Source organism: Synchiropus splendidus, chromosome 10 (genome assembly GCF_027744825.2).
Source record: "Synchiropus splendidus isolate RoL2022-P1 chromosome 10, RoL_Sspl_1.0, whole genome shotgun sequence".
Taxonomy (NCBI): Eukaryota; Metazoa; Chordata; class Actinopteri; order Syngnathiformes; family Callionymidae; genus Synchiropus; species Synchiropus splendidus.
Genome location: NC_071343.1, coordinates 14,342,186 through 14,414,274, shown reverse-complemented (window position 1 = coordinate 14,414,274; position 72,089 = coordinate 14,342,186). Strand labels below are relative to the sequence as shown.

General features: G+C 42.2%; 2 protein-coding genes across 6 annotated transcripts; one reads left to right on the top strand and one right to left on the bottom strand.

Annotated features, from left to right (window-relative positions):
* Nucleotides 1-16,406: 16,406 nt before the first annotated feature.
* Nucleotides 16,407-20,377, bottom strand: nr4a2a (nuclear receptor subfamily 4, group A, member 2a). Of its 2 annotated transcripts, none has more exons than XM_053877092.1 (8): nucleotides 20,203-20,377; nucleotides 19,508-19,586; nucleotides 18,606-19,444; nucleotides 18,050-18,194; nucleotides 17,800-17,963; nucleotides 17,355-17,557; nucleotides 17,113-17,291; nucleotides 16,407-17,034 (listed from the first exon to the last, which is right to left on the bottom strand). In XM_053877092.1, the coding sequence occupies exons 3-8, from the start codon at nucleotides 19,440-19,442 to the stop codon at nucleotides 16,778-16,780; spliced, it is 1,785 nt and encodes a 594-aa protein (XP_053733067.1). In that variant the 5' UTR covers nucleotides 19,443-19,444; nucleotides 19,508-19,586; nucleotides 20,203-20,377; the 3' UTR covers nucleotides 16,407-16,777. The 2 variants fall into 2 exon arrangements, with proteins under 2 accessions (XP_053733067.1, XP_053733069.1); XM_053877094.1 differs by having other exon boundaries at nucleotides 18,065-18,194.
* A 14,475-nt stretch (nucleotides 20,378-34,852) lies between these two features.
* LOC128765883 (glycerol-3-phosphate dehydrogenase, mitochondrial-like) lies at nucleotides 34,853-65,811 on the top strand. 4 transcript variants are annotated; one of them, XM_053877098.1, is made up of 6 exons: nucleotides 34,853-35,179; nucleotides 35,345-35,420; nucleotides 38,122-38,289; nucleotides 40,045-40,189; nucleotides 40,622-40,798; nucleotides 57,448-65,811. In XM_053877098.1, the coding sequence occupies exons 1-5, from the start codon at nucleotides 35,081-35,083 to the stop codon at nucleotides 40,680-40,682; spliced, it is 549 nt and encodes a 182-aa protein (XP_053733073.1). In that variant the 5' UTR covers nucleotides 34,853-35,080; the 3' UTR covers nucleotides 40,683-40,798; nucleotides 57,448-65,811. The 4 variants fall into 4 exon arrangements, with proteins under 4 accessions (XP_053733073.1, XP_053733071.1, XP_053733070.1 ...); XM_053877096.1 differs by having other exon boundaries at nucleotides 34,853-35,420; nucleotides 57,448-57,556; nucleotides 59,642-65,811; XM_053877095.1 differs by having other exon boundaries at nucleotides 34,853-35,420.
* Nucleotides 65,812-72,089: the final 6,278 nt, after the last annotated feature.

Here is a 72,089-nt window from a genome sequence, read left to right as displayed (position 1 = left end):
TGAGTTGGGATGAGCTCTGGGGACCTGTGACTCTGGAGTTCCAAGAAAAGTTGAAATGAAATTGAAACAGCAAATTGTTAGTGTGTAAGCTGGCAGTACACTCACGCAGCTCAACCTTAAATTCAGAAGAGAGAAAAAAAGAAATTCCTTATAATAATTGCACAATAACCTTACAAAAAAAGACAGTAAGTGTATCATAGCAGGTGAAATAAATATACTGAAAATGCATATACAATGTATATATTTTTACCAGATTGTTTTGAATTCATTGTTAAACAATAATTTCTGTTTTGACATTGCGCTCTGGCTCAGTAGGGTCATCAATGGGCCACATTTGCCAGGTTGCCTTCTTCCGATTCTACCAGGGAGGTTCAGATATCATGGTTGTATACTGAAACTGAAAGGGCTTTTAGACTTGTGAGATCCTTCAGGCGCACCTGTGAACCATCGGTACACAAGCGCTTGAAAATGAATCCCCCTGTATGTAGGACTCATTTTGAAAATGCCCGGCCGTTGTCATCTGTGCGGACATTGACCTTTTTCCAAATCACATTCTCAGATGGATTAAATGTTCTTTTTTCCATACAATGGTCCAAACCGTCGTCAACGGCCAGGAGAAGACATAGTAAATGTTGCAAAAGCTTAATAGTCCTAAATTAACAATCTGTGTGGTTTTGTGGGATTTGATTAGAGGAATATCTCGCTGTTTCATGATGCACTTAGGAATGACAGAGCACGGCCATAACTATTGATTTCCGTGCGTGTGCCGGTAACCGGATAAACGATATGTATATGTATGTATTTGCCCAACAAATTGAATCAAAATGCACGTATTACCTTGAAGGCCTAAGAAGACTGGCAGCAATTGAATTTGTCAGTCAGAATCTGGTTAAAGAGTTAAAGACCTTTGATCCAGCGGGGGCCAAAATGATGCCGCTCCCGCTCATCTGGAGGAAGAAATATTAACGTCAACTCGTCTTTTGTCTTTTGTTTATTGCTTTTTTTTCCCCCTGCATGACAGATTTTAAGCGGGTGTTTTCACTCACATGTGGAGCGGACATGGCTGTGTTACCTGCTTGGATGCAAGGAAGTTTTAGATGGCTACAGACATAGGGCGCACAATTCTAAGTCAATTTTATTATTTTAAATTGAGAATTTAAGAGGTGTGACCAAGATTTAGGAGCTGGCTAGATTGTCCCAGCTACATGGGGCAAGAGGATGGGACACCCTGGAGAGGTTGACAGTCTTTTACAGTTGGAGAACCAAACACTGGACAAGTTGAAGTCTCCCTTTAACCTCATGTGGGACACATGAAGCTGGCGCAGCTCTGTATATAGGAGCTCAAAGTTTGAAGAAAAGGAAACAAAACAAAGTGATGTTTATGAAGCTTGGTTCATGTAGCATCATATTCCGAATCCCAGTTAAACAAGAGAGAGGTTGAAAAATCAGATTAGGTTATGTTCATGATGACAACTTATATATTTATAATGATGTGTAGAGCTCTGACATTTTACATATTTACTTTATTTGATCCATTATCCATGAGTGGGAAAACTCATCTCCATAATTGATGATAAAGCAATAAAGCGGCTGGTGTGTGTGTGTGTGTGTGTGTGTGTGTGTGTCAGGGCTAAATGTGAAGTGGATTGTCTCCTAGTGCCAGAGAAGTAGCAGCAAGAACGATCGCTATGTTTGTGGATTAATAACTATTAATTCTCCTTTGGACTGTAATTGATGCTTAAATCTTCTCTCCTCTCCTCCTCTCAGCAGACCTCTTGTCCCCCCGTCAATTCTGTCCTTTTAATAAGGGCATTATTCCGGGGATTTCATGCATTCTGATAAATCAAATGAGAAGGCCGGTGACTTAGATAGATTGCGCCGAGTAATTAGAGAATCCTCCAAGCCTTCCTGGCTGCCACTCATTTACAAGAGTCTTTGTTATCTACCTATCTCGGGGCGCAGCGTGTGGCTGTGTGTGTAAGCATCACTGCTGCCTCTTAAAATTCCTTCTTTATGTCACTGGAGAGACAGATCCCAGACCAGATCTTGTCACCGGGGCCGGCGCACGGCACAATGGACAGCGCAGTGGGACGACCATTAATTGGAGCAACTTGGGATGGTAAGTACCCACGTGCGTGTCAATGACAAGCAGGAACAAGGAGATGGGCTGACACCAGGAGACCAGGGACACGGGGCGGCCCTCCACTCCCACCCCTCACTCAACTTACATATGCACACCTCCTCATGCCCCCTCCGTTGCCCCTCGCCCTCTCCTCATGCCCCCCAGAAACAACACCATGTTCTGATTGTGAGTTACTGGTCTTCCTTCGTGTACAATCTCGGGCTCCAGTCTTTTTTTTCCCCCAAGATAGGAGACATTACAGGGATTCAGGGTTCATTATAGTGTTTCTACCTTTTGAAAATGCATTTTTCCGGCAAATATGGTCACTTTTGTTGTGTATTGTTTTGGCCTTAAGATGGCTGTTGATGCGATGCGTCGGTCTAGTCTCAGCACAAGCAAACGATGACAAGGAAGAATTACAACTAAATAAATCAATATATTTAAATGCAACTCTTACTCTATATACTGTATACATTTAGTGCAACATCTTACTCTTTAACAAAACACCCCCCACTACCACACAAAAATAAATTAATTAATTAAAATGTAAAATTTAATTTTTTAAAAATCTAGAAGGATTACATGGTTATGCATGGACATGTTTAGGAGGGCATGCATATGTCATGATCCTTCCATGGGTTGCGGAGACAGCAGCCAAAGTTAAGAGGGCCAGACTTTTGTGTACTGTCCCAGAATACCCAGAAATAAGTGAGAGACATAGTCTCGCCAGCATGGCCTGGGTCTGTGTCAGTCCTTCCTTTCACTTCCTTTTGTTCTCTCTTAAAACTTTTGTGTTGTTTCATGAAAGGCTGGATAAAGAATGCAAGAATGCTTGCCTGTTTTTTCTCCTGGTGCCCTTTCTTGTCCACTCAAAGGCTTCTTTCGTGCTGCATGTCGCTCTCATGCTTAGGAGTCATCACGCCCAATACATACATTGCTATGACTTAGTGTTTGTAACAGTAGTTGCTTATGAAAAGTTCATTCGAAATTAATCATCACAGTCACATTGAACTATGCTACAGTTGTTACAATTAGGAAGCATTTCAGTTGCAACTGCACATTTGAATGTTTCACGAATGAAACTTTTATTATTGACACATAACTCAACACAGCTCAATCATCATTTCAGTTGAGGGATTCTGTACTGACCATTATTGGCGATATAATAAAAAATATCTTTCAATGACTTCCAGTCCAAATTCCAGGGGGCTGCACGTCCTCCTCATCCACTCAATTTCCAAGCTGGCATTTTTCTTCCTTTCTTTTCCACTTTCCCTCTGCCCATATCACATAGCAGCCTGACAGAGTTCACTTTTCTCCTTTAAGAGGATGAATGAAGATAAAACGGCCAGCAAAATGGAGCAGGAGAGGCATCATTTGCTTTGATTCATGGTTGCTGGGAGTTTGTCGGTTCTATTGCCGCCGCCCGCCTGCTCGGCTGCCTGTCTGCCTCCTCTAATGGAGAGCTGCAGTGACGCCATCAAAGACATCAGGAATTGCTGATTATGGTGCTAAATATTGATCTGTGCCTCACATGTGTCAAAATTCCCTGCACACTTTAATTAGAATTTCCCCTCCGCCATACAGGAGCTAACTGAATATATTAGAGGACTTCATGAGGAGGAGGGGAGTGCGGCTGGCGGGGCATAATTGTGACCTCTTGTCTTGCCTCTTCCCTCTTGAGTTTTGAGATGACTCCCAACTGTCTGGGTGATGCTCCCGGCCTTTATCAAAGGATTTATGTTCTCATCACTGGATGATCAGCCCTTCCCATTCCCCTCTACCCACCTACTGTAGTACCTGTTTGACACTGGCTTGCCGTGAATTACCGTCAATTATAAGAGTGGTTGATGTTGAATGGTGAAACAATTTAGTGTTTATTGGTCATTTATTATTGAACCAAAATACTAGTTCTTCTTTACCCAGTGAAGCAGAATGTTAAACTTCTTTTCCCGTCTTTTTGTATTTTTAGATTAATTGGTCATATCTAAAATCCTATATCACTTTAAGACCTGCTAAAGGATGACAATGTTTGTATTATATTGTATACATATTTTTTTCTCAGTTTATTATAGAGTTATCTCACGATTATTGGCAAATTGATCATATATTTTGCATCTAATATAACTTAAAGTTAGATTTAATTAACACAAAAGTGACCAATAATACTTACAATGTTGTGCTGTCAGCATGCTTTTGAACCTTTTCAGTGTCTGAGGTTATTCTTAGGGATGCTCCGATCTATCGGTCACCGATCGTGAATGGCCGATTTCAGCGTGATCGGTGAATGCTGGTCACTACCTGTCACTCCCGATCACAACAACCGATCACGTGTGACAGCCGGCGCTCTGATGAAGCCCCACTGGTAGTAATGCATCCACTCCTCCATTCCTGCTGCTCACTCTGCAGCAGCATGTCTGCAGTGAAGGTTCTTTCAATCTGTCATTTAAAGTTTGCATCCTGCAGCACATGCATGGGAAAATGCGGGGAAGCGTGTTAAAATTTAAAGCACCAGCACTTGATGGGGTGTGGAGAGTTTTCAGGGCTTGTGAAAGTTAGACCACCGGTTCCTCAGCAGCAGGCTGTTAGAGCTTAGCAACAAACTTCTGAATTTGATCTGTTGGTGAATAAACCTCATGTACTAATAATCTTCACTTTTTATTAGGTTTTCTGGTGCAGATTCAAAGATTATCCGGTCTCTCCCTCTAGTCAAACAAGGCTTCCGCTCTCCTCCCTCCCAAACGGACAGCACAAATCCATTGGCACCCGGAGTTATTGACAAAATGATAAACAGATAAGTAAACAAGCTAATAAAACAGAAACCGAGCATCTACCCAACGAGATAATTGCTGAGTGTAGTAAGATGAGAACATAAAAGTCATAAATATAAATTACAAAGAGGACATTATCTCACACTCTGCAGTTCATTTCAGACCTTATAGATGTCCAGTAGCGCCAGAACTATGCATGATATTGCTGTCTATTCAGTCAGTCTCTCACTGTGACTGTGGTAAATGTGAGTGGAAATCAAATTGTGCCTTTAAAAGCCATTTAGTATTAGGGTGAAAGAAAACAAAAAACAAATGCTGCGACCTACAGCAGTTTGTGGTCTATGACGTTTCTTGTGAGTGCCGTATCCTCGCTTGGCATAGGATACATACAGTGTTATGTCAGACTGACTTGCACCAAGCACAAGTAAAGCTGTCCTGAGACCATCCTATGCTGAGGAAAAGAAATTCTAGGAAGAACCTCGCGACCTGTATGCATTGTTTTTTGTCGTTGCTATTGGCTTCAGTTTGTTGAAGATGTTTCCTCTCAAATGTTCTGGAGGACTGTAACAACTACGTCATACGGCGCTTTTAAAGCGCTATTCTGGCGTTATCCAGAATAGCTGTGCATTCCACCAACCCGCAATGAGCCTGGGGTTGTCGTTGCTCTTACTGTCATTGTGGTCATAAAAACTGATCTCAAAGGCTGCTCTTCAGACTCACATTCCGTTCTTTTGGACATGGTCGGGCCAAACTCTGTCCCTTTTTATCCCTCGAGGATTTTTTTTTAAGTAAGTTCATATTAAAACCAGGGATCAGCCAACGAGCGAGCATTCTCCAGTGTGAGCAGCCATTAAAATGAAGCTCTGCACCTACCATAATGTGTATTGACATTGAAAATTGACGCCCACATGGAACCAACTGCCATAAATACTGACATTTACAGCCGTGACAGTTTAAAATATTTTCAAATGCAGATGGAGTTGGCGTCCTTATTCAATCAGTCTGGTTAAACCAGGATGAGTTGTATTGCCCAGAATCATTGGAAAGCACTCCAACGTCCAGTTCCTGCTCAATGTTCTCCCTGCAGCCCTTCTACTTCCAATCTTTGCTTAGGAAATATGCAGGTCGTTGTTTCAAGACTGGAAGCTTTGCCGGAAGGCTCACTGGCAGTCACATTCTGACGTGAGTCAAGTGCCACAAGGTGGCTTTTTCTATTTGTTTGTTTCACGCTACACTGCACCAGCCACTGACCTGTGGTCGCCGTGTCGCGCAAGAGGGGGGCAGGTTCATGCAATCAAAGAACGGCTGAAATTAAAAGTGATCTTTCCGTCCCCGGGAATGATACACTGGCAAAAGGCAATTTCAAGACCGACATCTGTCTTAGTTTTGTTTCAGCAGCTTTAATCTATTTTCAATTCTTTTAACTAAATATGATCAGCAGAGCTGTTTCCACTGACAAGCATTGAGGCTGTTCATATTTTTTTATATTTACACAGTTAAATCAGGAACAGTATCGCAGAATACCATATTCTAATATCACAGATTTGTTTTTTTCTCCTTCCTTGTGAATTCAATCTGATCCTCTGCAATGCCATGCATGCAATATTCATAGTTGATCCATTGACTGCTATTCAAGCGGGATCTATTTGAAGAGGGAAAGTTCATGTGCATTTTTGATGGATTGTGCATGTCTTCCCCCTACTCTATATGGATAGAGAGCTTGTTTGAAGGTCAGTGATTCTCTTCAGTCAGAGTCTTCCCTTTTTTTGGGGGGGGAAAGACTATCTACAGTCTTCACTCAATATTTTTCAAGTGCTCCGTGGATGACTAGGTTGGATGACCTCGAATCCTCCCGGAGATGAATCTCTTTTGGTCTCTGTCTCCTGTGAAACTCTGTCTTTGAGAAAAATGTCCCTCACCTGGTCAGGCTTTTGTTCAAGCCGGCTGCTTTTACCTGTTTTATCATCTCCACTAATGCAGTTCAGAAACGTATGTGAACTCATTTCGCCATGATCAAGTCAATGTTGTTTTGAAACGAATTCATGTTGAATCAAAGAAGAATTTAGAAATGCTCTGAGCTCATTTCACATTCATTTATTAAGAACATACCGTCTATTATTGAAACTAGTTCTGTGACTTAAGAACTGCCTTGGTTCACAGCAAAAACAGAAATGAAAATAATGCTAACAATTCAGCTCTGCTGAGACAATGGCGGTGAAAGCACTGAACTACATTGGTGAAGCTAGTGAGTTGTTAAAACTGAGGCATTGTTGAGTCACTTGAAAGTTGATGATTGCACTGAGTCGACTATTACATACTGTTACATATTTCTTTATTTTCAAATGATATACGGCACCGGCTTCTTCAAAACCTTTGTCAACCCTGGTGGAAACACGACCAATATTGACTGATCAAATGTGAGTCCCATTAGCAACAGTTTTAAAAAATTGTGTTCGCATTTTTGAGTTTGAGTTAAAAAATAACAAACAATTTGAGGCAAAAACGATACCTCCACGATGAAGGTAATGACATACTTTGTGTAAAAGCAATTGTTATGTCTCAAATTGAATGTTTCATGCAAGAAAATTTCAAAGAAACTGGTTTTAAAATAAGCACAATATGGTATATCAGAAAGGGCCATTCAAGATGGTCTTTGTATCGCGCAAATATGTACATTTTCTATGTTGAAATTTAACTGAACTTGAATCTAACAGTTGAGATCAGACAGACGAAGGTGGGTCCAAGTCTACCAGTGACAGAAACACCAGAGCCCCATTTGAACTGCGCCACTTCTGTAAACTCTCCGACCGTGATTCTATCACGTCCTGCTTTGGCAGTGTCGTTCATATTTGCTACAAAGTGTCTACCACGCGTGTCAGTCGATTTAAGGGTGGTGGCGTTTAAGATGAGATAAATGTTTGTGTCTCTTCTCTGGTGCTCACATGGCAGGAAAGGCTTGAGGTTGAGTTGCCGTGGAGAGCTGGCAGGTGCTTGATTGCATCAGGCTCGGGCCTGGCCTGACATGTGTGTGTTCCTAATCTCCCAGTGATATGACAAAGCTGTGTGTAAGCCTGGGATGGATCGCTTCTGTCTGTTGTGACACACACACAGCCACTCATCCTCCTTATTGCTTTTGTCCAGAGCCCGCACACACACACGCACGCAATATTCCCCTGTTGACCCTTGAAGAATCCACCTCTGGTAAAAGGTGTTCTCTACCTTCTAAGCTTTTTAGCAAATAAGCCACCAGCAACGCCACACATGTTAGATACACATAATAGATTTCTATTTTGTATAAAAAATACAAAAAAATCGGACTTAATTGTACCCAAAGTTGCCTTGCAGCAATCCCACCACTCTGGAGCAGATGCCTTGGTTTCACATGTTTCTCTTCACACGGACCAGCAGCAGGACGACACACAATGAGGGCATTTTCCAGCGGGAGCTGAGCCAGCACGTCCTACCATGTTGACATTTTACACAGTGACATCAGACTCAGTGAGAGCTCTCTTTGCCGCTTCCTCTCTCATTATCACACACACAACACAAGGTGTAGATAACTAAAACACAATCGGTTGTTTTGAAAGACTAACTTTTTCGACGATGAGTTCAGAGATAATGGTCAAGTCTCTGTGATGTCTCATCCAAAGCAGACTGGTGTGTTTTTACAGTTTGCTCTTCCTTCTCCTCCGGCTTCGCCCCAGAGACCTAATGCATCATTTGAGGCTCATTCAATTCGCTGCCTCCCAAGCCAGCGGCTCCGACCAGCCTGATGGAGGCATTTTTCGCCACTTAGCAAGACGCGCTGTGTGTCTGATCCCTTCCCTCATAATATGTCCTGTATTACTATCAGGCGTTTATGCCTGTTTTTTCTACTCCAGTGACCACTGAGCACCGGCTTCATTAAAACTAATTGAATCGGAAACATGTCCGCCCGAGGAAACATTAACTCTTTCTATAAAGGAAATTTCCGATTCCATTTTGTCAATAAGGTCAAAGGACTAAGCCCGTGTTCAATACGGATACATGCCCATAAACCTAAACTGTAGGCCTCTTTAATTCAGTCAGGGGAGACGTTTTATCAATCGACAGTGCATATATTATCACCAAGCCCTTCAGTTTTGATGCGTACTGAACAAAACAACACAGGATTGTTGCAAATAATACGACAAAATATTTGGATAAGAAAAAGTAATTCAAGAGAAAGTAAAAGCTGATGTTTGCGGGTGCTTATTTCATACACTAACTATCATCCATCCGGCTAAATAATAATTTCACAAGCTCATGAAAGTGGTGATTTAAGTTACACACAAATCATCTAAATAGTTAAAACCCACAAGTGTTGAGTTCAAGACACTTGATTCATGGACTGAAGAAAGTCATGGGCCTAACTAGCACATCAACAGCATCAGGAAATTCTCACAAACCACAGACATACATTCAGTATGTTGTTTATAAAACATATTTCAAAGTCATATTCCTGCGCCTGGCTTTCTGTGCTGAGCTTGATCATACTTCCTTAGCTTCTCACTCATGCACCTTCGGTTCACACACAGGAGTGAATATTTCCCCTCTATTCATCAAGACATGGGACTTTTGGAAGACTTACCTCCATTGCAGTTCCTAGTTCCTCATGCTGCACCCAAGACGCACCAGATTTCTTTTGACCATCAAGATTTGACTGGTCTATCTCTTTGCAGTTAAATTCTCTTTGAATAATTTGGCTTAAATTCCTTTCAAAATATTAAACCAAAATTATGTTGGCTTTATTAACTCTCAAATAAAGGTGCATAGCAATGCTTCTAAACTATCTGGCTTTGGGACCCTGCATGAACCCTTAATGACAAACCATGACCTGAAATGAGAGGAAAAAAGAACCTATAGGGACATGACTCAATGTATGACAAAATAGTTCTTGAAAATTTGCATTACAGATCAACACCTACTGACACAGCACTGAGCTACATTAGAAAAAAATATGGGTCCAAGCAAGATCTTTTTTTTTCTTCTTACCACGGCTTACCGATACTGGGTCACCACCCGCCAGCTGAGAATCACCATGCTGTTTTGTTTGTAGACAGTTTCTGAGCAGTGAAGAAGGGCCTGCCTTGGATGGTGGTGGGGTCAGTACTGCAGACCTTTGTACTTTCAAAACATTTTTTTCCTCTATTTCATGATTCTCGTAAAGTTGTTTTCTACTTTGTGCTTGCAGCCTTCCTCTTGTTTACATTCCCAATTTGTAGCATTGTTTTTCCTCCTTCCCACCACCGGTCGTGAGATTACTTTGTCAGTCTCCGCACACGAGTTCACATTCTTTCATTGACTGTTTCAAAAAACAAAAACAAAAAACAGAATCACACTTGTTCTTGAAATGTTTGTGGATTAAACTTTGCTAAAATGTCAGCGTAAGGCAATGGTTTTGACTCTATCTATTTGAAAAAATCTGTTAACATTTTATTATATAGCACACAGAGACAGCAGTTACAGGTCACTGAAAAGACCGCGGCCGACTCCAGTGTGTTCTCCCACTCCTACGTTCCATGCAGAACCTTCTCCTCCATCATAATCTCCTGTCGCTCTCGGTGCATTATTAATTCTGCGCTTGGCATAATTGAGTCTTGTACAGGACTAGGCCCTGATAGATTCCACTGGCCGCACTTGAAACAATAATTTGATGGTGTCCATCAGAAATCAATGTGGAATGAGAGCGCGCACACAGCTGTTTAATCTGAAGTAAATATTTATGAGTGATCTGACCAGGCGTCAAGTTCAGTCAATCTTCCCGAGGAGGATCTGTGCGAATGATTAACCTCATTTTACTGCTGCTGTCTGGCCTGGTAATGGCCATTAGAGCTAAGAAGAAGTGAGGCCTTTGATTTTCGGCTCCTCATCATTCACAGCTTGTCGCATCCCTTCATCCTTCATACATGGCTGCTGAATTGATTGTCTGTTTAGCCCTATGAATGATAAAGCTGCTCTGGGCCACAGGCTGAGCAGGGACGGACACGGCTCACTTCCATCTATATGCAAGCTGGAATTTCCTTTTTCCTTGCCTCGCCACCTGGAAATCAGCTTTTTGCATTATTTATTGGACAATCATCAGCGTTTCAATACGCTAAATCAAATAGTCACTGTAATATAACTATAGAGAGTCGTATCCGAAGGGCCGTCATTCTGCTCATCATTCATTCATTTTGTTTAGAGCGATGGTCGGCCACACGCGCGAGATTCATAACTTGTGTAGTCAACATGTTTTATTGAGGACGCGTGCAGCCGGTGGCTTCACCGTCTGAGTGGATGGAAAGGTAACATGAGAGGAGGAGATGCTGGTGCTCAGCTGAAGGGGTTCATTTTATTTTATTTTTTATTTGTTTTATGCAACCACTGAAACGATACTTAATCTGAGGACCATACTTGGTGTTCATTTTTCTAGCTTCCTTGATGAGAGGATCAAAGTTAAATAAAAATCTATGACGATTCCTTGTTTGATTCCTGTTAAATAAAACACAGTCTTTTCATTTGCAAATGCTTTGTTTCGGTTGTGTAGTGGTCCATGTGTTTGATGAAGGTGATGAAGGAAGGGTTACAGCACAGAAGAAGAAGTGGTGCATGCTATTCTCTGCTTCCTTTTGACAGAATATTCCATTTTATCCAAGAAGGCTGTGGGTTTAATCTCAACTGTGGCCATTTTTGTGTTGAGTTTGCTTTTTTTTCCCCCCATGCTCGGGTTTCCTCCCACACTAGTGAGCTATGAAGGGGTTAATGACGGGCTCAACATTGTCTCTATGGTTCAGTGGCGATCCCTGTGTACTGTGGAGGGGGTCCCCAACACATTGTATTCTAAGCTGCCTATTCAACTTTGTTGTGTCTGTGATCTTTCTTTGAGGGGAAAAAGTTGAACCGTTGGAGGTACTGTTACTGCTGACACAATACTACTACACAATAATTCTAAAAAGTCTATAATACAATAAGATCTGACTTACGACCTGCTCGACTTCCGTCAACCTGTACTTACGACCACAGCCTGCAGATGTTTTTCTTTTGTTTGTTTTTTATTCAGTGTCTGGCACCGCAGCACGTAGCAGCCCTGCAACGCGTACAACAGTTACGGCAGCACAGTATCCCAGCATCTCACTCTCACACAGTGATCTACCACTACAGTAGCACCTATAACCCTCGCGTCGGCCATTTTGAATGGCATTCCACTTACGTCCAATCTGACTTACGACCGGATGTTACTTGTATAAGGAAAAAAATACATGACTTAAATCACTGTGGTGGGGCCCTCATCAAATTTCAATATAGAATGGTGCTGCCTTTGGAAGAACACTAATATCCATGTTCTCTTAACTGAAGTGCCCCATGTTAACCCTGAACAGGTCCATCTGATCTCTGATGATGTCAGGTGTGAAACCTGGTGAAGCCATTTCACGTGGTCGGCAAGACACTGAGAGACATTGAGGTTGCTATTGCCCAAATTCATCACTAATATAAATTTGATCCCCAGTAGATATAACTTCATATTGGAGTCATTAGCGTTACCTATGGAGGTTGGTGTCTGCCCTTTGGTGAGGTGTTATGTAGCAAGCAAAAGTATGAATGCAAACTATGAATGTGGGAACTCCAAAATGGTCAGCGACTGTCTTTAAAATGTTGGCCTTGATGATTGAGTTGAGCCTTCAGTGGCTAAAATGTGGCCAAAATGAGATGAAAGTATTCCAAATTCCAGAAACCGTTTATGACTCGGCAACTATTTACATTGTACGGTGGTTTGTGCAGTTTGACTTAAGTAGATGCTAAACATACTCTTGCAGTTTCGATGGATGTGTAACTGTCCATTTAAAATGTAATATACCTCATTGTTTTGACCTATTCTCCAGCTATGAAACTACTTCTAGTCTTGACATGTTAACCAGTCCTGCAGTAATCTGTTTCTGTTTGTAATGCCACCCAACAGACTCACAATGTTAATATAGACACAACTATTATCATATACACAAGAGAAATGTGTCTACCTTGCCGCTAAATTCTCCCATTAGGCCTTTTATTTTGACGGATTGTTCCTCTCGCGTCACTCTGCTGCAACAAAAGTGGTCTGCTGATGAAAAGTATTGACCAACATCTGTCTTTCTTAGCGGACACATTTTCCACCGCTGTTGCCGTGGCTGCGTGTGACAAATACACAACATTTCCTGTGATGCGTTCTCGCCGGCACTCCTCAAGTGCGGTTTGAAATACAGCAGTTAAGGCTTTTATGTCTCTGAAAGAGAGCAGGGAGAGAGAACGCTGGCCGTGGAGAGATATTTGAAGGTGTAACGCTTGTTCTTTTTCTGGTCTGCAGAACTCCGGTTTGTGAAAAAATGATGGAAAAGAAAGTGTAAAACCCAGCTGCGGACTTGTGGGACTAAATAGTAATAGTCATATTTTCATTGACGTTGTGGACTGGTTGACAATATGAGAGTGCACCTTATAGAGGTGAAAGAATGTCAAACTCAGAGATAAAAATCCTATTTGTGCACATGATTTTACGCTGAACAAACTCTGGGTATCACATGGTAAACCGCTCTCCTAAATGAAGTCTGAATTGAGAGAAAATCCCCAATCAATATAATGTAAAGTAAATAATCATAATCGTAATGATCCGCATGAGTTTGTGTTCAAATGGACATGTTCTGCTTGCTTTCTGAAACTTTTGTTTTGTTTCTTGTTCCCTCAGTTTAACACTGTACAATGTTCAGTCTTCGGATTTAAAATTCAACCCTGTTTTGCCATGCTCACTGTAAAAGCCTTGGGGCATGTCAATGCCAGCGTAGCCTTGGATTGTAATTGTACAACAATGACTCCATAAATGATATGTATTGTAAATACACCCAGTTGATCACGAAAACCCACAATACCTTTTGTTGAGTTAGCTATGTTCCATTGCTTGTTAGACAACGCACACTTTTTTAACTCAACCGGTGTTGTATTGTTAAAAACCATGCCATAAAATATTATGTAGAATTTCTGATGTAATCATTCATACTCTTTGCACTTAGAATGTTGACAATGAATTTAAATAATAAGAAACATGAAGTACGTTGATCAAACTGAATTGAAATGACCCATTCCACTACGTATATTTCAACTTTGTCTTTCTGTGATGGCTGGGTTTTTTCCGAAAAGCCTGCCGTGCCGATGTTTTCTCCGTTTGCCAGCGTGTCGGTCATCATCACTCTCACTTCACGTTTCGCTCTCATGCTTCTAGAGTCAACTCATCTCATTGTAAGTTTGTGTTGAGAGTCTGGGAGATGGTGCCGCTCGGACTACGTTCTGTCCGTTACTACAACGTAGATATAACTTGAAAGTTTATCAAGTTCTCTTTCACTTATCATGTATTAGTATCGTGAGTCTCTTTTGTGAGATACTGAAGTTCCTGTGGTGTAAACTGTCATCTCTACCTGCTGCCCGTTTAACATCAGCACATTTTAATATCCATCCCGGGCCTCAGCCAAACAAGAGAGGAAATTGGGATCCTAATGAATGAAGACTGAGTGTCCTCTAATTACATATAATCACACCGCGACACTGGCGGAGAAATTTTTAACAATATTAGCAGTGTGTTTCAAACTGCACTGAGAGTCAACACTTGTGACATTGTAGTGAACCGTTTCAGCAGATCTGCTAAATGTCAGCAAACTGCTTCTGAATGCTCTCCCAATTTGCCTTGGAATTAAGACTTTACACATCTAATTATTTAGACAATTTATTGCCTACTGATGGAATAAAAAAGAAGCAGAACCCCCACCCCCGCCTCCCCCAAACCCGCTTCATCCTGATGGCGTGATAAATATGGAGGCAGACGTGCCTCGGAGCCAGGCATCACTTCTGCTCCCACAGACTCCAGTTAAAGGATTCTGACAGTCCAACCACTGCGCTTTTATAAGTGTCTAAATGGGCTTCATTTGCAGAGTTATCACTGCTAAACAGCTGGTTTGAATTAGTTTGGGGGAGCAAATTGGATATAATAAATGCGCGCAAGGGATCTGACTCGGTGGGAGACGCCGCGGTGCGTTAACAAACATTTTGACAGTTAACGGAATTCATCTTCTTAAGTTTAAATCTGAAGACGAATCACCTGTGTGTATATATATATATATAGTTTATAAACACGTGAGAAGTTCCATTATACGAAATTTAAATCTTGATCCCGCTGAGTCTTGAGACGGCCCCTTGTTAACAGGTGTTAAGTAAAATAAAATTGTTTGAGAGAATTCGTCAAGATCTTTTATTTCGGTTTCGTCACCAGTTTTTATGCGGTTTGTTGTGGTGTAATTGGATGGTTTTCCGCCCTTCAATCGCCATGAATCCGTGTCCATTATTGGTCGCTTCATGTGCGGCGCTACCTTCCGTCTTTTTTAATAGAATGTAGTTGATGGTTTCTTGGTATTTAAGCATACTGTAATGTAGCGTGATGACTAACATTAATATCTATATCTATCCAGTTAAGTGCTACCGGTGTCGCTTTCTAAATATGGGAGCATCAATTGCGCGCACCTCCGACGTTTTAACTAAAATGTTAATTTTTGCCTTTAGTCAAATCGCGAAACCCAATTATAAATATGATTGTCGCGCTGGTTCCCGCGATCCAACTGTTAAAATAAAGTATATTTAAAATAATGCTCAAAGAGATGCCTTAATATAAATTGACCACATATATTAAAATAAAACGAATTTGAGCCACATTTTCACTTTGACTGTGAGAAAATGGAGAAATGGTTGCGATTCAGTCGCGTCTAATAAATGCATTTTTTAAATGAAAATGCAGAGTGATGTTGACTTCGGTAGGCCGGGAGTTTATCCGTGCGCCAGGAGGCCTCCAGGTGAAAGAAAACGAAAACGTTATGATCGATCCAGGCGCTATCGTATTTTAGTTGCGTGTTAAATCGAGAGAAACATATTTCTCAACGAAACTTCATTTAAAAGTTTTATTTGTAAACATTAAATAGTTCTTTATCTCTAAAGTTTTGGAATTGGGCATCAAAATGCGTCACAGCAGTACACCATGATGTCAAACATGTCTCGGCCTACTCGCTCTCTCTCGCGCGCGCACACACACGCCAATTCATTCGCTCACGCTCTCATATTAGTTGAAGTCAAATCTACCTCTATAACACATGAAACGTAGACAAACGTGCTCAGCAGGAAACTGGGATGGTTTTGATTTTTAAATTGCACCATGCTTCGTGTTGGCGATATAAATAATAAATATATAGAAACGTTTATATTCAACAGCAACAATACTTACAGCACATACAAACAAGGAATGTCTGACAGTTTTACAAACACCATGGGTCCCTCATTTCTCTATACAGATGAGATAGTATTAATCCACATATGCGTCAAAAGGGTGTGCCAACTACGAACTCGTATCAAATCTAGCAGACTACATAGTGTCCGGTATATAGTTTATATAGACATCACCTCAGCAAGTGCCTATAAAAAGAAACAAAAAAAAAGACGGGAGAGAGGGGTAAAACATGCGTTTTCTTTTCTGGATAGTTTTGGGGAGGGGTCCTGTCAGAAACACATAGGCACGAAGTCAAAATTAAATAATTTCATTATAACAAAGTTTGTACAAACCGATGCAGTAATCTGATGTACAACGCGAGCGCGTGTGTGCGTGTTCGTGTGGGTTTGTGTGCGTGTAGTATATTACATCTTAATCAGTAATTACAAGATTAAATGGATGACGTTGTTTGGCAACGATAAATAAACAGCATTCAATATCTCATCCACGTATTTTTTTTCCTTGCTCTTGTTCGATATTATTAGAGTATTCAGAAGTTTAAAATGGGGTTACTTAAACGAGTCTCTCTTTTTTTCTTTTAAGAGTTCGTGCCACTCAGAAAGGGAGTGTGTCGAGGAAGAGTTTGTCAATGATCGCAGGAGGTGGGACAAGATCTTCTAGTTTTAGGTAAAAGATGCGCTGCAGACCTTGTGTACAGAGCGTGCGCAGTTCTGGGAGCTTCCCCAAAAGTTTTGACAAGTAGTTGGGCCGATTCAAGCCTCCGCCGTTGAAAGTCACTTGATCTTTCAGGCAGTTGACGATCTTGTTCTGCAGATCCTCGACTCGCTTCGGTTCCTTCAGCCCGTGCCGTTCTGAAAACCAAGGACTGCGTCAGATTTTTTTTTTCTTCAATATAATCCCGGGTTAAATCGGGTTTAACGCAAACGCACCTGTGACCATGGCCAGCGCCGCGATGCAGGAGAACGCTGAAATGTCAATGTTCATGCTCTGCAAGTTCGACGAAAACTCCACGATGGCGTCCACCCACTCTCCAAATCCACGCACGCACTGTAGCCGGTGCAGCACCACTCCATTGCAGAAAATGAGCTTCCCTTCCACCGGGTTGGACCTGCCAATCGCACGCAGGATGTGAAGATGCTGCGCAGACTTGTAAGAAAAACAAAGCTCTCACCTGTACGCAAGACGCAGCACGAACAACTCCAGAAAAGCCGACTCGAATAAAAGATCTTGGTCCTGCTTGGGAAGATCGGAGAAGCTGGGGATCTTCTCGGCCCACCCTCGGATGATCTCCATGGAGCCGGTCAGCAGGTCGTAGAACTGCTGGATGTGCTGAGTGTTGTCTCCGGCCATTTGGTAGTCAGGGTTCGCTTGGAACTGGAATTTAATTTAAACGCAGACTTAATGAGCTCCTTTAAAATATATAATCCGTGAAATTGCAAAGAGAGTAAGAGCGCCTCTTCTTCTACTATTAAATTAATGTCTTTCTTTTATTAAGTTCCACATTTCAATGGGCTGTAGTTGGGCAATGTGCCACATTAACTGTCCGAGAAAGGCCACGGAACTTCTCAGCCTCACAGTCGCTCTCTGGGAAAAGTGATAGATTTAAAGGCACTCACTCTGGAGTAGTCCAACGCTGACATGGAGGGGTTGGAGTCCACATGGGCCCGAACTAGCGCGCTTATGAGGCTCACGGGTGGCGACGGAGGTGAAGGCTCCTGGGGGCTTTTGGGTTTGGATGGCAGACGTCCTCTTCGACCTTTTAAATTATCCGTTCGCACAACTGCAAATCACAGGGTTACAACATCAGCCACAAATCCGTGCGCGTCGGTTTAAAGGGGCATAGTGAAGTTTAAAAATAATAAATACCTGGCCTGAACATACCTTCTCTCACCATGCCGACCACTAGGCACTTTTGGAAACGACAGAACTGGCAGCGGTTTCTCCTGCGTTTGTCGACCGGACAGTTTTTGTTTGCTAAACACACGTATTTTGCGTTTTTCTGGACGGTGCGCTGGAAAGAAACAAGACGAGAAAAGGGTTCACCTGCGGGGCCTTCGTCTTTCGAATCCATGTTTTAAAGTTTTCAGTCACCCCACTCAACACATTACAATCATTTGATCTGAAAAGAGGACGAACATAAGTTTTATTGTAACGCGCGTGAAGTTCAGAAGTGCTCGCACTGTCGCGTCGAAACATTTATTTTCATTTACGCAAACTGAAGGTCGTTCGGACCTATTTTGCTTCAACAATATCTGATCACACACACCACTCGACTTTCTAAGAAAGTTATGAGGTGTTTTGTTTCTCCTTGTCCAAGCAAAATGACAATTTAATATTGCTCTTCTGCGCGTAAAACGCACGCGCTGCTTGGAGGCAAGTTCTCCCCAACATTTATCAGCCGCGCAAAAACGCAGAAACCCACCTTGAAAAATCCCTTGCAGCCCTCGCAGGTTCTCACTCCGTAATGCTGACACGCTGCGTTGTCCCCACACACCGCACACAGACCCTCGTTGGACGGGGATCCGCGAGAAGGGGGCGACGGAACCTGACTGTCCACCAACTGGTGTCCGAGCTGCAGGGAGTGCGGAAAGGTCAGACCCGCCTGTTTCCTGATGGCGCTGGGCACAGCGAAGCTCTGACCGTCCAGGCCGCGGTGCGGGTTGTCGTGCGTCATCGAGACGTGCAGCGGCCCGTCGAAGCGCATCTGACAGCTTGACACCGGGGTTCCCGGAGGAGACTGCTTGAAGGAGAACAAGGAGAGTCTCGACACCGGGTTCTTGCGCTGATCCATCATATGAGAGGTGACATAGTTCTGGTGGAAACTGTGCAGAGAGCCGGGGTCCTCCCACATGTGATTGGGCTGCACTTGGAAGTTGGGAGTGCTGGGAGCGTGCGGAGAGGATGGTTTGAAGTACCCGGAGTGCACCATCATCTCCTCCGTCTGTGGAGGCAGGTGACTCTGCTGGTGGTAGCTGTGCATCTCCTCCACTTTGATGGAGGACTGGTCTCCCGAGTGGGGCACCTGGTAGAGGCAGGGGGGCTTGACGTCGTAGCTGGTGTTGTAGTTGTCCATGAAGGTGCTGAAGCTGGGCAGAGATGTGGTGGCCGAGATCTCAGTGTTGGTCAAGTCCATGCTAAACTTTACAAACTCGGGCGTGAGGAAGTCGCAGCTGTACTCTCCTGAGTGGTAGCTGTAACTCTGGGAAGCAGGACTCGCTCCTTGAGGTGATGATCCATACTGAGCCTGGACGCAGGGCATGGCTGCGGGACCGAGGGCACAACATCAGCATCTTCATCCCCGACAAATCGCTTTATTCTCGTTACCTCAAGTCTTCTAACAGAGTTGGTGCGACGCTTGAAATGAGTTCTCCGTGGGCGCTCGGATGCTCGTCTGGATCTTCCCCTAATAATCACAACATTTTACTTTAACGAGACCCAAAACTTCATATTTCCCGTTCGTTTAAAAACTAACATGGTGTCAGATAATAGAATCGAAAACTCGAATACACTTGAATCAATCCGCGCGTTTTATTGTTATAGATGTGACTTTTCGCTGATGGAGAATTTACTATCATAGTTCAGAATTAGGCAATAAATACTTTCTTGTTTGTTTGTTTTTTTAAAGCGAATTGTTTTATACTGAATTAATGTAGGTTTGTAAAAGTTCGTAATGGAGTTGGTTATTGCAAAATACTTACGCTTGCACAGATTGATGGCTCAGTGGGCAACAGACTCGTGATCATTGTTTTAAAATGTGAAAAATAAACTGTTGTTTTGTCGTCCTGGCCATTTACCGCACAGTTTAAATACTTGTATTAGTGATTATGGCAGACTGGCGCGAGGAAATTACAATATAAAGATTTTAAAAAAGATGAAATGAAAGACACGTTTTTAAATAATAAGAGAGCAGCTTTCTGTTCTCTTCTAAGCAGCAGTTTTGTCTCCACTTTCTCGTGTTCCTGTTTCAATTTACGCTCAATCTTTCAATGACAATCTGAATTATCGGACGCAAAACTCACCTCTGTCACATCAGGCTCTTGGCGGCTCGCAATCCATGCAATAATCACGCAGATGTGGATCATCAATTCAGGAAAAAGCTCCAAATCACGCGCGTCGGTGGAGCAGCAACCAAAGCCAGAGTGGAGAAGCCCGTGACTCCGCGCGCTGACAGCACAGCAGTCTCGACTAACCCACTCACACCAATGTGGCTTTGTTTATGTGAGCTCTGGATCTGGCGGCCCACGTGTTTCACAGCGCCACGTCATCCGCGTCGACACATGCGCGGACCAATCGGAGGGCGACCCATATCGCTGCTGTTTTGCTCTGTGATGTATGTTTCTGCCCGCACGCACATCAGCGCAGATGTGTGTTCAGGGTGCATCTCGCTCAGAATGCGCCGTAATTATATGAACTTGTCAATCATTAAAAAAAAATCTCCTAGTTTATCACGAATAGAGGGAAGCGTTGCATTTGTCATGTGTTTAAGTGGAGTCAAATGAGTAAAGTGGTTTGCTCTCAATCCAGATGAAGTCCACCTCATTGAGAGATCAAAATACTTACTTTAATATTCATTATTCACAAACATAAAATCAGACCACATTGCTTTTTATCATCCCAAAAATAACATAATTAATAACATATATTTCTCAACCAAAGCAGACAGTGAGCTTGAGGAACGCCTCCAATGGTGAACAGCATGACTGTTTTTCATATGACACAAGTGTGCTCCAAGTCATGCAGGGGTCAGGTCCAGGGGCCATTCGCACTCCTGATTGGATTTCATGCAACCTGTTATGGCTCTTCAGCAAAATCGACCGGAAAATGAAACATAAAAACTAACATTACATTTGTGATGGTGTTCAAGTGTCACAAGTTGTGCCACTGAGTGGTGTTGCTTACTACTGTTCAACTGCAATGTTTTGAACTACTGAATCCGAAAGCTCAGCGTAAGCAAACAGTTCCATAACCTTTATTAAAGAATAATAAATACCCGTCCACACAGAGCTACCTCTGTAGCTGAAACCTCCTGAAAAGATCCATAAAGATCCTTCAAATAATAAAAACAATAGTTAAGTTCATTTGAAACAGTGTGAAACTCTTGACTATATTCGCTTACACTTAGAATTGGTTTCTTTTGGTTACCCTCCTCCTCCTCATCCTGTTCATTCAATGAGCCATTTGGCTGGAAATGAGCTGAAGAGCGCCACCACTGGTTAGTTATGATGTTGTAGTTTGCAAGACACATGGTTTCATTTTTCATATAACACGATGGCTGTGAGGTTATTTAATTAATTAATTAATTTTTTTAAATGATGTTGAACGCTGCTGAAGCTGGCAGGGCTTCATTTCTGTGGTGGCCATCACCCCCCACCCCCTCTGTGCGCCCCTGCTCTGAATGTAACCTGTTCCACTGACTCTTCCACCCAGTTGTAGTAGTTTAATGCAAAGCGCATGGATGTATTTTGGGATTATAGAGGGTAAATACACAAGCCATTTGTGTGTCCAGACTTGTGGCATATTAGAAAGGACTCAGTGAAGAAAAGAAAGGGTCAATATTGTTCTTAGCTATCATCTGACAGGAATGCTGGATTACAATTGTGTGCCAGATTTAGACTTCAGCAGGGGTGGGGAGCCGGGGGGGGGGCTGCCTATTGAATGCGTGTGTTTGGTAATTAGCCGGCCTGTGGCCAGTGGCAGCGGTGGGGGCTGACGTGGACCCTGGAGAGGGAAACGTGATAGTAGAGCCAGGATGCAGAGTGACGCAGAAGTTGACGCAGTCGCCTTCATAATCTTTTCTAGCCTCATTGTTCTGCGCCGACGGAGCTGCTGATGTCGGCGTAATCTGGCTGTGACACCTTGCTCCCAGTTAAGTTGTCCCTAAACTTTTATTGGTCTGGGCAATAATTCAGCACCGAGGTTTGGAGTGTGAAATGACTCTTTCAACACAGGCTTGCCTGCAGAAAGTACGGGATGGGAAATACAGGAGAGAGCTCGCTGGCTGAGTGTTGTTTTGGAGGGGGGAGGGTGCAGAGGCAGATGGAGCCAGGGGAGGAAAGCTGTATTACACTCACCTCTAGAGGGCACTATTGCTCACTGCCCACACCACCTCAGCTGCTCTCAGTTAACCTTCTAATTAACCCAAAGACAGTAAAACCACCGCTCACTTCCAGAGAGGTTTACACCACGATTTGCTCATCAACAACAAATGACCAGTTTCAACCCTGAGCTGTTTTTAAACCATGTCCTAATTTGACCTTTGCCAGTGAGGGAACTTGCTTCACTCATCGTCAGAGACAATATTCATGTAGGTATATGGCTATTTTGAAGTTAGAAGATGATCTTTCCGACTTGTGACGATATCTCATCTTAATAGTTCATGTTTAGGTTGTGGTGACATTGTTGTGTGAAACCTAACATTTTAAACTATATATATATCTTTTTTTTTTTTTTAATTTTGTCTAGAAAAGTAATGAATCCTTTTCATGCTTAATATTATCCTTACAACTATATCTTGCAATATAGAAACATCAAAGCCTGGAAAGATGGAAAATATGTGAATTAGCATGAAGATATAAACAGAAAAATGATGTAGAGTGGGAACACATTCGTGCTGAACTGAGGGTTAAATACCAGGTGCAACGGCTCATAGGTTTGGGCAGGATGTTTGTCCATAAAAAGAACAAATATGAGTATATTTCTTGCATAACACGTGTAGAGCTTTCGCTCCGATTATATTGGAAAAAAATATACTACAAAAACTGAACCAAAGAAAATGTATATTTCAGTTGAACCTTTTCATTTGTTCTCCTAATTTGGGAATCTATACAAAATGAAAACTTTACTTTATTTATTTATTTATATATTTTTTCTTCAATACTTTTTCTGATGCATCTACAACATTTATAAAAGGCTGTATTTATGATTATTTATCATTTATAACTAGGTGTGTGGGGTAGTACAAGCACATCTATTGAATTGCATTCTATTGCTTCGCAAACTCTGTCCACTAATTCCACTAAACACTAAAAAATTTCACAACATCTCTGAATGTGGGACCCTTTTTTGTTCCTACACCAGAGTGTAGATGTCATCACCCTGTCCCCAAATCCCTGAATCTGTCTACTCTGAGTCTCGAATGGTCGCCTTTGCTCATACAGGCACGATTATTGTAAGTGTTGGTTCGAGCTATAGCTGCAGTGAAATTGGCTCAGTCATGAGATGTTTTGAATTACCATCATTTAATTGATGTCGACATCTGTTTAATGTTGAATATTGGAAGAAGATGAGCTCATAGGATGGATTGACTGAATGAACGTCCCTTTCTTCTATTATACCGCGTGTGAGCGGACAGGTCCTCCAAACCTCATTTCATTTCCAATCACTGCTAGGTAGCTAAGTTTCTCGCCATTGAACAGACCGACCCTGCAGGCATCTGCCTCGCCGGGTGTCTTCCATCCCTGGACTGGCTCTCTACAAGCTTAAATGTCTACTTAATATGCTTTAATGCATGCTCTTTAGAAGCAGCCCGCACTTCATCACTTTTATACACCTTTATATAACACACTGTTAACTAGCAATGCCTTCTGGAGCAGCTTGTCCTGCAGCTGGAAGGCGCCACCATGGCATGATGGAGGTACCTGCTCCCCATTCACAATGAGAGAGTCAAATGGGATTGGAGGCTGGTGCGCACGGCTGCTGTCTATATCAGTCAATGATGAATATTCATGAATCACAGTGTCATGACATGCTCTGTAATTGGCAGCAACATTAGTAATGACACTGCTGGTATCAAGCCCCTGCATATTCATGTGGTGGGGCAATATTTCCTCTGCCTGATGTTTCTTCCACCACTCCCAAAAGTGGAAATGTATTCCGAAGCTGCAGGTGTCCCCAGGAACACAATCAATTGTTGACTGGATCGTACCAAAGTGGAAATCAGACGAAGCGTAGCTTCCTTGTCGGCGTCTTTGATTAACAACAAAAACACCGTTTCTGGAAGGTTCAAATGTTCCCAAATTATTAAAAAGTGAAGGAGAAACTTAGCATGATACAAGCTCATCCACTTTTAGCTGTTGGTATCAAGCAGACAAAGATGCACCTTGAAATACCTTGAAGTGTTGTTTGGAGGGAAACACTGGCAGGAAGAGTATTTTTATAGTATCAGAGATGAAAGCTTTATTATTTTTCTCCTAAAAAAAAAGACAAAAATTACTGTCTTGGTGTCACATTTTTTAAGCGAAATCCAATGTTTGTTTTTTTTTCGAATATTAAGTCCGCCTTCTTAAACTAACCAATTTGATTTCAAGCTAAATAAATCTGGGGCAGATTATCTTGTTGTGGAAAACACTGCCTCTTGGTTTCGGCCACACCAAAGCGTCTCGAGTGGCTGATGAGGGAATTGGATAAAGCTTTGCCTAAGCCTTGATGATTTTCTCTATAAGCAGCTGAATGGCAGGATTTTCATCCCACACGTCTTTATTTGGGCTTGGTCGCACTCCGTGGTGGAAGGAGAAAGACTCGCTGCAAGAACACAAGCCCAGATTGTTGGGCAGTTGACCACAACAAAGTCAGTTACAGTGAATGGATCAAAAGTCCTTGTTGAGAAATCCTTCAATCCAATATGGAGATTAGCGGTCGCACAAAGTCTATTATACGTGTGAATGAAATACTTATATCTGCGTCTTCTTCTCCTTTATTTACAGCTTGGTCACCAACCGGGATAAATCTGAGGACGCAGTAGTAGCTAGGATGTTCCCTCTTGTTATTTGAACTACATATTTACAAACTAGACAAGCGCACAGACGCCAGTCAAGCAGTTCATTTCTACTCATGTTGAGTTTTTCACAGCAATGCAAGCATCCTGCATTTATTTTAGCTTAATAATGACATGCCGCTTTAGCATTTGAAAGATCATTAGTAGGCAAAGTCATACAATCTCAATGGAACGTAGCGTCACGGAAATGACTCGCAGAACCCTGTAAAAAATGAGCAATTTGAGACATTTGTTGAGTTTGAGCCGCAATATCTAACATCTTGTAAGATATTGAACATTTTCAACTGATGCAGTTTATGGATTATGGCATCTAATATAACCAGATTGACGTCATTCCACGACAGAAACAAGTCCTATTCTTGTCCTATTATCAGCATTTCCTGAACGTTCCTTTGAGTTATTTTGCTTGACGATTGCTGACAGACATATACACTCCTTGGCCGTACTGATAAAGATCATCCTTCTTAAATCGCTGGTCATTGGGTCAGTGTGGCACATAACTGAGCTCCTCACTGATGTGCCATTGTTTCTTACTTCCTGTTTCTACCAGAAAAGTTTACACTGTGCCATGTCAGAGTTTGTCTTAAGTTTGTCTACAAGTATGACTTGACTTCCAGCTCCAAGTCATTGATGTTTGTTTGTTGGCAATGCAAGTGTGTGGTATGACCAGATAGTATTTTTAGTTTTTGTAGTCAAGACCACCTAGACCGAGGCCTTTGTGAAGCATTGTGAGGCCAAGACCTTGAGGACCGAGACCAATGAAGGGACCCCATCAGTCTTGCTCTCGATCTTGACCACCCCACCCCATCAGTCATGGTCTCAACTCTGTCATGGCCCCTCTCAAGCTTGGTCTGGGACTTGGTCTACGTGTGCTGTGATCTCAATCTCAACGTGATCTTGGCTCTGGTGGTCTCCACTCCAACACTAGCTAAGTGATCGCAAAAAGCCCAGCTGTCCAACACAATCACACAGCGGTCCAAAACACAGTGTACCTCAATCTGGATGAATAATATCCCTGATCATGTGTAACCAGGAGTATAAATTTGATTCGTCATCTGATATAAGAGCTTCCACTGCTGCAGTACATTATTCAAACTGCACTATGAGTTGTGGGGGTGCTGCCTAATTTGGGTCTTAGATCTCTTAGCTGCTCTGCCTCCCATACTGCATTCCCACAGGACATTACTATGTAACACACAGCCCCACTGACAACGAATGACTCCAAGAAAACACACACCTCTGCGTCGACATGGTGCGGCCTTGTAGTGGCAGCAGTATTATCACTATTTTGTCATGAAAAGCATTGTCACATTGAATTTAATGGCCCACGAGGGTGGAGTTGTGTCGTGTCTAATAAAAAGTATATTACACTTCCTTGAATTACTTTTAGGCTTTGGACGTAACTTGTTTTCTTTGTCTTCACCGTAGAAACTCAAACATCCGGCTGTGAATTCCATTTGTTACATAGAGTGGTGGAAAGAACGAGCATTGATGTGAAGTTGTAGAGTTTTGTCAAGTTTCCGGGTGCAGGGAAAATGCTTATTTTTTGGTTTTGTACTTAGCCAGTCTGCGGTGGGTGATCCATCAGTGTTGTCATGAAAACCAGTGTTCAAACATGAGTCACTTCAGCGTCCTGCTGCCAAATACCTTCATAAGTAATGACAGCAAACTGAAGAACGGCTGTCATCTGTCTTGTTTTTTGCTTATTTAAGTTAATCCTCTCCATTATCGTCTGAACCAACTACAAGTCTAGTGATAGGCGATGTTCCTCTCGGCCTGTCTGAGCGCAGCCGTCTGTACGCCACATGCAGATTTAGTGATTAATCTACTAAGACAACATTTTGATATGTTATTGGGAGTGGAATATGAATAAGCAGGTGATGTATTGCTGTTTATTGCTTGATGGTGTCTGACAGCTTTGTCACATAAAATGCATGGCATCCTTTCACCAGAAATCCATCACCAGGAATACAGAGACATATGCATAATAATGAAACGCATTTATTAATGTGTACTGTCCCCCGGAGTCATGACAATGAAATGGATGACTGGTTTCCTTTGCTTGGATGTTATGAGCCTAAATAGCGCACACAGAGGAAGCTGAACAGGTAAAGGAGGTTCTTCATGGATGAACTCCCACTGGCAGAGTCGGGGTCGATTCTATGGTCACGTTGTGAGGGTGAATATTGAGTCAACACAGTGTTAGAGATTGAAAGAGCATTTTCAGTTGATACATCTTATGGATTATTGTGTTTTATATAACCAGATTGGTTGTTTTGGTTTCAAAATTGACTGCATTCCGCAACAGAAATAAGTCCTCAGTCCAAGTTTTAAGGACTGTTTGTCTCCCTGTGCCTATTTGACCGCTCAGATTAAGTAGAGCTGAATGAGTTGTATGTGTGTTTGATGTGGCGTTGAAATACTGTAAACCCCTATTACTACTTTTCCTCATTATTAAGTTGGCAAGTAGAGTTAAACTGACATTGTTGTTGTCCCTGACATTTTTGTCTTGTGCATTGTCTTTTGTTCACTATAGTGCAACTAAAACATAACTTTCTCGTTTCAGTATTTTGCTTCAGTATTCGTCTTTTCCGTTGACTATTATAGGAGTATTTCTTGTCCCTTCAAATACATCAGAATTGAAAGTAGATTTTGAAATGTACAAGACACATCGAGAATCTTTCAATGGAATGTCGTTCACATTAAATAAAACACAACGAGCCAACATTTTCTGTGCATTCACAGTTATTTATGATTGAACACTGTATTTATTTCCTTTATTTCAACTTTCATACTATTTTTAAAAGCCATTATGCATTATAGATCAAGCTCAGAATCAAATGTGAGACAAAGACAGAATCCAGCGGGTGAGTTTTATTGAATGAGATCGAATGCATTATGGAACATGTTCATTGGGTGGGTGACGTGCAGCAGTTGGAGCCCTACTTGTCATTAAAATCCCCCTTAAGTCTCAAGTCAGTACAGCGTTCAACACAACTGCTGTTGAGGCTCTACAACTCTTTCATCCCAACTCCCAAAAGACAAAGTTAAACGCTTGTATTGCACTTGCAGCTGATTTAGTCATCAGTGCTTTACATGAAATCCCGTCCTCTGAACCAGCCTCGGCAGATTTCCCTCTTGAATAGTGTTGCATACATTGTGCAGTCAGGCAACGCGCTCAAAGGTCCTCTTCAAGAGGGACGGCGACACTTCTCGACCTGTCATTGTAGAACAGAAGTGTGATTTTTGATACTCTGTCGAGGGGGAGGAGAGACTTGAAAGCACCTGTCCCATCCCTTTACTGGGGTCATCGGTCATGAGGAAATCGGCACAAAGGTTTTCCACCAAGGACCCAACCATTGCTCAGTCTCAACTCTTGCCTTATGTTTCTATTGGGTCCCTGGGTTAGAGTCAATGAGTCTATGATCATTGTAGTATATATGCTGGGCGTGCGCTCATGGTTACCATCCCACTTCACCGATCTTTATTGAATCTTGACTGCGGATCACACTCAGTATGGCTTCTCTGCTCATACCCGTTTTTCTACTACCCTTGGAGTGGATCCTTGCACGTCCCTCAGAACATAGTGGTAGTTCACCACCTCACACAGTGGGTCAATTGTAACATAAACAGTGCATTGAATTCCAATGGCCTTTCCTGAACACTCCAATGGTTACATCACCTACGAAGAGATTTGGAAACATTCCTGTAGAACCAGAGTCGAAGTGGCTTGGCGCAAACACAATCGTGTGACGCTGTTCGGTCACTTACCTGATCAAACCTCTTCACTGACCCCATGATCCCATCCAAGCATCATCTCCATCTGCAGTGCCAACAAACATGCTCTAAACTTTGAGAAGTGGCTCATATGTCAGTGGTAAACATATGCAAGTCATGTGACACCCACTGAATCAAAAGTATGCGGAAGACACTTTTTGAAACACGCCATTCCTTTTGGTGATTCAAGCTGTCGAGCCGTTGAAAACTGATGGTTGTTTTGAACCAATGGAATATGTATGGCCTCACAATATTGTTCCCGTCATGAATATTATAGTGGAAAGTTGTGCATATGTGAAGAGCGTCTGATCCGTTCCAAAGATTTGGGACAATAAGTATCCAAATGTCTTTGCTTGGCTCTGGTTGTCAGATCTGAGAACTGCCCTTGCGCGGCGAGACGATTTCTCATCAGGCAGCGGCAGCACCGAGCTCATTCACGGAGGAGTCCGATGTCTACACAAAGCCATCAGGAAATCGCATTACAAACAGGTAAATGCTTCATTTTTTCTCCGCAGCTGACACTTATCCGCAGAATTCCTGGTCCCTCTGGTCATATTGCTTTATTTACCCTCCCGTGTTCATTTTTCATTCACAGGAAGCAATGACACGTTTGCCTTGAACGACAGCCTGCTGGAACATTTGGGAAAGTTGCTTCAAAGATTTTTTTCGTTAGACTTTAACCACGACTTAATTCACAGAATTACGACTCCAACAGTAAAGGATCCACGTCCCCCCCTCCAACCCCTCGCCCCCCCACGTTATCTGTGCGTTGTCACCCAGGTTCAAACTGAAATGTCACCATTTTCTGTTACAATTGGCCGTATTGGAGAAATCTCATTAATCTCAGCTTGTGTTTTCCTGGAGAGTCTTATTTTTCTATCTGTAGAAACATGCAGGAGGTTCAGAGGTGAGATGCAGAGGAGACCAATTAGCGTGATTGCAGGAAATGCAAGTGCCGAGTCGACAGTTAAATGCAGGCTACACATGTCAGTAGTGGGAAAAGTGGAACAATTGTATCATGTAGTTCATGCCAGACCGTCTCAGGCTCCACTTAATACTCAAATGATTGGAAAGGACGTCAATTTATTGATTTATTTTAATGAACCTTGAAAAGACTATTAATGACAGTGTTGTTTATGATCAATTCAGCATCATTTCCCGCGACTACTAAAAGATAGAGGTAGATTTATTGTCTATTCTGCCATATGCATCGCATATAGAGGATTGAAATGTCTCGGCAAATTACTCGGCAGCCCACGCAGTGACATTGAACTATGTATAAAATAACAAAAACAACAAACACAACATGAGCAACAACAAAAACATAAGTGTCGGGGGGGGGGGTGTATGAGTGTGCATGTGCATGAATGAATGAAGACTTAAGTCCTTGAGACTCTAACGTCTCACTGTCCATACTGAGGTGCAGGTAGAGGGGGCAGCGTGGGTAGAGAGTTCAGCTTCCTCATGGCCTGGTGGATGAAGCTGCTGGTGTAATGGTGGAAGAGAAAATCACTGGGTCAGAGTGTATACAAACGGTAATATTAAGCCTAGTGGATACGCAGTGGGTACAGCTGAGTACCAAGAGGATACTCTCAAGACATGTAGGTGAACAAGCCTGGCCTCTCTCTTAGTCAAACTCAAAGCCCAGATCCAGGCCGAAGCTGGCCGACTATCTCAATTTATGTGGACCAAGAGCAAGCTTTAAACACTGAGAGTTGCATGCTGCTGAAATCATGACACATGATGCCATGCTGCTTTTTTTTTTTTTTTTTAATAGTGTCATTTGCGGCTTCCATTAAAAGCACATGGACTATTTTTATTTTGATTTTTGCCAGACTGAAACTCAATTTTGGCCCCCATGGCTACAATGTATTTTATTGGCTACACTTAAGAATAGGGAACATGAATTACGCTCAATAAACAACTTATTCATATGTCTAATCGAAGCATATTAGCCAGTAATAACTATTGATTTGTGTCTTGTTAGAACTCACTTGATTTGGAGTAGTCATAATTAAACACCATAATTACAGACTATTAACCCTAACATAATCTAAATAAACAAGTTATGAGTTTATTAAGTTCATGTGTGTTCACTCCACTCAAAGGTTTTGCCATTTTATTTAGTTTTAGACCCACTGTGTTTTTGTTGGTTTCTTTGTTTTGTACACACTTTTGTCAGCTTTCTCCAACAGCAATAGATCTAGTAATTGAATCACTTGTTTTTTTTCTTTAACTGTCTTTTATTTATTTACTTTTTTTAAACTCCAGAGTTACAAGTTCATACCTTTATTTCTAAAGGCATTATCGTGCCCATTCCAGTCTTATTGCTATGTCTATCACGGCGTTTGTTACGACTAGATTAAAAACTTCACTGATAAGGAACAGCATAAAACGTAATCCTGTTGAGACGTATCTACATTGGGACCTTAAAACAGACACGTGAATGCCAAAAGTGAAGTCCCTCCAACATGCCTCTCCCCCCACAGAGACATAAAGCTGGGAAGGTTGTGAAGTTCAGCAGAGGAGTAGTAAACTTTACTATCACCTTTGGGCTGGCAGATCCATCAGCCTGCAAGATATGGGAAGAGCCGTCCAGAGTTGCACTGCGCCCTTCCTCTCCCAGACTCGCGTGAACTCGGGGGTCTTGATTTGATTGGTGCAGCCTTGAATCATAAGCTTTAATTGCACCTGACATTTAAATCTTCTCTTTGGTATTTAAAGCAGTGTACAGGTGTGGCTCATTACTGAGAAGGGAGTTGAGATTTTCTGATTTCTCTCCTGTTTCGGGGCCGTGGCACTGCCTTAACTCATCACGCTGCCTGTCATCGTCCCACAATCTCTCCTTCATCACGGAGGCTCATGTCTGACCCGACGATGGACGGCCAAAGCCCAGTTCAAACCCCTCACTGAAAGACGACAGCCATAAGAGCCGGAGCAGGAACTTCACGCAGCACATGTCGAAGTCTATCCCACAATCATTTGCGCCTTGAAAACACGAAATGCTGGCTGTTGTTTTTATTATGAAACCGTCTCTCCTTCTAACAGCACATGGAGTGCTGCCAGCGTTTCGGTGTACCATCAAGTCTCGGTGCATTGTTAAAAATGGCAGCACTTATCACAGCTGGAGCTTCTGGTCGCTGCAATCTGACAGCAAATTGTAAAAATCTAAATGTGTCCTGCGAGTTATCGTCGGTGATTGAATAACTTGTCTCTGTCTTGCATGTGCAATGAGGGTAATATGTTTGATATTTTACCAACCTTTTAGTCTTGCTGCTCATTTCCAAGCAGGTTGGTGGTGGGGAAAAACATTTCCATTCAGCATTAAAAAAAAAAATGTCACACAAAATTCAATACATTATATATTACAATGTGGGAATGGTAAAAACTATATTAACTAAATCCATGCCAGATTTGTATGCAATATATTTTCTGAATTATGTTGCGTTTTGTCTTTTTTTATTTATTTATTTTTATTTATTATTTTAACACAAACACGTGACAAACTATTAATAAGTGAATTACCTGCTTATTAATGTTCATAATCTGTAATAATGGTTTTGTTTAGTGAACTTTCCATGACCATCTGAACAGGATGAAAATTGAGATTTTATCATGATTAATAACAGAGTACAATGTTGCTAAGTTGTTGATTTATGGTAATACATGTCCTGAGTGTAACCTTTTTTTTTTTTTTACTTAAAAGTGCTTCTAAACAAAAATGGATAAATAGGAAAAAAGAGAGGCCATTTTTACTTATACATTTATGATATTATCCATTTCTTAAATGTATTAATATTTTTTTAAACACTGGTTTTGTCCAACTAAAGCCATAGTTCGATCAGCAACGTTGCGGATCAAAATATATTTAAATGTTTTCATTATTAATGCATTTTTTTTTCAATATAATCATTTTATCATCGTCGTCTCAAATGTGAAGTTGCTTTTTAGGCTGTATGATGCCGAATAAACATTCCCAAAAGTAGCACCAACAAAAAAATCACTTATATAGTAAATCCAACAAGACAGACCATAACATGAATATGTTATTATAAATCACAATATAAATCAGGTTTTAAAAAATCCCAAAAATTATATTAATTATATTAATATAATATTTTTCTTTATTTTTTTAATCATTATGACAATGACTTTTTAACATGTGTGTGGATCAAACCAAGTTGGCTCCTGCTAATATAAACATCCTTCAATAAAAGAATACAGTTGGTAGTAGAAATTCGCACCAAGCTCTGAATAATGCGAATGAGTCCGATGCTGTTTTAACAGATCCTCCCTGTGATATAGCTGCCGTTGACACTGGTGCATAATTGCTGCCTGTGTGAGCGTAAACAAATGAGAACAACATCTTTTTAAAATAGCCAGTAGCCGTGGCGTTCCAAGCGGTCCCACTCCAAGGATCCATCTCTCTCCAGGCTATGTGTGCCGTGTGTTGGCATGGGAAAAACAAAGCATATGTTGATTGTTAGCCAGGGTGTACATAGCATGTCCTGTTCACTCAGGCTCTCCCTCGTAGCTGCAAAGTCCCAACTTTGTTTCTGGAGGCTATCTGTCAGACCTCATTTAGCATTCCATGATATGTGGATTCTCATGTACTGCAAAAAGGCAACGTACTTCTGCGGGAACATGGCTACTAACCCAGCACTGATCTGTCAACCTTATTCACTTAGCAGAAGTAAGTAGCAGCGCAGGGGATTTTTCAAGAGCTATTTATATTAACAAACTTATATAATTGTGGAGTTCTTCCTCTGTTGTCCGGCAACAGCCGTCGTGTCAGTATAGTGGTGATGCGCTGACCAGTGTGGCCCAGTGAATTTATCCGGAGAATAAAATGAGATCATTATTGGTTGTTGTTTGTCCCCGAAGCTGTCTTTTCTACGCTTTGTTCCACACTCTCGGTACATTATGGTGGTGACATTTTCTCTCCTGACCTACTAGAGATGAGCTCCAATTCATCTCCTTAGGATTTAATCAAGCCACCAGTTTGTTAAGAAATCTTAGACTTGGAGAACAGGCGCTTGAATTCATCTGTTTTTTTAGACTTTTTTAGTTTTTAGTTTGGTGTGGTGAACATCAATAATGTGCTAGTCTGTGAATGTGCTGTTTGTAAACAGCATAGAAAAGAAGTTCCAAAGTTTTTCTTAAATGCATGATTTAATTCACGCTTATATATTAGTTTTATTCATGTATATAGAGTTGATAGAGGTGGGCTTTTATGTGGTGTAAAAAGTGAAAAAAATAAAATAAACTGCATTAATATAATGACTTAGTCATTTTCAAAAACTAATTCAAAATGAATTTGTTGACCAGCCTCCCAACAAGAAGGTTGCTGGTTTGATTCCAGCTGGGTGCTAAACTGTGTCCTTTCTGTATGTAGTTTGTATATTGTCCCCTAGTTCATGAGGGTTCCCCAGCACTCTGATTTCCTCCCGCTGTCCTCAAACATTCAGAGGTCAATTGATGACTTTGAATTGACTGCAGTTATGGGAGTGGTTGTGCGACAACACATCATCAGTCGGGTAAAAGTAACCTGTCTCACGACGGTACTGGGTGAACAATCCAACGTTTGGTGAATTCTGCTTCACGATGATAAGAAGAGCTGACATCGAAGGATCAAAAAGCGACGTGATGGGCGGCCATGTTTGCCTTTGTAGCTGGCTTTCACCCCATCAAGGGAGTTAGCTGAAGTGGTTACACACGACCAAGATATGCTTGAACTGAAATCCTTCAATGTGCATCATCCAGTAATATTAAATATAATATATACTTTTATTTTGTTGGGGGGGTGAAACGGCGTCCCCGGCGACTGCACCTGTAACAATTTAATTGGGAAGGTCAGCCCAGCCGAGCATCTCTGGCCTCATGTCTGGGAGACATGAAATTCGTTGTCATTATTGTCCCTGTCATTTTGCAGCGTTTGCTCTCGCTGCTGACTTCCTCTCACTCCACTGAGTTTGGTACCTCCGGGAGGCTGAGCGGGTGTGAGCCGGCTGGGAGGAGGGGCAGGCAGCAAGTTGAAAGAGGGGGGGCGGCGGTGGAGTCTCGGGGTCTTTCCGGGTGCCTTGATGCTCATTTAGGACCTTCTCTGTCGTGCAGCCATCTTAGCTTTTTAATTGCTAATGATAATTATCGCCGTCATTACTGTTATCATATTCGGGGCGTCAGGTTATTACAGGCACAGGCACTGCTGTTCATTCATAAATCCTGCTGGAGATCCTACTAATCCCTGAATTTCTGACATTTAATGTCGTATTAATGCTGCTGTTTCCCCCCTGTGCCAATCTGGGACAGGCTCACATGGAGGAGCTGTGAATCAGGGGTCAAGGGGCATGAGGGAGCCTAGCTATCACCAAGGATCAGGTGCTGCTCAAACGCCCTGCATGGCTTTCATGTGTGTCAGCTCCTGTCACTGGTGCACAAGTTTTCTGGTTCGTATTTACAATTTTTTACAATATAACCAACCCACCACTGAGCCCAGTTTTGAGGTTGTCAAAAACAAATCTGTTTTTCTTCACTTAGTTTCTGCAGTGAGGTTATTTCTTTTTTCTCCATTTTGTCATTGTAATGTTATTATTTATTTTCTCCAATTTCAGGTTCTCTCAAATTGTCATATAGACCAAGAAAGCTTCCCTAATTCCCTCACATGCGTGTGTGTCATAAAGATTAAGGGTAAGTCGATTTGGTATTTGTCTTTACTTTAATTTAAAGTTATATATCGTCCAAATGATGATGATCTTGCGCCACTTGGATGGCCTTCATTCCTTCAACTGAACAGCCGAGCAGTCAACACTTAATATAAAGATGTGTGGGTGTCAAACATTTGGCCGAACTGTAAACAAAAAATGAAAAAAATCAATTTTCCTCATTAATGTCTGAAAAAGAAGAGCTAAAGTTCAAAGGAGCGACTGAATTTCTTTGTAACATAGATTCATTTAACTATATTTTGAGTTCAAAGTGTGCTGACAATATTTTGCTTGCCATTTCTGCGTGCCTAAGACATTTGCAATCTCCAAACAAACACAGGTAATAATTCATAATTTATGTAATATTGGCAGATATGATTTTAGCATTTATTTGGGGTGTTTTTAGTCTGGATTGGGGCAGAAATAATATTTCTTGGTGGAAGCTATATGAAATCTGATCAGAGGCAGTAGAGTTTGGACATGCTCTCTATGTGCTGTATGAACCCATTTAAAAACGTAACCCAATAAATGTAATAAAAATGTACAACTTTATTAAATATGAATTGAACATAAGATGTTTAATATGTGATAAGTAGAGTATAGAGTATGTGAATATGTGTGATAGATCTGTCTCCAGTTCATGCAGGATTTTACTCCACGTTTGGACTCTGGCTAGCGTCTGTGTGTGTCCTGTCATATTTATAAATGACAGTGACCCGATGTTTTGCAACACCCCTCATGTGTATGAGCGCCCTCCACCCAAACACACGATTGGCAGGAGTTTTGCAAACTCTAATGGTCACATTCACCCTACAGAGATGAAAAAGTGAATTCCTTGGTCTTCCTAATTCATCATGGCAGGGTACATGCTCTTGTATGTAATTCATTCTAAAATGTGGCCTTTAAATCTGTTGTTTCTTCTTGTTGTTTTTTTTTTTACTATTTGCGAGCATTTATTTATTTATTTTTCCTAGTGGGGAGATGGCTTCCAGCGTGCTGTAGCATTAAGACGGCGCCCACCAGCTAACCCGCCTCAAGTCGCTCAGATGCAAAATAAATCAGGGCACCAAGGACCCTCCTCAACATTCCCCCTCACCAACAAGAGCACTTGAAGCACCTTGGCAATAACAAATAGAAAGAAAGTCACTCGAGACACCAACATTAAAAGTGATTAATCATCTCTATTCTCTCTTTACTTTTGGACCAGAGCAGCGTCCGGCAATAAATCTTCAAAGATGTACATAAGAATCTCTTCCTAATGAAACTGGGCTTTGTTCATTTGTCACCTTTTAGACCCTTTCATTTAAATTACAAAACTTGTGACCCGGTGACTCTGAATATAGATCTCTGGTATTTGAGCGCTGAGGAGGGATTAATCCATAAATCTCGATGGACGACGGTACCATCAGATGCGCAAGCAGATCAGCTGCTGTCAGGATGTGTTGTTGGAAATGTGCGTGAGGAGGGGGACCGTTTTTTTTTTTTTTTTAGATCGCTTAATCATGGTATCCTGAGAGGAGGAGGCAAGTCCAACCCTGAGCGTTAGTGACTGAAATGTGACTCTTGACCTTTGATATGAGTTTGTTGGGGATTCCACGTCGATATGAATCTCACAAGAATCACTTCAGTCAGCTCCCAAAAAGATATATTCATGACTAGCCACAAGTAAGTACGCTGTTGTTATTGGCCAATAGCATTGTGTACTGCAGACAGCAAGGTTTGTAGTTTGTGATATTATGAAATCGACAGATTACAATTTCTTGGTTAATATTTTTTATATATTCAAAGCGACAGGAGTAGTCACTCTCCTAGTCTGTGAAATTCCCAAAACAAACCCATTTGTTTCCTCCGTGTTTTACCCCTCATCAACCCATAAGATTTTTAATCTTATTTTTAATTTCAATTTCCGTTCAATTTTTCAATTTACACAACAATGTGTCAAAATAATTTCCATTATTAAATGCGTAATGTGTATATATAGCATAGAGTCACACTCAATTAAATTCCTAGTGTAAGGTTTATTTATATTTCTGTCACTTAATTATTGAAGCTAAAAATGAAAATAATTTATCCACATTCCACCTCTGACCTGGCAGGTTCCAGCTTGCTGGTTCACATGCATCCGAAATACACCACACATTACGGTTCCCTCCACACTCTCTGGCTTCCTCCCCAATCCAAAAGTACGATTCTCTCTTTGTTGTCTGTATCCAACCGAGAACTGTGCAGCAACCATGAGAGTGTTTTACTGTTACAGTTTGGACAATATATGGTAGTTTTCTTGGTTGGCATGAAATGTTTAGGAATATGTAAAGGAATGACACGATTCTTCTCTTGTTTAAAAAGTAAAATCCAGTATACATATTCAGAATGATTTGAACTCCAAGAATTGCTGACAACACCAATGACATATTAAGAGTTTGCTCCTCCAGTCCGTATCCCTATATTCCTTGTCTTTCCCGATGCAGGGAGGTGAGAGGGAGGGGCTGGCGGGGGGGGGCCCGCTCTCAGGCCAAAGGGCCACTGTGGCTTTAAGTGTGCTCCTTGTGTGGCCAGAGCAGCCATCGCGCTGATGCAAAGTGACAGGGACAGATGTGACATATCGGTTCCGACACACTTCCATACCACCAGTCACAGGCTCGGGGTGACTCACATCCCCCTGCTCTGGTCCTGTCCCCCCGCTGCAGGACAACGCGACGATGCTCGAATGAACCTCGCCATCGCCCTCACTGCTGCCAGGTATGGGGCTGCCATAGCCAATTACACTGAAGTGCTGCACCTACTGAAGAGGGCAGACCCACAGACGAAGAGTGGAGAGGGTCCGCGGAGTCTGCACGGCAGGGATGTGATCGCAGGTAAATCCAACAAAATCTGCCTCCTTCCTGCCAGCCCCGCTCTCTTCCCACTCTGTGTCACCCTCGCAACGGGGGCCCTCCCATCACCTCTTACTCAGAGCTAGTTTGCACATAGTCATTGCACATCTAATGCCGGGGCTTTTAATATTTCATAAGCGTTTTATGGTGTGCAGAGAGGCTTCAGATCTTGTCGAGGGACGGAAGGCGGAATTAGCGGACTCCAAATGGCCTTACTTACCTTTTAAATGTCATGCATTGGAGCTGCTTTGGAGAACATAGGAGCTGAGGCTAAAAGATGGCGTTCTGAAACATATTATGAATAACCAAGATATTGGCATCGGCAGGTATGACCACCACGCGGCTGTTTCCACAGACGGTTTGTGAGAGAAGCTCACTCAATTGAATGGCAAGTTTTGTTAGAATGGAATTCTTTATCATAATTCTATCTGAGTGTGTGAGTGATGTTCTTAACAAATGACAGACTAATAACTTTTATAGCATTATAGCTGTCGAATCGCAATGCTAATTGATTGCTAGCTTCTTTGCTAACATCAACATATAAACACAAGCTATTGTGGTTGATAACTATCTTTAAATGTTTTCAGAATCCACCGAAACACACCTGCGATAAATGCTAGCTGCATATTGTTTTTAAATTTTATTTTCATTGGAAGACAAACGAGCCAGACATATCAGTGTTGTTGTATCTGCACTTTTCCTCCGACATGCACATGACAAATCCACATCTTCATGTGTTTTTACAGCATCACAATGTCCGTGTTGCCTGTAAACATCCCACCTGAAACCGCGGTCAGTCAGTCTTGATTAGGCTCCGCCCACAGAGCAAGGACACGCCCCCAACACCATTTCTGTGCCATCAGTTTTGTACTCGTAAAAAAAGGATTCGTAATTGTAAAAAATCTAAAAAACGTCTTCATGTTACTAACTATTAATTCTTTTTAAAATAACTTTTTAAAATACTATGTAAACCTTTTTTTTCTTATTCAAACCTGAATAACAGGGCATCAATCATTCTTTGGATTTTTTTTTTTCAAATTCAATTTTGTTCTTACTATTCAAATTGTTTTTTTGTTTTCAAATCTGGATGGCAGAGAAATCCCTCCATAGAAGCCACCTGCAACCACACGACTTCTTCATTTCAGTTAGCATTTCAGTGCCTTTATCCCCTCAAAGTCAGAAGATAAGCTCAATTGGCCGCACCTTTCCACTCTTCTACCACATAAGCACAGCGCGGTGTAGGTAAATCATCATTAATGTGAAGCATGAGACCCAGAAAATCCACCCAGGTGTTGTGTCGCTCCGAAAATATGCATTTCTGTGCTCCCCTCGCCCTGCGTCCGAGCATCACACGTCAAATTAAAAAGGCTAGTCTGTCATTCATCTTGTTGTCCAAACAGATCATTTGTTATCCTGCCGCTGTCTTTGGACATGCATCCCATTAAAAACAGTGGCTGGCCAACATCAGCCATCACATTAGCAAACATTTCCCTTCCATAATTTCAAAAGGCTCCCTCAGTCGCCGCCACTGAGCAACTCTGTGACACAAAGAGGCAAGAGGGAAATTAGGTATGTCTGTTTCCTATTAATTACAATCCTGGGAAGTCTCCCATGGACACACTCCAGCCACTCTATTACGGCGGCGCGAGGGGGGCGTCCGCTGATAAATTAATAATCCGGCTTGTCACCAGCCACAGATGAATAGCCCCTGGTGATTGATGCTGTTTTCTTTCATAGGGCAGGAATTTGATGTCAGAGCCAAATGTGTTATCAATGCCACGGGACCTTTTGCGAACGCGCCGCAGAAAATGGATGATCAGAAGAAGTCCGACATCTGTCAGCCCGGTGCCGGGGTTCACATCGTCATCCTGGGCTATTACAGGTAACTAACGGTCGGCCCCTACATCTCTGTCACTGTCCCCCTGTATCACCTGCTCCTTAGCGCTGTTGTCGCATCACTTCATTATCTAGTGCCAGTGGAGACTCTTGGCCACAACAAGCCTGGCAGCTCTCCGCTGTTTAATGGAACTGGAAACGGCTTAGGAATCTCCGGCTTAGCGCCGCGTTAGAAACTGTTATATTTCTTTTTAGGTAATTGGAAGTCTACCCAGACTTGCGAGCATATTCCCTCGCGGAATTCCGAGCGGTGATTGGATTGGTTCCCGCCCGGCCCAAAGCTGGGATTTCTGTCTTCTTGTTGATGCATGTTATTTGTGTTTGCGAGGGGTGAAGAGTATTCCCGTGACCCAGCCTTCCCCCTCAGCTGTTCCCGTGTTAAATTGAGTCGGTGCCATGCGCCTGTGTTTTTAAACAGGACCAGATCTGCACCCCGGCTTGAGGTTTGGGGAGCAGCGGCTGGAATTGAAACCAGCTGAATTAATCTCCTGGAAACAGCGCTGACAGGAGGCTGATTATGGGGAGTCCCTTCAAACCGGCTGGCCTGCGTCTGCCCTGCCCTCACCAGCAGACCAAAGGTTAATACAGTCTTAGTGTAAGTTGCCCTTGCTTTCTTCACACCGTCCTCCATACAACACGCATGTCGTCCGCGGTCTGACATGGGAGCGCCTTTATTAATCCCTATTATCTACCTCCTTATTGCTGATCATTGTTTACAAAACATTGTTTTAAAAATCTTCATTGTGTTTAGAGATTCTTGGGTCAAATCTAATATTTTAATGACATCATTAATAAATAATTCATGCAAGCCTTTTTCCCCCAAACAAACTGGTTTATTTACTATTATTTTAATGAATATTATTCATTTATATATGTATATATACAGCAGTTTCATTGAACTACTATGAGGCAGCCACACAAAGGAGGTAAATTAAGGAATATTCTCAGCGCAAAAAGAATTCCGCCCTCATCTGAAATGTAATTCATTGGATTTGTCAGACCGAAAATTTTATGATATGTCGAAGGGATATTGGTCACAATTTATCACCGACACTGGGACGGGAATTAAAATGGTTTTAATGAAAGCCTGTGGATCAGAATTCTACCTGTCACGTGATCTGTGAGGCAACAATTCAAGAAGGTTTTAGAAGGAACCATCAGTCACTTGTATGGAACTTGTTAAACACAGCATACTATAGATTCACTAAAAATGAATCAATATTCATGAGACTATGGTGACATTGTTTTAGAGTCGCCAGGTAAGACTGGCAGCTTGGTGGCCGAGTGGTTGACACACCCCACTTATACAGTACCTCTTATGTGCCATGAGCCATGAACATAGTTTTTTTGTGGATTTACATGAATGAATGAATGAATTCTAATTCATGTATATATATATATATATATATATGAATTATATATATATATATATATATATATATGTGTGTGTGTGTGTGTGTATGTGCCCATTTCACTTAATAATATTAGAAATATTTTTATGTTTCTTCTGGGGTGACATTTTTGTTTCCTCCTCATTTCTATAATTGACAGGCAATTCAACATATAGACCAACTATAGACCTGAACTGGATGAGAATGCAAAGCTGAAACGAAACCCAGCCATCTTGTTGTGTCCTCAATAAAAAAACAAAAAAAAGTTCTCACACTTGCCGAGCTCTTATATCAGCGCGTACTAGCCGCACAACAACATTCTCCCAAAGGGAAAGAAATGAGTCATCACTCTGCGCTGGCACTTGCAGCACTATAGGCTGGACATTTGAATCAGGCCTAATTCATAACAGCCATTTATGATAATAAATACACGTCTAACAATCTCCACCACCTCTAACTACAACAGCAGCAGCAGCACCATCACCCAACCCAACCCAACCCTGGCCGACTTACAAATAGCTGATAGAGCAAGCAGCTGACAGAAATAAATGAGCTAATCTGATGGCTGTGTAGGACTTCCACCCAGATATTAATTCATCAGGAGGCCACAGAGTGCAGACAGATACAAATTCCTGCTTTAATTATGTATGGGAGCTGTTCTGGAAAACCACCGACACCTTTACTAGCGGGACTGTTTCTCAGAGCAACTTTATGAAGCGCTTTGATTCTTTTTTTTTTCCTGGCCGCTTTGTTTTGCTTGAGAAGCGAGGCGCTGTTTTCCCTAAACACCCCAGACTAAATGGATTCTCCTCTTCCGCAGGAGACGCCTCATAATGAACAAGCGCAGAAAAGTAACCTTTGCCACATTAAATGATGTTGTTTTCGATTTGCCGTTTTTATGAGGCCTTCCTGGAGCCGGCGTGATGTATTCGGTTCCCACTCGGAGCCGTCGCCGACTGGAAGGCTTATCAAAACCCAAGGAGGCTTTATCGAATGAGTGACCGGTGGGTATCTAAACCCAATGCAGGGCTATTGATTTTCCAGAAGTGGTCTAATTGTTTCCACTGGACAAGGGCTTGTCCCGATGATTTGATTGATTAGCTTGATGGCGGTCTGCCCCCTCCTCCTCCTCCTCTTCCTCCTCCCCTGGACAGTTAATCGCCTTGTAATCCCAATACGCCGCTGTATTTCTAATCCATCATCATTATCATGGCTGTACTCTGCCCAAGATTAGTCCAGCAGGATTCCTTCCTCCTCCTTCCTCCCTTTTTTCTTTTGCATTCCTCGATATTAACTGCAGTCTCAATGATATCAGGAGGAAATGAAGAACATACAGCCGTTGCAAACCAGATGATCTGTTATCGGAGAGGGTTTTTCAGGTGTTCATGGGGTGGTTTTGATAAGTTTTAATTCCAGGTAGTTTGACGCGAGTTTTAAAGTGAGTGGGGAGATGGATAAACAGGGATGGGTTGCAGCACTGAAGTGTCACAGTTGCTCTCCAGTCTGAGCTTCAGACGACCGCGCGCCTCTGGGCTGTGTGACCACGGACGGCAGGGTGACATGTGGCGTATGTCTGGGCGAGACCCTGGTAAAAGTCTTGTGGACACAAAATGAGCAGAGAGAGCCTGAAGCCTGAGATGAAGGAAGGAGAGCAAGAAGGGGATTTAAGTGTGAAGTGATGGGGCGCGGAGCCGTGACTGGCGGAGTCCATGCGGGCTCCGTCCTTGCCTCTGGTTGTGCCTGGACCCGGGTCTTCACTCATTTGTCTAAGAAGGTGGAAGAGAGAGGGATAGTGGGTGTGAAGAAAGGCTCCGACCAGAGGGGTTTGTCACATTGTGTGAAGGTGACACCTCAGAAGACCTACTGCCCCCCCACAGTGGACAGCAAGTGTCTCCCTCAGTCCTCCCCTGAAGGAACAAGTCTGTCTTTGGTTTCTCACAGTGACACTAGAGTCTGTGCAGATCTCCACTCCTCTGTAGTCGCTCTGACTCTGTGCCGGACAGTCCAGTCTGTTTGAAGACTCTCTTTGTCTGCCTCCCAATGGATTCTCTATGTTTTTGTGGAGGAATCTTTCCACTGCACACAGCAGTTCCATTCCACTGCTATGAGTCAGCCACACAAAGGAGGCATCAGTGTGGCGGACAAATTAAGGAATGAGGAATATTCTCAGCGCAAAAAAACTTCCGCCCTGATCTGAAATGCAATTCATTGGATTTGTCAGACCAAGAATTTTATGATTTTATAAAGATTTTATGTCGAAGAGATATTGGTCATGATTTATCAACGACACTTGGATGAAGTATTTGAACTACATTTTCAGGAAATGTTGGTAACGCAGGCAACAATCCAAGAAGCTTTTTGAAGGAATCACTTGTATGGAACTTGACTTTGTTAAACACAACATTCTACAGATTCACTAAAAATAATTTGACACTCCCCACTTGTGGTGCCTCTTGTGTGCCATGAGCCATGAACATAATTCTGAAAGTTTTTTTTGTGAAATTAGCTCCAGTTAATTTATTATTCCCAACAAACCCTTTAATTCATGTTTCAGCTGACGGAAAGTTTCCATACGGCGCCTCTTTGTGCCCAGAGATTATGGTTTTCCTCAGCATAATCCTCATGCAGCATGTGTTGTAGCGGCCGGTAAACATTCAGCAGGAGCCAGAGTTTCCCCTCCTCACCCATAAAAATAATCAGTTGGACTATGGAGTCGGGTCCTCCAAGGTTAATACAGCTCCGGAGAATTGTTTATCATGCGCGACGTTCATTTTCAACAACTAGAAATGGCCGCTGTCTTCATCTGCATGTCTTCAGCCTTTATTGCCCACGTGAGACCCCCCCGACGCTCCTCAGCTACTCAGCTGCCATAAATGTTTAAAAAATGACCTTTGATAACGAGTTTGTCATTGTTTGATCCAGAAATATCAACCGGCCCATTACGGTGGCAGGTATTTTTTCAATCAATATACAATAGCGTATTAATATTTAATCCCTTTTATGTCGCCACGGTACAAAATGGATTGTTGGCGAGCAGCAGCTGGTGCTTGTTTATTTTCTGCGGTGAAATAGAGACACCTCGATATGTGGCCGACTGCAGTGATATGCATATAGACACATGGAGCGCATCTACGGGGCATTTAAGGGGTCATGGGTAGGAGATCTACACCCCGGCCACAACATTGAGGCTCTGCCTAGTGCTGCATTGCTTCCACATCTGTAGCCAAAACCATCGGAAGAAGGCCCAATCTGGATTGGTTTCTGTACCTGTACCAGGCAAAATAGATGTAAAGTCTAAAGCGGGGGTTCTTAACCTTTTTGATCTCGGGGCCCACATCTCCCAGAACAAATCTAAACAAACAAAAACCTTGTGGAATGACTTGAAACCATGTGATCATTGCAAAGATATTTGTCAGAGAAATGTCCAACTGGCAGTAGAACCAGGTGCAAGTCATCTTCATAAAATTTACTAAAGAAAAAAATAATATACTTGATGCTAAAAGTTGAGAAAATGGAAAAAAAAAAAAAAAAAAAAAATCCTAAAATAAAAATCATATTTTTTGTTTAAACTCCAAATAAGATATAAGTAAAGTGTAAATGAATCATTTTTTCTTTTCAAGAACTTCTCCTTAGTCGGTGACTATCACAGATTTGCAGCTGTCAAGTCAATTCAGTGACACACTACTGCCACCATACGTGGCTATTGTATTAAAACGGAGCGTCTTGCAGCCCTTGAGGCCCAAAGATGTAAAACAAACAAACTTTTAGCAGCCCAACCGTGGGCCCAGGCCCTATGGTTAAGAATCACTGGTCTAAAGTTTAGTGTACTTGGTGTGATGTGTCACACACCGCCCATCTACCACTGCTGCTGTTCTACCTCTGTCTTGCCAATCCCTCTGAAATGCACACAGCTGACCAACTTCATCTGAAGCTCAGATGTGTGTCCAGTCTCTTTGCTCGGTTTCATCGCGCACTGGATGGATTCGTGTCACGCGTTTTCACAGAAGTTTCAGACTTTTGTGACCGGTGTTCATCTATTATGTAATACAAATACATATAATTTTATAAACCCAATAGTTTTTTTAATGCCAGAATTTTAATGACAGCTAACAACATGTTAGCTTTACTAATAGTTAGCACCACTATTTACTATTATACTGCTTTTTTACTCTGCTCAAATTTTGCAAGTTCATTATTCGCTAATCTCTTTGTCTTTGCTTTGTTAAATCAACTTAACTTTGCAGATGTGACATAATTTCCTGTTGACCAGCCAGGTCACCGGCTTGTTTCGCTTTCCGTTGGAGATCAGCGCCAGGCTCATGAGGATCATGTTTGCTCCCCCTGGAAGAGAAGGTCAATGGCCCAGTCAGACGGACCCTGAACCGAGGCATCTGTGATGATAAAGCGGCTGACATCCTTCCCACTGTGGATAAACTGTAGATGTGTCATCCAAGAGCAGCCCGAGGTTTTTCATTGTCCAGGAGAAATGCTATTCTAGCTTGACCGCTCAAGTTGTTGCTCTGCTATGTATTCAGAATATCAATTTCTTCTCTTTCAATCCGCAGCCTGCAGCTTCTTAGCTCGACTCTCCTTAAGAGTGAGCTCTGTTTACTGCGATCAATGTTGCAGTCGATTTCATCCAGTCATTTTTGGTTGATTAGACAGCAGAAATTGCGGCTATTTTGTATTCCTTCACAAAAGAAATGTCAGTCGATGCTGGATTTCAAGTGCAGAGGTGATGATATTGGAGGGCAACCCCTCGAATTATGGACCCCTTTTTCTCTTCCACCATCTGATAGAAGTAGATGTCAGAGTGAGGATCGGAGCTCCACGTCTGTTTGTAAACTTTTCAGTCTAAGTTCTACCATTCTTCAGTAAGACTGCTTTCTCTGCTGAGAATTAGTGCAGCTTCTGTAAGAAGAGTTGCTGGTTCTCAGCCTGTTTTTATGAGACACCACAGTGGGAAGTTCACTTGCATCCTTGACCTGACTGTCATGCTTTGGTATAGGGAGCCAAAGTCACGGCCATCTACGTCCACATCGTACAACCAAAATTGCAAAAAAAAAAAATATGAATGGGTGTCAATGGAGAGATAATAGTTATTTTCTGATCTAGCTTGAAATATGCCACAGATCTGACATGATGAAATATACATTTTAATGTCAAGAGAGCACTGCTTTCAACCAGCAGCAAAAGTAGCTTCAGGTTTTGTGTGATGTGTAGCAGCATACTACAATGTTGTCACCGCCAAACACTGACAGAAGATGGGCAGAACATGCTGAATGGCAGACTGAAAAGTTCCCTGCACTCTTATTCTCACGTTTGATTCAGCCTGGGCTGAAGTCATGCAGCGTTAGCATTAGCTTAGCAGGTCGCTACACAACCTAGGAAAATACCTCGCCAGATGAGTTGGTCCTGGGAGCAACAGGTATTAGTGCTGTGCTGACACTTGGGCGCAAGACATTTTTACATTTAGTTTTCACCAGGAGAAAAAAAAGAGTCTGCTGTGATGTCAAATATGCGACTTTTCACTTGTAGATTTATAGTCCTAATAATGACGTGTTTTTTAAGTCACATCATTATTTATCATTTAAATTGAGCTGCAGAATATGTGCGACCCAGAACGTGCTCTAGAAAGTAACTTTTATCTCCCCATAAAAAGATTTTACGTGCCACGGACCGACTGTCAAAATGGTTTACTTCTAGCAATTAAGGGAAAAAATAATCCAGTTTTTCCTTACAAATCTCTCTTTTTCTTTAAAAAAAAAGAGTCAAAAAGAGATAAATCAATCCGATATCAACAACCTAAAGCGTCACCAATATTCAGTTGCAAAGAAACATGTTGAGTGTATCTGAGCCGCCTCCCATCTGAGTGCAGGCAGATATCTGTGGTGTGCTGCTGTGTACAGGTAAGAGTCCCAGAGATCCCGCCGTCATCCTGCAGCCTCCCTGTCCTCCTGACGATTCGCATTTATCACCAGGACACTCGACGCATGTTAGGCTTCCAATGAACTGTAGAATGACCCGCAAATGACAAGCCCGGAGACGTGCAAGCCCCTGCGACTTTGGCGTGAATGAGTTTTAACCCTTTGGTGGCAGGAAAGACGGGAAGAAAGCATAATCTATGATCCCAATGTTTCTGGAATGTTTAAAAAGGTCAATATGCTGATATTTTTGACAGCGCTTGACCTTTTGTGAAAAAAGTAACAAAACCATTGGAATTGAAATAACTTCTTTGTTTAGTTCTGGCACATAATGTATCACAGTCAAAGCATGCTGTCTCCCGCAGCATCTGCCCATGAGTGACCGGACTGTTAATCCGCTGTATTGATCTAATATCAAAAGGTGCTATTTAAATGCAGCGTAACTCTCCAGGTCCCACGATCTGTCAGTGAGCCTTTGTTTGGATTCTGCCTGAATAGGTAATGTCAGTTGCTGGGTCCAGATGGGGCAACATCTTGGGAGGGCAGGTCAGCTCTCTTGACCTTGACAAGAGTGTTTATACTGTACATGCTGTACTCCCTTATACAACAACAATCTTTTTAGGCTCTTAATATATGTTTATGCTATATATATATATATATATATATATATTTTTTTTTTAAGAAACTGAAACTTAACTGATTGAACAAAACAAAGGAAATATGACTGAGATTTTAAGCTAATATAGTTGTTTTACATTGGACAGAGTGATTGATATTATGGAATTAATCCAAGCGTGACTTTATTTCCCTTAACTTTCGGAGCATCTCAAAAGGTTGGCAGCATTTTCCTGTCTGGACGGGTCACCAGCCGGTCACTGTCGTCAGCATTAATGGGCTTCCTGGGAATCCTGCCGTTGCTAACGGTAACCAAAATCATAACAATGAGGGCAGTGAGCTCATTTGTTTTTCATCGTTCCTCAGTTTGTATTTATTACATTGTCTGGAACATAACAAGCATGACATGAAACACATAGTTTTCAGCATTATATTCCTCTCAGTATGTCCGTAGATATATTTTCCTTCTCCGTAGCTGGTTTTGGATGATAATACGCTGCAAAAATATATATTTTTTGAAAATGGAAAAAAAAACAAAAAAGAGTCGCAGTCATTGTATAAATAGCATGTTGTTTTCCATAATATTATCCCTCATGAATGCTGCTTAATAACTGGCATTATTTGACATTATTTTGTGTGAAGCAACTGAGGAACTCAAAACCCACTGGACAAACTCAGAGCCTGAAAGTGTGTTTGCTGTCACCCGACTCTTACTCTTTTTCTTTTTTTGTTTTAATCTTTGAAGACTCTTCCTGGCAACACTCCCGACACGCCGGCTGGAAACTTCACTTTCGGCTCCGGTATTCCCGCGCATGCATTCGATTGACCTTATATTAACCCAGATACATTTGATCTTTAAGAGCCATAAATTGGCTTTTGTCATTACCATAGGTTAATTACTGAGATTTGCTCGGTGGCGTGCTACACTGAGATTGCAATAATAAGCAGCACACAAAAGCCATTTACACTGGCTGCATGAGCACTAAATAGCTATTGTTTTGATCTTGCTATTCCTGTTGGGAGTTTTTGTTTTGCTTTCGTCTATTATTAGACCTCTACCTTGCAGGTCTTTTGATTCTTCAAGATTCTGCTGAGTTTGGGTTTGAAACCTTGCCCTTCCTGTCATTCTCTGCACAATACTTGGGCTGAGGTACTGCCCAGATGTGGCTCCGATTGCTGCACGGTTACCAGTCGGCGGTGAGAAAATGTATTCTTAGATGTTTACGTATCCATAGTGAAGAGCAAGTACTGGAGGGACTTTCAAATATTAAGTTGCTCTGGATTGAATTGGTAAATATGTCCCCGAAAATCCTTGTTTGCCAGGGAAAGACATTGTTACTAAGTGTGATAATATGCAACAACTTTTATTCAGTGTAAACTCCTTAGCCACAACTATTTCCTGGGTCTGCCCTGGGCCTCCTCCTAGTCGAACGTGTCCTGAACACCACATTCAGGAGGCGTCCCAGATGTTCCTACTAACCCGTGTGCAGACGTGCCGCAGACATGTGAGCAGCACAGTCTGCAGAGAAGCCCGTCCAAAACACGTGTGATATTTCAAGAGAGCATTTATTTTCATAAAACATAACCATACAGGAACTTTTGGAACTGAAATTCAAGCTGCTTACAAAGCAGGTGACCACAGAGCTGCTGAAAACACTCGAAACCAACGTCCCTTATCCGTCGATTTGTTTATGCTCACAGCGCCTCTACAGTCCTGGCATATGTACTACATCATTTCAAATCATTTCCAGTGTATCCAAAAGCACTTTTGTGAAACCAGCCCGGAAAATGTCCAGGTTGGCAAATGTGTGGATCCGTGTGGATGTAGCTAGGGTGAAGGTCCGAACCTGGGTGCCAGGTCTTGTTAGGTGGAAGGTGTCTGGATGTCGAAAACATCCATTGTCTGGGTAAAAAAAAACCAAACACCATTCTCTCCTCCTGGGTCATCCTGCTACCACATATCACATTATGAGTTAATATATAAAGAGTTATGTCGCCAAACTTAACAATAAATGAGCAAAGAACATAGGTGGGTGGTTTCTCTCTCTCTGTCTTATGAGAAACGTCTCACATTTCTTTTCATTATTAGAATCCTATGTCTCTCAGACTGATCCGAAAAACAAAAGTGCAGACAGGAATTGAACATCGATTCATATCCTGTCTTTCCAGTGGGGACTGTTGCCATAGCACCTGCGAAAGTTGCAGTAATTAATACAGAATATATTTGGCTCATCCAAGTTAATAATTGTATTTTTGTGTGTTTCTGTCTCTCTAGTTCCAGTTAGGCGGGTTCCTTGGGTGTTTAGAATGTTTTGCTGTGCGTCGTGTTTTAAATAAAAGGAGGGCATCGCGCCACTTTTAACGGAACATTGACTGCCTCCATCCTGCTGTTGGAATGGAGCTTTGGGTTTTGGGGGTGGTGTGGGTGTTTCTGTCAACAACACATTCTAGCTTCTGCAAACACAGAACAGATATATTCATAAGGATTTTCATTACATCTGATATAAAAAGCTTGTTTTACTGCTGATGAAAAGTGATGGGGGAGACGTTCACTCCTCTCATGGAGTTGCCATAATGAAGACTCCAATCTCTGCAGGACATCGCAGGCTGCTTCTGCGGCATGTGATGGTACTGTGCTGGGATGTGCACCTGATGGAGTGGCTTTTGGAGGGACCGTGAGCCAAACATCAGTCGTCTTTTAATGAAATGCTCTTTTGTTCATCACCTGTGGGGTCAATATTCTGTGAGGACAAACGCACATAAATAATCCACTGAAGACCATAGAAAAGAGTCTGGCTCTACAATGAAAGGCAACAGTCTGACTGTGACTTAAATATAGGGATGAAAGGCAGAGATCATAAACTGCCTGATGATTTCTTCATTATAAATCCATTTATTCAGTGGGAAGTTAACTTTTTCATTATTATTGAACACAATAATTTGTTTTTTTCACTTTGTTAGAGCAGAAACTTCCAACACTGTTCTTCCCTTAATTTATTTATTCACCCATAATACATTCCAAAATAAATTACATTATCATATTTCTATCTTTTTAAGAGCAAAAAGGCGTCAAATTAATGATGGAAATCATAATTTTGTTTAGACATGACACTCTTCCCCCACTCACCTCCTCCCCTCCTCCCTCCCTCCTGTGACAGTGGCAGTCGTCCGCCGCTCGCTGACAATGATGAATGCAGAACATGAAACACATTAATGCGGCGGATTCTGGTCAATGTCAGCTCTTTCTTCACTGTGTCAAGTTAAACAAACAAGATCAAGCAAAAGCGAAATGGTAATTGACCCTCCGGATATACGACCCTCAGTGTTGAAGCAGGAGGTGGCAGGTGTCGTGATTTTTCAAAAAGAAAATTTGGAGATGAAGCGGTCTCTTTTCAACTCCAGATATCCCTTAATGTATATGAGTCAGGTGGTGTTTGACACAATGAAATGTCTTGTTTACAGATGTGGCCATTTGATAAGTTGGACACATCATTTTCTTTACTCTTTTTGAGTTTTGTGTGTAGAAACAAAACACAAAAATGTCTCAATTCGTCATAAATCCGATTTAGAAGGACAGATCTGAGGCATTGGCCATTGTTCTCCTTTCTCCATGGACCACAGATTTTTTTGGCTCAATAACTGCGTAATTCTCTCGCTTGCTGAATTAATTCATTTTTTTTATGAATAAAGATTTTACTTAAATATTTTCCTAAAAATTAATAGTGATGTAACGTATGCAGTCATAAAATAAAGTCATAGATCTAAGTAGCTCAAGTGAGGATGCCACTTACTTTGGCACCTGAAGAAGAGCCATTCACAGTTTTACTCAACTTACTTTATACTATACTTTTTATTAGGGATTAGGGCCAGTGAAGAAAAATATCAAAAAAAAAATTGGCAGTGAGACTTTCATCTCAGAATTCTGACTTTAAAGTCAGAAGTCAGAATTCTAGTCAGAAGCCTTTGTTCTCAGAATTCTGACTAAGTCAGACTTTAAAGTTCTCACTTTAAAGTGAGAATTCTGAGATTAAAGCCAGAATTCTCACTTCAAAGTCACACTTTAAAGTCAGAATTCTGCCATTTTTTTTTTCTTCACTGGCCCTAATCCTCTTCCGCGTACTTTGTGCATACAATGCACAGAGAACATGAGAACACTACACTTCCAGTAGATGGCCTCAGTCGTAAATGTGTTAAAATTTTCCACCATTTTTTATTGTGTCGTATCCACACGTATTTTACATGTCAGTCAGCTAGCAGCCTTTTTATCCTCTCTTTAAGCACAACAAACTTGTGTGCGTCAGTTTCTGCCCTTCTTCAACCCCCAAAGGCACCAACCGTTCGCTGCATCACCGTGCTAAACAAGATACAGTCCCAATTAAACGTGTTTAAATACCCCGCAGAAGGTGCGTGTGATGGATTCCCGGAATTGTAATTGTGTTATTAAGATGAGTGGTGTGTTGTATTTGATGCTGACTTTTAATTTCTGTATCTGTCCGAGCAGTTGGTGTTTTTACGACTATTAATTTATTACCTGGCTTTTGTCTGCGTGGCCACTCGCATTTACAGAGTAATAAGGGAATGTATTTAATACTCCCCGCTTCCAGCGGCGGCGGGAAGTGCGCGCATGAATCAAGGGGCCTGATTAAACCGCTCTGTCCCCGGCTGTTAAGCGTGCTTAATTTCATACCATCTATAAATAAAGCAATTATTTAGTTATGCGCTCTGTCCAAGTTAAAGCCCTGTGTGTTTGGTTCTGCCGCGACCATTGTAAATGACGGCTGTTTCAAAGACGGAGTCCGCCTCCAATGAATCCTCCTCTGGTGTGGACCAGAGCTGCTTTTATTAAGAAACCAGTGCGGTTATTGTTCCAACAAAGCCCAAACTGTTGGGAGAGTGTCTCTGTGAACGCGCCGCGAGACGCTTGGTCCTAAAAAGCAGGGAGTTCTAACGCACATCTTTGTTGGGCGTAATCTACAGATTGTTGTGCCTGGCCATGTGGGCATTACGCAATGTAAACACTTCAAAAGAACACAAGCAGAGAAATTCTCAAGACTGAGTGTGTGGGAGGGCTTATCTGAGAGTCTGCTGCCAGTTTTAACACTTGAGGATGCTTCATGTTGAGGAGATTCAGGCCCCGTTTTTCTAATCTTCATTGTCTCACGCTCGCAGTCGTCCAGAGTCTTGTTTTGACTCCGAGCAAAGCGATGACAAATTCCGTAAGCTGATCAGCAAACAGCCTTTTGGAAACGACGGACTGGTTCCAGTCAACAGTGCTTCTGCGTGACACCCCAGACATGTTAAGGTGGAAACTCGAACTGGACATTTATTCAGATAAGAAGACTTTAATGTGGTGGCGTTTTTAACGTAGAAATACATTTGCATTTAGATGAATGAAACCAGGATTTGAAAATGAATTTTAAATGAACATTAAAGATGCAGCATTGTATTATGATAAGATTCTTTTTGCTTCTTTCAGTTTAAGCATTTTGGCATCCTTGATAATAGATGTTTCGAGCTTATGGTGCATTCCAGTGGTGTTCGTCACCATTCTCACCATCCCAAGTAACCTAAACAGGAAGTAGATGTTTTGAATCAATGAAATACGTCAAAAGAAACGTATTCTGCAAACTTGTGTTTCCTCTCCATTTGTGCGTTTTAGATGCAAACTGAAGGTATGTATTTATTAAGAAGTTGCTTCTATCCAGACAAGGCCTGCGTGACAATAGCTTTGGTCACTGTCTCCTTTTCTGACATCAATAAGTAGAACTCGCTTGAACTCAGCTGTGGCGTCATTCCCAGCTCCAACTTCCCTCTTCCGAGGTAACTGGAACGCAGCATTGCTCCCTTTACGTAGAAAAACATGCCAGTCCTTTTCAAATGATGTTACTGTCAAGGAAAACATACGTTCATGCGTTCTAGACGTTGGTATCGGTGTTCACCAATACATCCACCAGGGGGAGCAGCCCAGAGTTAAAAAGTTTATAACTACAACAAAGTCCAAAACAAACATGGCGTCTGTGGAAGTATTGACCTCTTGCACAACAGAGGATAACGGAGGCAGCGTGGCAGTGAGGCTGTTAAATATATATCGCAACTGGAGGACGGAGAATTTCCACCTTTGTTATGTTGTCTACATCACCCATTAGAGCTATGTATCAGGTAGTAACAGCAACACTGGTCCTATGGTTTCTGGTGCAACTGCTCCGTTTGGTCCGTATCCGTAAGCTTTGTGGAAATGTGCGGAAATACGGCAGAAATGAACGCCGAGCATGGACAGAAGGCTCCGTCCGTACACGTACAGAATGTTGATCATAAATGAGCCTTTACTGCGAGCAAAGATGCAGACGCAGTTGTGACCAAGTCTTTCAATGTATGTCACACTCGAATTTCAAGGGAAATGTGAACTCTTTCTAGCCCTGGACTGGATCCTTCTGGCTTTTGGTTTGTCTAAAGATGGCTATAGAGCAGGAATAGAAGGGCAGAAGTGGTTTATTTGTGTAGCTAGCAGTGAGTTCTGTCACATTCCATCATCTTCCTGATTTATTTTGTTTGGTCACTACCTGTATTCCAGCGTATCCTTTTTGGGTTTTGACTGAGAACCAGTGCACACAGCTGCAGGTACATTACGATCTGAAGTACAGTTTGACTTGAAGTGTGCTTTTGTTTTTTGGGTATGTCGTTCTTACCCCCACACCTTTTTCTTTGTGTGTATAGAAAGCATTCAGTGTGACTGTGCTACAAATGACGCCAGACTGTTTTCCACACCTAGGGCCAATAAACGATACAAGTTCTGTCATAGTAAATGCAGACCATCCAATAGAGGGTGAACATTTAGGAGCTCTTGACTTTAAAGCTGAGGAGAGCCCTATGGTAGATATTGGAGAGAAGACTGGCAACTTTTGTTTTGACAGTGAGGTTTAGCAGAAATGCTTATGTTGCATGTGCAATGTGGAATTGTCCCGGAGAGATCCAAGAGTAAAATGGCTCCTGAAGGAAGAGATTGGTCCCGGAAAAACCTTCTCCCTCGATGGGCCGAGAAGGAATGAAACCTACTGAACAGTTTTGTTGTCTGGTTCCATCCCCACAAAAGGTATGTCCAGGACGTACACTGTGCACTGGTGTTTTGTACAACCGCACACGCTCACTGGACGACCCACGTGTACTGTCATTAGGAAATAATGGGCAGCCTTCATGGTTGGGAGAGTTCTACTTAACATTTCCCTGCAAGCAAATGGGCTGGAGTCCAAACCAACCTGGACAGAGGCCAGTGGGATCCCAGTATGAAAGTTGAAAATGAGACTCCCGCGCACAGACACACTCAGGTGTAATGGCCGTGGTGTCTCTATTAAGGCGGCTGTCTCCGTGAAGGTGGTCGTTTCGTGGCGCTGCTCATTCAGCCTAGTCGATGGCTGAAGCTGCAGCGAACCATTAAATAAAAAGCAGGCCTGAGATGAGGTGCTTCTGATTGGGGTTAATTGGATGTAATTGAAATTTACACTGTACAGTGGACGACTCATTAAGAACAGATTTAAAAATGATGTTGCCTGAGCTCAGGTCATTTAACCGCTTTAGACTGAAAAGTGGACTCTGGAAAAATAGTTTGCATCGCTGGAAAGGCAGCGCCTGACGTCACATCGATGTGTCGCGGAGAGTGTGGTGGAAAACTGCTGAGACGGCGCCTGGTCTTCCTCAGGTCTCACGCAGTCAAGGACGGGACTCCAAAAAGTGATGCCGCGGCACTCGCCCCTTGCGCTCCTTACCTCTTCAGGACAGCCTTGTTTTGGTGGTCTCATACCGCATCCAAGGAACTTTAAGTGGCATTTTTCTGTCCGTCTTTTCTGTAGCCTGATGTCCAGGAAGCACTATGGCAACCAGTGATGGAGACTATGTGAGGGAGAAGCCTTGTGAAAACCTGGCAGTCTCATTAACCAGTCCAGTGTCAGCACCTGTCATTGCTCTTTGTGCATGATGCATTCTGTCTTCCATCAGCCGACAATTGTCATAGCAGGTCTGGGGCCTCGACACAATGGTGGAAAGTCTTGATCCAGTTCTTTCCCGAACATTGCTGAAGGTGTCTTTAGGTCTTGTTCTCAAGTGAGGGAAGAATGGAGTGTGACTCTGCCAGAGTGAGTTGTCATTCTTGAGAAACTCCAGTTTAGGTGAATCAGGCCTTAGCCAGGTTTGAGCACTCGCACCTTCCCGCCACCTCTCAAGTCGCATTCAAAAAGTAGGTCAGTCTGCTGTTGGCAGGTAAGTGGAAAGACATCATGGCGGATCACAGAGGAAGAATTGTATCCCACTTTCTACTGTGAAGTCTGTGTGTGCGTGTATGTGAACTCGTATAGCTATACTTGTGGGGACCAATTCTTGGACACACCTCCTTGTGGGGATCCTATGCCGGTCCCCATGAGGTTAAGCCTTAATTTCAGGATTGAAACATAACTTAAATTCTATTATAATGGGTCATTATAATGGAATATAAGTTGGCTTTAGGTCCTGGTTAAGGTTAGCCATGTGTTTATGTGTAGGTTTAGGGCAGTGTTTCTCAATTATTTTCTATTGCGCCCCCCCATCCAAGGAAGAAGTAAACATTTCGCGCCCCCCCCCAACTCTCCGCCCCTGCAAATGGTATCATTTGTCTGTAAAAAGCACACATCTGCATAGCATTGTATCCTTCTTAAGTTTAAAGAAAAGAAAAGAAGAAAGCAACTTACATCAACTGCCAATAATTGAAAGAAAAAACAGATGTTTTTAAGTAAAGTGGATGTGTTCCTCGATGTCACATGTGCCCCCCGGCACCACTCCGCAACTCCCCACCCCAAAACATGTCCCCTCAAAACATAAACACATGACGATGAACAAATTTATTAACTAAACAAATTTAGGCACTCCAACTACTTGGTATCAGAAGTAGGATTATATGTTACGGTTAGGTTTTTTCTATTGACAGTTGGAGCAACTCAGTTTTCCATTTTCTATGAATCAGTAACAGCAGTATTTGATGACATTTGCCAGTCAAGATGTGGCTGAGGTTATGTGACTGACGTCGTGTGTCTTCGTTCAGAATAACTGAAGATGGACCATTGTTTCATGACACTTTCAAGATTTGTGAAAAATTGACAAACTTACAAGTGATTTCCTGAAAATGACATAGCAATTATGCTATGATGCTAATAAAATATGACATTATATCAACTGACCTGAAGTCAGCTGATATTATGCCTGTATCCTGAAAACCTTTGAGATTTCTTGCGTGTTATGCAGATTGCTGACCTGTGCTCAGTTTCATCAACATCAGTTTGCTGTTTTCCTAGAATTCCTCGTGAAGTCCAACGTTGCGGAAGACTGTCCCGAGCAGCCCGTGGACGTGAAGTGCCATGAGATGAGCTCAGTCGGACGGATTTCAGCTCTAATCCGTTTGATGTAAGTGAATTTAAGTTCTAATTCGTGGGCCTCTCCACTGTACAACAAGCTGGAATCTGCAACATCCGGCCCATGAATTCAAGAGGAGAGCGAGAGAGGGAGAGAGAGAGAGAGGGTGAGGATGGAAGAATGTGGTGTTTAACTGGAAGGCGGCGGGTTTTATCAGTCACTGGCACCATTTAGCTGACAAAAACGAGCAGGCCAGCTCTGGGAATAGGGCCTAGGCACCGGGTGCTCACCAAATCCTCCCAAGAAGAATATCAGCGCTCCTCACATGCTGCTGCCTGACATCCACTGCTGTAGCTGAGAACTATCTCCATTGTCCAGTTTGATAGCCGGAATCAAACTGATTTACTGCAAATCCATCTGAGCTTTGATAAATCTATTACACTTTCATTTGGCTGATTTCATTAACGGGAATAAAACCAGCCATGCTTCCTGCATAACTGCCTTTTAATGGCTTGGCCCTGTCACCTGCCTCAGCATTAATCCCTCTGACTTATTGCAGCGCAGAGGGAATGAGTAATGGCTATTTGAATGTGATCAGCACAGTACAATGCAATTAAGGAAGCAGTACTGTTCGCTGCCTTTAATCCTGAACTAATTTGAATTGCAGTTTGATAGCACTGTGAATCCTGCATAATTATGTAGGGTGCATATTAAACTCTGTGACAAACTGGAGAGGCCTTTAACTAGCCCTGCCATGAGGAGAGCGGCCAGGAGAACGCCAGCGCGGTGGCCAGCCGCCGCGCGCCGGAGCTCTCAATTACCGCCGTGGTGGGTGACAGGTGAGACCGCTGGGGGAGAAGATGGGTGACACTGACGTCTTCCTTTTGTTCGCTCGCTCTCTGCCTCACGCAGCCATACACAAACCGAATCTCACCCCCACCCCCCCGGAGTTCAGAGTGGGAGTTTTAGAGATCAAGGGAACTCCAATTCAAGTCTACGTTATTGTTTAAGTAAAAAAAAAGTGTGGTGTTTATGTATTTTCAGACTCTAAAATATGTGAAAAATGTTGATTAAATATAGTAGTTATGTCCTCTCATGCACACATAAATAAAAGTCATAATGATGATTTATTTGTTTTGATAATATTTTTTATACATATATGAATTCTAGAAAATGAAATAGGACGTCTAACAAGGCTGAACCTGCAAGGAATTGCTAATCAAAATATGTATGAAAAATTATTTTTTTAAAAATTAGATAAAAAAAGGTGTGTCGGAACAACAATGCCATTTTACTGAGAAATGCTGGCTCTTTATATTGACATAAAGATTATCTAATATACATTTTTTTTTATCAGTATTGAATTACTGATATAGAACAGTAATTCAATGTGTTACTTGGTTTCACTTAAACAACCTGTGACCTAAACAGTGACTCTCGTGGCTTTCTCCGAATATTACAATTATTTTCTCAGTTTGATTTTAAAGTGATTGTTTGCTTTTGGTCGGTAGAAGAGAAAGAGAAGCGGGGAGACAGGGAAAGGTTTGCACCTGCACCTGAAGAAGAGCTATGTCATTCATGCAGTTTCATTGTACTTAGACTCGCATGACAAGTGTGTTTCTGACAAGATCAACCAGATCCAGACCTTTTTTTTTTAGAACCCAGCCATTGTATAATTCGCCAAAACGTGAATAAATGTACCACTGGACTACTCAAAAGAGGACGGTACAAAGTTCGTTCTTTTAATTTCATACTTTGTGTTAGTGTCGAAATATGCAAACCACAGTAACAATAACAGTTTGTCTGCTCACCAAATGTCACCTGTATGAATGAACTGCTGTCGAAACAGTGCTACTTCCAGACACAAACAACAACAAAATTGTCTCCAATGCACCAGCTACAAAGCCACTACACTAAAACTGACATTTATGTGCTTAAAACTGCACAAATAAAGTAACCAGAAGTTACATTTTAAACCACAATATTGACCGTTGAAGTGATGAATTACGAAATCTGTGAAAGTCAGTCAAGCAAAAGTTTGTCGAGCTTGTGTTTGCTGCCACCCAAATGTAACAGTGAGTATCCCGACTTGTAAATATGCGACTGGGTGTAAAGATATTCCATTGTGCTTCACAGCAGATCGAGGCAGATAGCGAGACGAGTGGGTGCGAGGATGGATGGAGCGAGCAGAGGATGCTGAGATGGAGGGGAGAAGTGGAAGGGAGAGCGAGACAGAGAGGGGGCTGCTGGCTAAATTAAGCCATTGTGACTCAAAATCCTCCTTTAATAAGGTTCATGCTGTCTACAACTTCATCATTTTCTCCTGAATGATAATTACTTTATTCAATCATGTTCAAGGTTTTAGCGAGAGCTAGCATTGATTGATTAACTTCAATTACCGCGCTCGCATTTGCATAGATAAAAACTGCTTTTCAATTTGTGAGTGGCACGCGGGTGGAAACCCTGCCTGGATATTTGCATCTCAATGTGAACGGTGAAGGATAAAGGTGGGAGCGCGGGGTCTGATCACTGCTAAGCCCTTTCTGCTCGGCTGCGCCGGCATCTATTTTCCCATAAACACCCTTTGTTATGATGTTGGTGGGCTCCCTCCACGCAGAGAGAGCCAGCGGTGAGCTCTGTTTGCCGGCCGGCTTGACAGCTCTGCCGGGGGATTAAGGCCACGTCGCGCCGCAACTCAGTGGTGAGCTTAGGTGAGCTCCGGCGGCGGTGGCGCAGACAACTGTTGGGGGGGTGACACATGAGATATCTAAAGGCTGACTGGACTAATGAAGATGCACATGTGTACAGAGCAGGAGGCAGCGGCCGATAATTACAATTATCACACGCCCGTATCAATCATCATTAGCTGCTCTGAAAAACATATACCCTCCTGCACTCTCATTCTTAAGAGTTTTGTCTCTTAAACTTTGAAATAGATCTTCCTTCTTGGCCATGAAGTGTTAATAGAGCGGCCGCCTGTAATAGCAGACGTGTGAAAAAAAAACCCTGGATCTCTGATAAAAAAAAAAGTGGTTTAACAACGTATGGAATCTTCTATTTCCTGCGGCAGGTACTGTACAAGTATCAAGTGAGCACAGCTGTGGCACTTCGGCGCCAGTATTGGGATTACTGTCACCTTTGTCTGCATATTTTGTCTTTGATTAATGTCACCCAAATGGTGTGTCGTCAGATTGAGAGCCCGCCTCATTAGCATGATTTTTTTGTACATGGTGAAAATTTGGGGCTAAATTAGGCAGTGGCAGTGGCGTGGCAGTGATTTTACTTGAGAAAAAACAGAAAAAAAAAGCGGGGAGTTACACCTGTGAGATATGCTAATCTGTCCCGCAGCCGTATTTACTTTCATAGACATTAGCATTAGGGAGCTAATAATCAGGGCGCTCACTTGAACCCCCCTGTTTGTGGGCTAAAGAGGCGAAAGCGTCACCTTGGATGTATTTAGTGGCAGTAAACCATCCGTCGGTGTCTTTTTAAACACGCCACGGCACCGTCTCCGGCTGCCTCGGAGGGGAATTCCCAGATGGTGGGCCGTGATTAGGCGGCTCACGACGCTGTTCAGCGGCGAGCATCTGGAAACACAGGTTGAAATGAACACCCTCATTTTCTCGAAATGAGTGTCATTCAATTAATCTCATTATTAGCCATGCAAAAGCCGAGCGGCTAATAGATTCTTCATTCACTGGTCGTGATCCTCCTGCGCGTGGCGAGCGCTTACGTTTGCTGAACCAGCTGTTTAGCGGGGAGTCACAACCGCCTCCAGCTTCAACTTCTGAGGTGTGATTTTAGTGTTTTTGTCTTGAACAAACTTTGTCTTGATTGGAATTATTGTTGTTGTCGTGAGAGTCCGATTCTTCGACGAGTCCCGCTGTTTTTTGTTTCTGTAATCAGAGACTGATTTTAATGCGGAAAGCTGGAGAAGTGAAATGGAATGTTTGTCTTCAGCTTGCAAGAAGAAAGTGCTTTTGATACTTTTGTTTTACACGACAAAACTTGACTCCACTTGGTGTAGTCAGAGCATTTTTACTATGCAGTTAATCTACTCTAGTTCGGCTCAGTAAACATTTTGTTGTTTAATATACAAGTAACATCCGACTTACGACCGGGATCTGTTCCGACCAACCAGTCGTAAGTCAGATTGGAAGTAAGTGGAATGCCATTCAAAATGGCCGACGCGAGGGTTATAGGTGCTACTGTAGTGGTAGATCTCTGTGTGAGAGTGAGATGCTGGGATACTGTGCTGCCGTAACTGTCGTACGTGATGCCGGGCCGCTACATGCTGCAGTGCCAGACATTAAATAAAAAAAAAAAAATCATCATCTGCTGGCCGTGGTCAAAAGTACGGGTGGCCGTAAGTGGAGCAGGTCGTGAGTCAGATGTTACTTGTATACAAAAGGAGCCCAGCTGAAATTTGCAAATGGCCGATGATCAAACGCTATAACTGGAGGACGGAACTGGACAGGCTTGACATTATGAGCCTAAAGTCTGAGCGTACCAGTTGTTTCAGATGGCACACATCATCGTGCAGTTTTTAAATGTAAATTCATATCTGAAACGGTTTCGGCGTTTCGTTCCAAACCGACCCCCAAAAGTGAAAATCTGCCGTTCGGAATGCATCATAAACCTGTAGCATATTCTGAAAACTTTCCGAGTAAACATTTTGTGAGTATAAAGCTCTTATAATCTTATTTTAAAATTATGCGCATCAACACGAGGCAGGTGTAAATAATCTTACACATATTTTAACCAAGAAAAACAACAGTAAGTAGTTTAAGCAAGTGCTTCTCCTACAGTAGTTACTTTACTCCTTGTACTATGCTTTTATTTATTTATTTCTATTTAATTTTAGGCTGGAAAATGCTGATATATGTGTTACTAAATTCAAGAAATTGAGGAACCATTTGAATGTCACGTTTGTGATTCACCATAGTCACACTACAGATATGTTGAAGAAGCATGTTCCACCCCGTCTTTGTGAAACAAAATCATTCCTTTCAGTGTGAGTAAGACGATGAAATGGATGAGTGATGCAAATAAATAATTTCTTGGCAGCCCTCAGGAGTGTGAAATCTGAAATAGCACCGTCCCAGCTCAAGCTAGCTGGACCTCACCAGGCCTCCTGCGGTTATTTCTGCTACATTTGTTCCCAACAAAAATCCGTTGATCTTCTCGATTTTAAATTCGTTCTTCTCCTGTCACTTTCCACTATCTGACATAATGGCCATCTCCTTTCACATTCACAGTGATTTAAGACTAAATTGGCCTGCGCTGCGCCTGTCTCCATGCCACCCTTCTCACCCCCACCCCACCTTGGGTGGCCCCCCCGCGAACCCCCCTTTGTGGGCAGGAAGGAACCTCTTTCCAAGCTGGAGAGTCTCCTGCTGGGACTGCTGCGCCGCTGGCGAGGGAGGGAAGACGGAGAAGGAAGAGAGGTGGGGGGGGGCGGTCATGGACCTGGAGAGCATTGTCAACAGCAGACACCTCCCCCGTCCCCTCATTCTTCTATATGCTGCCCTTTAGTACCCTCCCCCATGTACAGACGCAGTCGTGTGTGCGTGCAAGTGTGTGCACTTGTCATATGTCTCCATTTGAGTGTCACCGCCGGACACATTTTTCAAAAAGACCGAGGAAGTGAGACGCAGTGATGTCACTCAAGTTAATTCTGAAAAACAGCGCTGCATTGATCTAGTTGGTGAAAAATAATTATACATATTAACAAAAAAAACATCCAAATAAAGTCCTCAGCCTTTTTTGTGCCCAGAATTTCAACATTACATGAACAGATGGACCAGAGTTTTCTCAGCCTCCCTCAAACGTTCATGTTAAAAACTGGTTCATTTTCTAAAGAGGTCAATATGATGGCGGAAAACAACTTTTATTTTCAGCATTGTTACTGCTTGGTTTGTGGCTATGGCTCATATTGTGTTGCAAAACACATTCAAACGCTTCATTTGAGCAGGGTGCATTTTTGTCTGACATCATGCCCAACTAACCCTTTTGGCTGTATTTTTGGCTCAAAATCCCTTATTTTATCTGCGACATGACTGTGATGCGCCTCCATTTTTCACTTTCTTAGTGGTACTGAACATGTCAGCATGTCAACGTATTGCATTCTCAGTGCAGAGTATCATGAGAGAACTGTAGCAAGACAACTGCGTTTAGTGCGTATCGTCTTCATGAGTGATCGTACATGTAGATATTCCTCTGAATGTTGCAGAAGAAGGGCTCCGACTGGATGCAAAAAAGCAGGCATTTTCAGGTCCAAAGCCAAATATTAGTTTTTCACATTCCAGATTTTCACATAGGGCTGTACGTTGTTTTTAGCCTAATGGAATACATCATGATCACAGATAGCAAAATCAACATAAGAATTGAGAATGAAAGGAAATCCCGTTTTTCATTCAATTTTTGAGATAACAGCTGAAATGAATTCATTTATATGAAGTGCCACCCATTGATTTTAGATGAAAAAGTCATTCTATTATCCAGACACTGCTTCATGATCCTCCCGCCGCTCGTCTCTGGTCCATAAACAGGCGTCCGTCAGTTGCTCTTGAGCCTGTAATGCAAACACCCAGCAACTTTATACACAAGGCGGACATAGCAATTTCATACTGGCAGCGGATGGAACAGGCACGTTAAACAAAGCAAACAGCTGCATTGAATTTTGATGGCGGGAAGCTAAGCCTTGGACTGGCGCTGTGGAGAGTTTCGCTTGAAATATATTCATGCTGGAAAGAGAGAGTATTGTGTTATCAAGAGGCTCTGTTTACCTAGAGAATCTACATATGGCTATCTAATATCTTTGTGCCATTGAGCAGGTTGGAAGCAGGAGTCCCAGGAGTTTCGCTGCGCGGATTATGCACGGCGGGGGTTGAACTATTGCCCCCGTGTGATTGAAAGACCTCCACCAGCTTAGGCCCTGTTTATTGTACATTTGCATGGCTCAGTTGTGCCACACTGCTGGGAAAGCATCGCCAGCCAGCCACTTCATATCGCCAGCGCTGTAATTTGGTTGGGTCCGGATGGCTCCGTGCCTCGGAGGGAGGCTTATAGGCAATCATTTAGTCCCATTGACCAGGATATGCTGTGATCAATATCTCACTCTGGGCCCCGCATGGATGGAGAAGACAAATGTTTGTGTGTTTGTGTCCAGTGTTGACACGGCGATTCAGAGCGAGGTACCAAAACGTGTCCTTAATTTCGTGTAATGAGGGATAAGCTGCTCTTCCCCCGCCACGGAAGAAACCAAACTCACACGTCACTCACAGTAGTTTCCGACCACTGAAGATCACAACCATTAGCAAGGATAATTGCATTTGCAGCCCTGGTGTGGTCAACTGCGCCACTTGGCTAATTTATCCTGGTGAGAGCTTGACCTTAAGAAATGTAATTACACACACCTGACTTACACTACAGATCTCTTTACTGGTGTAATTACCACCAAACAATTAACTCCCCGGAACTAGCAATGCGTCCCAAACATCCCATTGGTCTGGAAATGTAGTGCACAATGAACACTGAAGGCTCAAGTCCCGCAGCACAGCAGCTGACTGGTCCTCATGAGGAGAGGGTTGCTGGTTTCATACTAGCTTGAGGCAACCTTTTCTTGGATGCATCCTCTCCTCTACCTTGTAACTTTCTTCTCCTGATACTACACCGACTAGGCGGGCTAACTAGGAAGTGGGCTCTGCCTGTGGCCCTTTGTAGCTGGGATTGGTCCCAGCAAGTGCACGCAGAAAATACATGAGAGATAAAGTCATGTTTCGTTTCTCTTGTGCTTTTGTTTTGTTATTTCCTGTGTCGTTTCCTGTTCCATCTCTCCCTTCAGCTTCACAGCAGCGCAGCTGGATCCCATTCCGCTGATTAGACTCTGATTTCTACACCTGGGTTCCAGTCTTCGCTGCCAGACGTTTGTTCCACGTCCTCACAGTAAACTCTGTCTCGACCCTCTGTTCTCTCGTGCTCCTGTTATAGATTTCTAAATGCCGTGCGTGCTTGAGCTTCTTTCTGCTGCCTCCTTAGTTGGTTCTCCTCGCTCCGTTTTCTGTTTCTCGCTTCTCTCTATTTGATTGTGTGCGAGTTTAACTCACCTTTTGCTTTCCTCTCGTCATAGTTATTTCCTTGTGTGTGTGTGTAGAACCACCACCGAGCGCTTTCTGTTATTTGGGCCTTGTGAGTTAATTTCTGAGTACGTTTGCGTTGTCCCTGTTAGTTAGACTTGAATTTGCCTGTTTTCTGTTTCAGGTTTTTCTCCTTCCCTTGAGTGTATTTCCCGTTCCGTGTTCTGGCGTCGGCGTCCTTGGTTCTGCGTTCCTGTTTGTCTTTTGTGTTCTCGTGTATTTGCTAATAAACCTTGTAAAATCTACCCTCGATCTCCCGGGTCTTCTGTCAGCCTGCAACAATCCAGCATCTGGGTCTGATCCGATAGACAACCATGACAGATAATAGGGAAACATTCACTACTGTCTCAATTTTCATCCAGAGTTCAAATCAAAGCTAAAACTCATATTTTAAACAACTTATTTATCCATTGATGCATGTGTTATTTAAGTGTTATTGAGTTCCAAGAACGAAAAATTAGAACCACAGAAGGAATGAGCTTAAGATGTAACAGGTTCCATCACCACAAGTTAGACGTTTTATATAAATATCCCATCAGTGATGCATTATTAGTGATGATGATCAGACATCATAAAGCATTTCCAAGGCGCCATAGAAGATACTCTGTTCATGATCAGGTATGACAACTTATAACAAGGTTTCTACAGAATGGTAGTAGAGGGTGCTAAATTGGAGAAGTGTTATTTCAAATATATACATATTTAAAGTTAGAATATGAGTTTGTTGATTTGTTTCAAGTGTGACATAGTACTTTTGACACAGTTTTAATGCTCATCAGAATATTTGATATATTTACTATTTCATTTATTTCAAACAAATCAGTACGTATTGCAGCCAACTTCAAGGGTTTAGCTTTGTAATAATTTTGGTTGGTGTCAGGTCTCATAATGTACTAACAATGCATTATAGGTGAGAACTTACAGTTGTTCTGTGGTTTGTTGTGAGATCACACTGTGGCTATGTTCAAAACCATCATGAATAAACTGTGTTAAAGGCTCCTCGTGGGTCAAGGTTTTTGCAGTTCTTATTTCTTAGTTATTATCTCTTTGCCATATGTTTATTCTTCTGGTTTGAACCTGTCAAAAACAGCGAGGACATTGTTTCGTCTCACAGCTAAATTCATAAACTGAGCCAAGCCACAAGACAAAATGAAAGTGTGTTGTGCTCTGATCGCCAGCAAACCTGACACAAATAAGAATCTGAAACAAAACACAGCTGCTGCATCCGTGCATAGAAACGTGAAATTTACTGCACCATTTTTATAAAAAAAAGTTGCATTAACCATCCTATAATTGTTTGTAATTTTGAGGATTATGACACAGTAGTTATATGTAATATTATGATGGTTATGATATATGTATTTTTTTAATGTTATTCATAAAATGTATTGTTTAATATTCAACTAGTGTTGCACACATTAACCTTATCGAGTATAACATTGTTAAATTGTTAGTCAGCTTGACTGTCTTATGATTTGAACTCCCATCCCAAAAAACGAATTTAAATTTTTCCTCATTTAAAAAAAAACAACTCTTAATTGCCTTATATCTTGCGACTTTAGTATCTAGAAAAATTGACTTCATGTTTAATAATTTTGATTTGGTCTCCTGACAATTTGTGTCATTTTAAAATATGTCATGAGCCCAGAATTGAATATTTGTGCATATTTATTTATTTATTTCTAGTATTAGGTTAGAATGCTACATATATTTATTTATATATATATTTTTAAAAAGCTACTTCCAAACCTCATAAGTGCATATAATTTTCTCTCAGAATACGGACTGTAGGTTGACTTTGTTTGCTTGCGCAATGAAATTATGACTTTTACATAATTTATTATTAAGGGTGTAAACGCCTTGAATGAACACAAATGATGAAGATTATGGGAGAAAAACTCACGCGCTCGGCTGTTTTTAGGTTTGCAGTTATTAGTTCTACATGACCACATTGAATTAGGTGCGGTAGCGTAACCTGATACAAACACAAACCGTTTATGAATTTTAATAGGTCCGCCCATACCTCATAACTATGCATGGCTTCATACTTTCATAAGTGGAAGGAAATATGAACTGGGCCAAGGGTCGCCTATTAGAATGACTTTCCATTTACTTTCTCGACAGCCCGGTACACAAACACAGGGCGGAGTCATGCGCTCCTCGTGGTTGAACCTCACTCATATCCCCCTCCAGGCCCGGCCACCTTCCCTATAATTACATCCTTCTGCTCTCCGTCGCTGTAAACTGTGAAGTCCTCGCATTGGAATTCAATTTGTCCATTACACTGCAAGACAAAAGAGGCGTCTTTAGGGGCGTGACAGAGCGGCGTTTTCAGGTGCGCCACTCGCCGCCGTATCATCTTTAGATTGTGAAACCAAGCGTGCAAATGTAGCGCGTTGCCTTTTAGTCAAGTTCAGCCGCGGGTCAGCATCGACTCGCCGGCCACGGGTGACACCTCCCGTCTCTTGGCAGGGGCAGGTGTTCCCGTACAAAAGAACAATGTGCCGTGGGAGGTGGAGGAATGTGGGAGCGATCACCCGCTTTTTGTCACCAGCTAAAACTCATTGTATCCCTCAAATGTAAATCTACACCTCTGGGCTATAAAGTCGCCACAAAGAGTGTCCTTTGATGGCGTAAAATTAAGATGCATCCCACCAGCAATTAAGTGGACAGACTGACATTGTGGCTCCTACAGCGCCGAGACACTGGCCGCTTTGTGGACGCGGAGTCTGGACGCTGGAGAGGAAAATATTTTCTACTGAGTCATCGAATGGACCCCGGTGTCCTGGGACTTCACCAAGAACAAAACACTCTGACACAAAGTTTTTAATGTCTTTGGAGTGGAGTTGCGCAATAGTCAGTGAATGCTGAGTTGCTGGGCTGTTTGGTTGCATGGTGGTGTGGAAGTGGATCACAGAGGCGATGGAAAACACTGTGAGTTTCTCTGAAAATGACCATTGGATTGAGATTTTAGCTCAAATATGGTTGATGGTTTTACTGGCTTCTACTGTTGCAATGCATTACACGACTGGTGGGGAGGGTTTTCTTCAGCTCAAGTCATGATAGCAGGCATGAAAGAAGGTCTCATACGTCACATAACATTAAGCAGAAGCCACTCAATATCCATTCATACAAAGTTATATCCAACTACATTTGGGTAAACAATACATTTTTCTGGATATTTTTTAACTGCACCCATGGAACTCATTGTCTTTCTCTGCTCCTTCTACTTCATAGCTCCGTCTCCATCTCCGTCATGTCATGTCTACATGTCTTTTCTCCATGTGTCCAAGCCGTTGACTTTGTCTCTAAGCAAGAGCTGTCTCTCTCATCTCCTTGTTTCTTATCGTGTCCCATCTCTTCACTCCCCAGGGAAACCCATATGCCTCATATGTGTTTGTGTTAAAAGTCACCCTTTGACTCCAACTGCCATCACAGATCACGCCACCCTGGCTGCACTCACTTCTTCACCTCCCTTGCTTGTTCTAACTGTGCGTATCATCACTCTAAAAAAGTTTGGTTATGATACTGCAAATATAAATATTTCTCTGTCTTGTTAACTTTTCTGGTCACTTCTGTACTGTACTTACTACTGTATAAAGTGAAATCATGAGTGAAAGCAGATCATCTTAGCCTATTTCTTTCTTCATTTTTTTTTCATTAGATTGAGACGTATTGATAGGTTTCCATTATACAGAGGAGAGGTTGAGATTCAACATGAAACCTTTTCACACCAACTCCTCTCTCATGTAATTTGGACTAAACAGTTATGAGAATTCAAAAGTGACCATGCAATTTGAGCGATTACAAATGCACATGCGGCTTGAGCATGTTGTAGAATTCATGAATACATTATGATCTGATGTGTTTTAGACTCTTACAGTAGAGGCATGTTTTGGGAGGAGGACGTCATTAATCATGGCTATAATCAGATGACATCAGGTCGTGGCCCACTAAGTGTGTTTTCCTCATTATGGTAATATGCAGGAGCCGGGTGTGTGTGTGTTTTTTCCTTTCACTTTGACACTGCGTTTCTTGACACCCTGCCTCTGACACGGGAGGAGGATTAGAAGCGGCGACATCATCAATCAATCTCTATCACTGATGTGCCAATAGAGCTCTTTTGAGGGGGCGGACTTGTCACCCTGGATGAGTGGAAGCGGCTAATATGTAAAATCATCTCCATGAAGTGGAGAAGAAGAAGAAGCAGGAGGAGGGTCTGTCGCTGCGTCCACACGAGGGCAGTTAAAACCCCCCCAGAGTGGGGAGTGTACGTTTCTGATCACATTGATGTATGAAGTTTGGGATTTTCTGTGCGTTTACATTCGGGGCAGAATGACCTTTAGTGGCGACCGTATTGTACGATAATGAGGAGCTGTCAGTCAGCGCAAGAACGGTGATGAGACAAGTCCGGGTAAACCAGCATTCAGAGCATCGATCTGCTGCTGCCGCAAGTGTCGGTGTGAATCTGAAATATTTCAACGCCTCCTTCCAATATACCAGGTGGATATGAATCCATGGAGAGCTGCTCTGAAGGTACAATAACATAGAAGTCAATTGTGCTTGGGCCCTTTTGCTCTTTTATTGAATAGAAGAAACACACAGACTGTTTGTATTACGCTATGTAATAGGTTACAACCACTTGTAATAGCAAGGAGATGAATATTCCGTCTTCGACTGTATATCGACTTTTTTCATTTTATATTCCTACATTTTGTCTCGCATTAGTACTGTGATTGTGACACTACATGAATATTAAATTCATGTAGTATAATGAATATATTATTCAAACATGAATTAAATTCATGTTTGAATAAAATATTCAAATAAATATTATTCTCAGATTTCCCTATATTATTTCATATCTTTAATGCTATAGTTATTTCCTTATTTCCTCCATATAGCTTAGTTTCCTACTGCTACCAACTCAGTGGTTAGTATCAAAAACTACTTTAATGAGAAAAGTTGGTATAACAGTTCTGATGCTGGGAAGCTCGGGAAACAGTCAGTCTGGACGTCTGGAGAAAAGCACGATGCAGTAACAGCCGTGACAAGCATTGAAGTTGGTAGCTATCACAAACTGTAGCTACTGCTAACCGTCATTTGATCACTCACACAGTTATTCATGAAAACATTCATTTAAGCACATATATAGTTATATTTCAACCTAAATTTGGCACTGTTGTATCTCCATACGTTTCATTTTGTTTTGTGACCATCTCATTTTATGCGAACAAAGATGTAGAAGAAGAAGAATATAACTGAAAACAATGCTTAATTCTTGTGCTTCATACATACATTATTTTGATATTGTGATTTATAATAATTATATCTAATCACATCCATGGATGGAAAGAAAAAACAAGACGTCCAGTAAGTCATCTACTTCATTGTGTTTTTAAATATCAATATTTATATTATTTTGGGACACACTTCTGATGATAAAAACAACCAATATATGACGTATTTTCTTTCTAGATTTGTTATAATGGTTATAATAAGAACTAAAGAAAGTAAAATCACACGGACGATAATGAATATGGAAGAGATGAAAGATAGCTGGAGCGGATGTGAGAGGAGAGGAGGTGCAGATTGATATGTTGATGGATTCTTCTCCCTCCACCTTCTCATTAACTGCCCCCATCATACCACCTCTACCTCAGCGCCGACGAGGAAGTGCTCAACCTGCCTTGGAAATCCTCGCCTCATAAAGCACAATTAAGCAAGCCCATCAGGAGTGGCCCGTATGGTGCAGCAACCCCATATATAGATATAGGTGTATGATCAGAAATCCATGGGCAGGATGGATCCAGAAGGGGGCCTCGCATGCATCACCACTTTGTCCGCTGTAGTCGACTTAAACTGTAGCCACAAACAAGACTTTTAAGCCGGTGCTCAATCTGCATGTCTGCTGAATAGTTTATCTCTGGGGTGTGAGCCCTAACTATGGAGGCAGCGCCAGCGAAACATTAATCACCAAAGTATTATGGCTCATATATTTGGACAGCACATTAATTCAGGTGGCTATTAGCCTGCCTCGCAGCCAACCTTCGAAAAAGGTCCACATTGAAATTCTGTTTACAGTGTACAGTGCGCGGGAAGCTAACTGTGGCGTCGCTGCGTCCCCGCAACTAGCCAGACAAATTGCAAATCTGAATACGACCGATATGTATTGTGTGTTTATTATCGCGAGTGCTGCAAATAAAATGAGAGGAGTGGACTTGTGTGGGCAGCGGTGTTATCACTCCAGTGTGGCGCGGCGGTCCTTCCCCTTTCCTTGTCAAGAGACGGACCTGCAGATGGAAAAGGGGGGGGGAAAAAATAGACGGAAGAAACACCAATTAGAAAAGCTCTCTCCCCTGCACTCCCTGTGAAAAGCCCGACTCTGCTAAAGGTCAGCGTGAAATTTGAATGACAGGGCCAAAGTCTTTTACTCATAATTTTTG

Excerpts from the sequence above, each read along its gene's own strand:
- LOC128765883 (XM_053877096.1), top strand. The coding sequence starts at position 35,081 with ATGAGGGAGCCTAGCTATCACCAAGGATCAGGTGCTGCTCAAACGCCC. Across the intron at positions 35,421-38,121 it reads GTGTGTCATAAAGATTAAGG|GACAACGCGACGATGCTCGA; the intron begins GTAAGTCGATTT and ends CCCCCGCTGCAG. Across the intron at positions 40,190-40,621 it reads GTCATCCTGGGCTATTACAG|GACCAGATCTGCACCCCGGC; the intron begins GTAACTAACGGT and ends GTTTTTAAACAG.
- nr4a2a (XM_053877092.1), bottom strand. The coding sequence starts at position 19,442 with ATGCCCTGCGTCCAGGCTCAGTATGGATCATCACCTCAAGGAGCGAGT. Across the intron at positions 18,195-18,605 it reads GCTGCAAGGGATTTTTCAAG|CGCACCGTCCAGAAAAACGC; the intron begins GTGGGTTTCTGC and ends GTTTCTTTCCAG. Across the intron at positions 17,292-17,354 it reads GTGCTGCGTCTTGCGTACAG|GTCCAACCCGGTGGAAGGGA; the intron begins GTGAGAGCTTTG and ends TGCGATTGGCAG.